We start from the raw sequence: 61,328 nt of genomic DNA on the forward strand, positions 1-61,328 counted from the left end.
ACCTTAACATTATGCCACAAATGCTGTTGATTGAGCATAACTTGGATTGAACCCTACATTTGAAAACTGCATTTTCGTTTTAAAACCCTTTCCATCCACACTAGGGTTTTCAAGCATTTTCCAAAAGTTTCACGGCCACACTAAAAAGTCAAATGAACCTTATTGTGCATGCGAAAAGCCTCCATAAACGCTTGCTTGGATTATGCCGACTGAACAGACATAATCAAGTACTCATAGTATTCTTCTGCCAGGATCATTTTATTTAGCTAAATATCTCACCATTTAATGATGCGTTCAATTGGCACACACACACCATTATATGTTTGGTCTAAACACAACTGTCCTCATGTTTTGCAGCAGAACAGCAGTATATTTTCTGTCGTCTTTGCAGGACTGTGATATGAAGAGTGTGCAAACTGAAACATATCTTTAGCAACAGGCACAATACCGGTATAAACATAGGTATCTATCAGTGCAATATGATTCACATGACTAAGAATGTGTCATTGTTTTCGAATACCTCTGTTGTCAACGACATTTTCAAATTTATCCACTTGGGAGTGCATTTTCAAAAAGCTTTAGCAGAGAGGAAAAAGATGCGTTTTCAAATGACAACGTAGTAGTGTGAACAAGGCCACTGTCACACACTTGCACATGAACTCTAGCGTAACAACGTGCAATAATGAAAACACATACACCATCATGAAAAGAACTGCATTTTTGGACACTTCAGAGAAACCAAAAAGCTATTTTGCTTGAGAAGTGTGCTTATGCTACATTTGTTTTAATTCTGTCAGTAATTCATTGAATGTCCTTTTCTCGGATGAATAATGCTGGTCAGATGCAACCTGGACAGGTCCCGTCCAATCAGAACTTCCTCAACAGACCGCCGGGCCCCATCCCTGTTACGCATGGCAACGTGCAACAGCAGGTAAACCAGCAGTGCCTCTTCCCCTCTCTTCTCTCCCCTGCCCTGCTCTTTCTCTCTCTCTCTCTCTCTGTCTCTCTTGCCCTGTGCACTCACCCGGTTTGTATTTCTCCTCGGCCTGAGATGGAATGTGCATGCTGTTCTAAACCCTCCTCGTCTCCTCCTCTCTGTCCCTCTCTTTCTGCCTCAGTCTGTGGTGGTGGGCTTGCCCTCCGTCAGTCAGGTCACACTGATGGAGGACCAGCAGAGACAAAACAACATGGTGAGAATCAGAAACACAATTATACACGCATGCATGCACACACGCTGGACCACGATTCCTGCAAACACAGGATTTCACCACTTGATTTTCTGCCATTTCAGCAGCAATCTTGTGAACAGCGCCATGTGTTAAAGGGGACATTGCTGAAACAAGTCTCTTATGCTCTCCAAGGCAGCATCTATTTGATCAAAAATACAGTAATATGAAGAAACATTACTTATTATTATCAATTTTAAAAACAGTTGTTGTGCTGTTTAATATCTTTGTGGAAACCTGGATACATTTTTCTGGATTCAGAAATCTTTTGTAACAAATATCTTTGCTGCCCCATTTGATTTAATACATCTTTGCTAAATGAAAGTAATAATTTCTTTAAAATAAAATAAAAAATACTTACCCCAAACTTTAGAACGGTAGTGTAAGTCTAGTCCATTTATGAAACTAAGCTGCAAAAGCGTGTCATTAAAAATGTGCCATAGTCACCTACATTTCATTTACATATCAACACCTTTTCAGTATTCAGCATCTAGACAGTGGAGTTGTTACTCATTTCAAATGCTAAGAGGTTAGCCAAACATAACAGAAGTCATTTACATATAGATGTCTTAAAGTTACAGCCTGATTAAAGGTCAGAAAGAGGATAGTGTCACATTGACATGAAGTCTGGTCTGCTTTGCAGCTTATTCTGTCCAAGAAACTCCCAGTTAGACAGCAGCCGACATAAACCATACAGCACAACCAGTGCTGTGCAGTCCATCCCATTCTCGAAGAAATTAATCTCATGAGTCCGTTCTTTTAAGTGAATACAAATCATACTGCGAGACCAATGTAGTCCGATTCCTGAATTGAATGACTGTCGAGTTGGTTATTTTTAATGAATCAAAAACATTCAGTTTTACATAAGGCTGTTGAGCCTTCAGTCAGTTTAGTTTCTGTTCTTATGACAATGCTTAGTTTGAAGAAGATGAGATTTGTCGTAGTATTTTATTTATACAAGTAAATAAAGAATGCATGAAATATGCTACTACGTTGTTTTGTATTATGTAATATATTGAATCGCATTTATTCCGCCCCTGGAATCATTACATTTTCCTATGGTTTCCATCCCTAGAAGAAACAATTCTGCTTGTGAATATCCAGTTTACTAACTGTGTCAAACAAAACTCTATATAAAATTATATTAAATTCTATATAATAGAGTGAAAATGGTTATGTAAGTAAAACAAATAAGTTACAACTGTATTTGATGCAGGAAGCCTTGCCTTGTATTATAAGTGGACTTCTGGGAAAAAATGTCCCCTTTAATACCATTAACACAGTTACAGTGGTCTGTATTCACAGCTCTCTCACACAGAACTACCACTTATGTAATATAGTGTTTTACAGCAGTGCCGTCTAATGTTCACTTACTTTCTTTTTTCATCACTGTGTGTGATTTTGGTTTCCATTAGCTGAGAGCAGCCGCAACAGGCAATCAACAGCCGCCAGTCACTGGTGCTCCGCCCAATCAGGGCCAAGCTCAAGCCCAGGCTCCTGCTGGCATGCTCCGGCTCCCAAACCCAGGCGCAAACCCCCAGCTCCGCAGTCTCCTCCTCAGCCAACAACCTGTAAGTGTGTGCAGTGAATAGCACATGATGCCCTTCCACACCACTTCCGTAAGCCACTGTCACACTAGATTTTGAGCATGCAAAATTCCAACAGACGCTGCAATGGTCGTAATATGACGTCACAATCGGACGGGTCTTTTTTTTTTAAAACATGATTTAAAATACAATACATCCAAAATGTAAAAATATTTAGTCTGAAATATTCAGTAACCCCAGGCTATTAAAAGTGCTGTGTTTTTTCACTGTACAAAAACATGAAAATACCATAATATTTTTGCAGATATTTAGGAAAAATGCGAAGTTCACACACTCGTTTCTCTGAAAACCAATGCTACAGCCAGTTATTCTACTTTGAAATGTGCGTTTTTGTTTTGGTCTGTGCGATACCGCACATTGCCAATTTACCCAATAGTATTTCGACACCCGAGTTGCCAGTTGGCGGAAAACACAGCGTATTGCAGCCATGGAAACCAGCAAACAAACTCAGAGATCACAGATTCTACCCGACATAAAAAGCCTTGGCATCCATCTTAAAATCTCTATGAACGGGAGCATATTAAAACAGGGATAAATCAACTCATAAACTTAAAAGTCTCCTCGCCTTCCATTGTCAATTGCGCTCGGTTCTGTTGCATGTCCTCAATCTGGCAACCCACGTGAGCATTGAGTCTGAGGAGGAGGGGGCGGGGGAAACAACTCTCTCCAATATTTAGAATTTGGACTGCAGTACCCATTTCAACCAATAGCTGTTAATATTACATACTGCTCCTTTAATTACAATAACAATTATTATTACAAAGTATTCATTAGAATTAGGCTCTTAATACATTGCTCATTCTGAGCTTTTATACGTGCTAAGTTCCCATCCGAACTGAAGCCCTTTTTATTTATTTTGTGCTTTCGCGGCGTGCAAATCACCTTATACTGTTCACCAGCAAGCTCCAAGATTTGCGCGAGCTGTGCTATTGTGACGCTGGCAATAAAATGTGGGACCCTTTTAAATTCTATGGAGAATTTACAACTTTAAAACGGTATAGAGAAAGCGTGATCTAAAACAGCCATATAAATTAAAAACATAAATTAGAAACTTTTTAAACTACTCATGACCACCCATACTAGAATTTATCACGTTTTATTGTATTTGTGATACATTTTGACTAACTTGTAGAATTTATAATAGATAATCTGTTAATTAAAAATATTTTTGATTATAGATTTTTATTACAACTGTGGCATGTTGTAGCTATAGTTTCTAAATGTGTATTCATAACAAATGCTATAGATCTATAAAAAAAGAAAGATGTCAACATTGGCCTAAGCATAGTAATGAGTCATCATCAATGGCCTTACCTGTGATTATAGCCTTATTGTAACAAATGCTACAATTGAAAGATTACAAGAACTATGGTACATTGTATGGTACAAGGGCAAGTACTTTAAAGTCTGGACAGAACAATCAGTTTTTTCCCCATGTGTAAAATGTGTTTTGTTCTAATGATGACTGACAGGAAAAACCTGGCGTTCAGACATAGCCAAAATCATTAAGAGCCTTATGAACTGTTAGGAGTAGGAAATAAACATTTTCAGTGTAAAAAAAATGTTTAGTAAATTCATGTTGACTTCCCATGGGACTTTGAAGTACATAATTATGTCAAACTGATAAGGTTCCAGAAGCCTAAATAATCTAGAATACACCAAATATCCTAAGTCATTGTTAACTAGGCTATTACCTAATTGCAGTTATGTTATCAACCAACTTTGCATGTGTAGATGATTTGCACAAATTCACAAGATTTGCACAAATAAATAAATAATTTATCTAGCCCGGGGATCCCGCTAAAATGGTTCACTTCAACCCTCCCAATGTTCAAATCAAAACAACGCCCTTGAATGTGACTGACCCCTTCATACCTGTGAAATCATCTCTCCTATCACAGTTCGGCTTGCATTGATATGCCGTCATCTCATAAGCACCCTTCTCTCACCTTTCTCCCTCACCCTTCTCTCTCTTAAGCAGGGTGGGATGCAGGGCATGCAGGGAATGCATCCCATCCAGCAGATGGTCCATCCAGCACCAGGAGGGGGCGCTCAGATGCAGGCTCAGTGGAGGCAGCCTCACCAAGGTAACACTTCATTTCCAGTATGGTATCATTAGCACAATTTATTTTTATCACATCTGTGACCTTGTTAATTGTGTAAGAGATTTCATTTATTTGCTGTGGTTTGTACAACTATTTATGTTTCCTTTTTTTTATTAAAACCTCTTAGGTACATTTATTTAATAAGTTTCACATTCCCACAGGTCCACTGATGATCCCTACAGGTCCACGTGGGCCAGTCGCACAGAATCCCGGGATGCCTTCAGTTTCGAGCGTCATGGAGGATGAAATTCTTATGGACCTTATCTAAGGACCCCTTTACCCATCATTCTTTGCTTCAGAGGTTTCATTATGGAATACGAGAGTCATCTAAGCTCTGTTCTTTTTACTTTTTAGTTATGAGCAAGTACGTAGGGGAAGAATATCGGTGTTTAGAGATCAGGACATTATTTTGATACTCATGTATTCGTTGATGCATTTAAACATGAGCCTCTCACCGGATCATGCAAGCGGTAACACGATTTTTCACACAGATGGGACCGAAGAGCAAGACATTTAAAAAAAACAGGCTCTTTCGTCATTCTACACCTCTTCTCGCCTCGAGATGAATCGATCGAATCTGGTTACTGTTGTATTTTTATGAAAGTTTTACTTTTTCTTAATTTGTCTTTTGAAATCTAGTAATGTTGTTTTATGAAAATAAAATAAACTTAATTTTCTCAAGCAATTTTTGTATTCAAGGTCTTCCTTAAAGTGATAGTTCACCCCAAAACGAAAATTTTATCATCATTTACTCGCCTTCATGCTCCAAACCTGTATGCATTTCTCTCTTCTTTTTTTTCCTTCTTAGCAAAAAAGATGATATTTTGAATGCTGACAAGCAATATCCACACAATGGAAGTCAAAGGGAACCGAGACTTAGTTATTCTTCTCTTCTCTTACAGAAGAAAGAGAGTCCTACAGGTTTGGAATGACATGAGAGCGAGTAAATGAGCTATCTCTTTAAGGCAAAGTATTTGTGTGTTAACCTGGTAGTGGTGTGATGGGGGTGGACGAGTGACTTAAATAGACTGAATGATAGGTTGCAAAACGCTCGATTCTGCCAAATGGTGTCACAGCGTTAAAATTAACCACTCCAATATGTCATGGAACTATACAGTGGACCCCTGTGCCAAGTAGTTCTACCAGATGGCAGCACTTGGCCACGCTTTCCTTGGCATAACACATAATCAGGCTGGACACAGACACAATGTACGACTACAATCCACACATATACGGAGATATCTTGGATCAGTGTGGACTGTATATGCATAATCTGACACTGAACAATCCTGATTAACCATTTTGTGTGATCAGCAAACAGTCTTTATGGCCATCACTAAATGTGACTGTCCCATCATGCTTATTCTTTCAGTGCACCCTGAGGCATTAATTATGAAGCTTTGTGTGCGACATTACTATATATCTGTCACATTAGGAATGCATGTTCTGAACCTATCGCACCAGTAATGGGAACACAGGAGCACAATGCGAGTTACCAACCGCTGACATTCAGGAGAATTAAACAGCCTCCGGTCAGAGAGCAGTCAAGCGTTTGCACTAGCATGCATGTTTTTGTGTGCTTTTTCACGTGCAGACCTCTTAGTACACAGACACACATTCTCACACAGACAGGAAGTGATGTTAGTCCCTGTCACCTGGGAGATGGAGACGGTTGCTAAGATACGCTGACACTGGGATCTGATTCTAAGCTTTCTCTCCATCCCTCTTTCACACACACGCCGCATACACTCATAGATAGAGGCTCTTCTGTCTCGCAGTGGCGGCTGCTCATCCCTTTCGCTGCCATCCAGGTCACGTCAACCGCTGAACAACTGTGCTCTACGCGCCCTTGCTTTTTTCCTTCTCTGCTTTCTTAACTTTCACACTTTTCAGTCTGCGGATTTGCCTATTTAATGCCAGCTCGGTTTAGATGGCACTCCTTGGGATACGCAGACCATTTGCACTTATCACAGTCTGATGTGCGTTGATGCACATTTTCTGGCTCGTTATTGTCTATATAAAGCATTGGAGTAGCATCACGGCGAGTAAATCGCTGCAGCGCAGACAGTGATGACTGGTGTCTCTGCTTCAGTATATTAAACGTGAGGAGTTGGGCCATTCTGCTCACTCATCTGGAAGAGCGAGTATTGTTGCAGTTCCAGTGGCCGTATGGCTGCATTTAATCTTGCCGCGTCTGCTCGAACGACGTTGAGCCGTGTGGCCAAGGGAATAAGTGGGTCACGGAGCCACACAGAGTTTGTTTTAGGGAGCGATCGCTTTGACTGACCTTAATAGATGTGCATTGATGGAGGCTCAGCGTGCAGGTGTTCTCTTGTGATTTTCGACGGCCTTCGACATGCAAAACACAAGGGTCTGGGTGAAGACTGAGGGTTTCGGGTTTTCGTGCCCATGAGGGATCATTTGAATGGTTTGTATTCTGACAGTGGAGATGTGTATTGGGTGTAATTGCAGTGCTGTGGGGAAGCTGATATCTTTCTTGTATGACACATATCATGGTTCAGTGAAGCAAAAGCAGCTGAGCTCCAATGGCGAGGTGGGGCAAAAGCTCTGGTCGTATCACACAGGAGCACCATGCTGGCCTTCTCTCTGAAAGGGTCAGATCAAGCGAGGAGGGAAAAAAATGACAAAGAAAGATGTAATGCATTTCGTTCACAGCAAGACTAAGCCTTCCACGAATCCTGAGCTGACGTGGTACGGCGACTGACTAAGAACAGGAAGCGCAACTGAGAGGTCTGATTACCAATGGCACAGCCCATTGAGAAACAGTGTGCAGACAGGCAACACTAGAGCTTATCAAAACGGGTTCACTGCAGTGGCACTTTCATGGTGCTCGTATTGGTCAAGGGACATCGCCGCAGAGTCTTCACTGTGTTTTCATGGGTTCAGTCCACTTACTTTTTAATCTCACCATTCCACTCAATGTTGTCATGTACCTTTTGTTTTGAAGGAGCACCAGAGGCAGTTCTGGCTCACTTGTCGTGCCCCAGGCAAGACAAGACATGGAAAAAAAAAACTGTATATACAAATCTATATCAGGTCAGAATTTAAACCCAGGTTCCTTTGCTTTCCATGCATTTTATAATGTAAAAGAGCAGCTTTGATATTTTGATAACTCATTGTGTTCAACATGAAAAAATCAAATGAGTTTCAAGCAGGGCCGGATTTATGCATAGGCATTCTAGGAACGTCCAGGGGAGCCCAATTATTGTAATGAAGAATAATATTAGATTATTATTATTATTTCACTTTAATGCTAAATCATTGTAAGCCAATTACTATAGGCTATACATTAATTAAATTTAAAATATATAGTTTAGTATGTAAACTACCGGGTGGGGGCCGGGGCCAAAAAATTATTTTGCTTATGTCATAATATGAGATAAATCTAGCTATAAATACTTTTTTTTTTTTTTTTTTTTTGTAAAAAACAAATATATTTATGCCCATTTATATATATTTCATTCCATTAAAAAAACACTTGTCAGTTTTGAATGGGCATGATACTGCTGATTCCACTCTATATGATTCATAAAACCGTGTTAAATAAACTGTTTACCATTTTTAATCTAGAACCAAAAGCCCAAAGAGAGCATTATTGTTTTCTTGTGATCTTGGACATCCAGAATGCATACTGCATATACACTCACCTAAAGGATTATTAGGAACACCATACTAATACTGTGTTTGACCCCCTTTCGCCTTCAGAACTGCCTTAATTCTACGTGGCATTGATTCAACAAGGTGCTGAAAGCATTCTTTAGAAATGTTGGCCCATATTGATAGGATAGCATCTTGCAGTTGATGGAGATTTGTGGGATGCACATCCAGGGCACGAAGCTCCCGTTCCACCACATCCCAAAGATGCTCTATTGGGTTGAGATCTGGTGACTGTGGGGGCCATTTTAGTACAGTGAACTCATTGTCATGTTCAAGAAACCAATTTGAAATGATTCGAGCTTTGTGACATGGTGCATTATCCTGCTGGAAGTAGCCATCAGAGGATGGGTACATGGTGGTCATAAAGGGATGGACATGGTCAGAAACAATGCTCAGGTAGGCCGAGGCATTCAAACGATGCCCAATTGGCACTAAGGGGCCTAAAGTGTGCCAAGAAAACATCCCCCACACCATTACACCACCACCACCAGCCTGCACAGTGGTAACAAGGCATGATGGATCCATGTTCTCATTCTGTTTACGCCAAATTCTGACTCTACCATCTGAATGTCTCAACAGAAATCGAGACTCATCAGACCAGGCAACATTTTTCCAGTCTTCAACTGTCCAATTTTGGTGAGCTCGTGCAAATTGTAGCCTCTTTTTCCTATTTGTAGTGGAGATGAGTGGTACCCGGTGGGGTCTTCTGCTGTTGTAGCCCATCCGCCTCAAGGTTGTGCGTGTTGTGGCTTCACAAATGCTTTGCTGCATACCTCGGTTGTAACGAGTGGTTATTTCAGTCAAAGTTGCTCTTCTATCAGCTTGAATCAGTCGGCCCATTCTCCTCTGACCTCTAGCATCAACAAGGCGTTTTCGCCCACAGGACTGCCGCATACTGGATGTTTTTCCCTTTTCACACCATTCTTTGTAAACCCTAGAAATGGTTGTGCGTGAAAATCCCAGTAACTGAGCAGATTGCGAAATACTCAGACCTGTCTGACTCAGTCTGGCACCAACAACCATGCCACGCTCAAAATTGCTTAAATCACCTTTCTTTCCCATTCTGACATTCAGTTTGGAGTTCAGGAGATTGTCTTGACCAGGACCACACCCCTACATGCATTGAAGCAAGTGCCATGTGATTGGTTGATTAGATAATTGCATTAATGAGAAATTGAACAGGTGTTCCTAATAATCCTTTAGGCGAGTGTATTTAGAAATGGCTTTTGATACCCCTGGACCAATAAAAAAAAAAAAAAAAGATTTTTTTTAATTGAGATTTAAAAAATTTAAAACTTTTGTTGAAATTTTGTTGAAAAAAACAAAAAACAATAGCTGATGTATGGCTTAGGGTTTGTGTTGATTTGTTAGTCCGTGACCAGGAAGTGTTTGTTGGGCAGTCCAGCTTAAAGCAGTCCTTCAATGTTAAGCTTTCATTCAGAAAATATTCACTGTCACAGGGAATATATTCATCTGTACATACAAACATCTAAGCAATCAGCACTGAACAAAGTGCTAACATTGTGCAGTTAACAGTGGAAGTGTGCTTTGTGCTAATGCAGTAGTTAAACTTTAATGCAACTGTAAGTAACAGCAAGATGGGCTGTGGAGTGTCGCACATGGTTACATCACACATCATGTTGCATATATTGTTTTGTATTGCTACCTTTCAACGGCACCCAAAGAACAGGAGCCCCACCTTTCTGTCATCCGAAAAGGACAACACAGGGCTTGACACAAACATGGCATGAATTACTTACTGCGTAGATGTATTCTGACATGCCCTTGAGAATAGCAAATTTTGATGTTGCTAAATCTGCTGACATGGTTTAATGCAGCGGAGAGGAAGCAACGTTTGCCACATGTCTGGTGGACCTGTGTACAAAAAAAAGTGTTATGAAAACAGTAGACACTCAAACATACCAGACCATATGGATTCTGGAGATGTAGTGGAGATCAGGGAAATTCTTAAAAGATGACAGTTCGTGATAAATAAAATGAAAAATCTTTTCAAAATCCATTTCTTAGAAATGTGCTCTTTATATTCATATTGGTTTCGCATGGTTTTAATAATATATTTTCTTTTAATTTATATTAAAATATACTTTCATTTTCAAGGAAAGGTCCAGTTTAATGTCTGAACTCAATGTCTTTCCTTACACCTTGAACACACGTGATAAAAAAAAAGAAAAAAGTTGGGGAAAAAATTAAGCTAAAATTAAAAATTACAAAATCAAATAATTGTTTTTATTATTATAATTTTTTATGCCTTTTTTCTTCATTATCAGGATCAGTACCGCCGCTCCCAAAACGCAGAGTATGCACTAGTACTACGCAGTTTGCGTAGGGCACCAACTCGAACGGATAGTTCCGGTCCTTCTTTCTGATTGGTTGAGCTGCGTTCGAAGCCGTTGTAAATTACTCAACAAACATACACCCGTGACCCTATTTTTTTACAGTCTATCTATGCTGTGACCGCATTACATTAGTATTACTGCGAAACTGCCGTTTGTGATTCTTTGTTGCTGCCACAGTCTATGGTTGCTGCATGTGTTGCTTGGCAACCGCAACCTCTTTGGAACTACATTGCTTGGCGGAGGAATACATGTGTCATAACCATAGACGTCATAACGTTATATTTTTTGTTGTTGCTGGTGTTTATTTTATTAATTGTTAGACACAACGCGGTGCGTACTCTTCGCAGGGCTTATTGCTTTATTCTATAATAATATAAACTATAAAAATTCAAAAAAGAAGTAAGCACACGCGATACGACATTCCCGTATCCACCCCGCCCATAGACTGTAAAAAAAAAGAAAAAAAAAGAAAATTGTGTGTTGTGTGTGGGTTTAGCAGTAGTGTGTGTTGTCTGTGGGTATAGCAGTAGTGTGTGTGTTGTCTGTGGGTAATAGCAGTAGTGTGTGTGTTGTGTGTGGGTATAGCAGTAGTGTGTGTGTTGTGTGTGGGTATAGCAGTAGTGTGTGTGTTGTCTGTGGGTAATAGCAGTAGTGTGTGTGTTGTGTGTGGGTATAGCAGTAGTGTGTGTGTTGTGTGTGGGTATAGCAGTAGTGTGTGTGTTGTCTGTGGGTAATAGCAGTAGTGTGTGTGTTGTCTGTGGGTATAGCAGTAGTGTGTGTGTTGTCTGTGGGTAATAGCAGTAGTGTGTGTGTTGTGTGTGGGTATAGCAGTAGTGTGTGTGTTGTGTGTGGGTATAGCAGTAGTGTGTGTGTTGTGTGTGGGTAATAGCAGTAGTGTGTGTGTTGTGTGTGGGTATAGCAGTAGTGTGTGTGTTGTGTGTGGGTATAGCAGTAGTGTGTGTGTTGTCTGTGGGTAATAGCAGTAGTGTGTGTGTTGTCTGTGGGTAATAGCAGTAGTGTGTGTGTGTGTTGTCTGTGGGTATAGCAGTAGTGTGTGTGTGTTGTCTGTGGGTAGCAGTAGTGTGTGTGTTGTGTGTGGGTATAGCAGTAGTGTGTGTGTTGTGTGTGGGTATAGCAGTAGTGTGTGTGTTGTCTGTGGGTATAGCAGTAGTGTGTGTCCGCCCCAACATCATGCTTGTGGCGGACTGACAACTATGCCCGGGAAAAGACAACAGCTGTCTGGCGCTGAGAAGCAAAAAGGGGAAAAAAGCACAAGATGAATCCCGTGCATCACTTTCGGGTATGTTCAAAAACATGTGAAAGTTTTGGCTATTTAAGTTAATGGGTGAAATGAAGTGTTTAATGCCGCGTTAATAATTTGACCAGCTTCTGGTTTGATACTAAATGCATTTTATGTCAATACCGGAAGTGTAAGTTAGCATTCCATGGACGAAAATACATAAACAAAGCATCAACCGCATTAGACCGTTTTCTAATACAGCAGCGATTTATTAAAACCATTAAAAAATATTATAGCATAGTATAGTGCTATCATTTATAGACCTAAGCTTACACAGGAGAATACATCAATATGTTTCTAAATATGCAAATTGATGTTTACCGCGATTTCAAAATAAAACTTAAAACAGCTTGCTCTGAGTTTGCATGTTTTGATGTCCATGTGTTCTTGTTCAAGAAATGACAGTGGCTGTAGCTTTTCTATCGCGAAGAAGTGCCCAAATATTAAAGATTAAGTGGACTTTTTCATTAAGTGTTGTTTGGCCAATATTAAGCAAGGATTTGATTATGCTGTAAAGTGTAACAAAAACAGTCACCAGGCCTCTGGCGTCATCTGCAGGCATTTGTTATAATATATAATGTAGATTCCATAAAGATGATTGTTTATTATATTGCATTGTTTTTTTTATCAGTGTTGTAGCGTTTATACGCCCGTATAAATATAATTAATTATTATTCATAACGGATTATGAATAATAATTAATAATTAAATTATTTTCATAATTTACTGTGGCAGAATCAATAGTATGATCATTTTATCAGTTCATCCAATGAACAGAATGCATAAACAATTATTAACTCTAGGAAATATAATATCTTCCTGGCCAAGAAATACTAATCCCCAGCTAACAGCACATTAAGAAATGAATCAAGGGCAAAAGCATAGGTAACTTAGATCGAAGTTTAAGACAATAAATTCGTAAGCACATAACACAAGTAATACTTCTCTGTTCAAATACAAACAATACTTTATACTAACACATAAGACTAATATCTAACACAAACACACACACACACATTCATACGCGTTGCAGAAAGGGATAGAGTGAGGAAAGAGTGAGATGATGAGTGAGATGATGAAATCTCAAGATTCTATATGCACTTATAAGACATGACCTGGAACGAACCATCAATCATTAATTAACCCTTCTATCGTTTCTTAGACAGGTTATTAAATTTATATCAATACACCAGTTCAGCTTTTAGTCTGGAGGTACTTGCTTGTCTTTTGCGTTCCCTTTTGGGAATTCCCTTTGTTGCGTAAAAGGGGGTTTCCCCGGGTTCGTTGGCTGGTCTCCTTGTGCCTGGGTCTGCGGCGGCCAGTCACGTGGTGTGCTGGCGCTGCTAGCGGATGGATGCAAGTCTTTGTCTGAAGCTGGTTTTGCCGTCGAATCGGGACCGAAACTTTGCAGCAAAACTTAACTTAAAACCGAGACTCACAACGGAAAAGAAAGGAAAAACTTAGAAAAGAAAGAAATTGAGACGAGAGTAGATGATGGCTTGAATAAAGCTGCTTAACCCATGTTCTTCTGATCTTGATTTGGGTTCTTTCGTCTGCGCATTTACATGGTTGCTAGTCTTGAGAGAGAGCCTTCTTGAGATAGAGCGGACAGAGACAGAGAGCGAGCTTTGTTTCGGGTCTAAGATTTTAAACTCAAAAGTTTGTCCCCCCTCCTGAAGAGATCGGACCAATTAGACACTGGCTCTATTTGTCTCATCGTAAATCATGCGTTATCTGGGATCTCCTTACTCTCCAAGCTCTAGCAGAGAGTACAGAGGCCACAGTTTAGACATCATTACTATTATAAGAATACAACACATTTTACACAGATTTCAATCAAGCCATCTTTTGAATCACGAGCATACAATCATGCTGACAGGATGCACGACACACTTTCATTCACACACCTAATAGTTATAACAATTACTAGTGATGTATGTCTCGAGACCGGTCTCGGTCTTGTCACGGCCTTGACGGTTCTTGGTCTTGTCTTGGTCTCGGACCTCTCGGTCTTGTCTAGGTCTCGCTGTCTCAGACCGACATAGTGGTCGGGAGATTTAGCAATACAATACTACAATATCCACGACGACACAACGTTCGATAATGCAACATTGTTATCCGCAACGGAACGGAGTGAAGACAGTGCGGCGTGTACGTGCGCGAGCCACACGAGAAAACACTTTATCCGCGCCACTGATCGCAGCGGCAACGAGCACTTTGATCACTTGATTTAAAAAACACATATCAGTGACATGATGGGTTTTAACTTCATTCAGGAGATTTTGGGTAACTGCACAACTGACAGATGACTTTGAGCGCACCGCCAACGGTGTGTGTGTGTGTAACCATAGCGACAAAACGACCAACTTTCGGATCCTGCACTTAAAGCAGGGCTCAGTAGTTTCGGGATTTCTTCGCTGTATTCACGCTTTTTGCTCGCAGGTTTCTCTCTAGAGCTCCCCCCACAGCTTTGGAATAGATATTTGACAACACTGTTGTAAAAACTCGTTGGCGATTCTCAGACACCAGAGGCTAGTAGATCAACGACATCAAAGCAGATGGGACATTCTTTAAAACGTCTTCTTCATTCGGGTTCGGACAGCGTGAGGGAGCGCAATAATGACAGCATTTTAGCAGATTTCTTTTGGCCGTAAAGCAATTGTTTACATCGCGAGACCTGATATCACGCGGTACTTCCTGACGCGGCGGCCGGTGGCCCGCCGGCTCAAAGTTGCAAGTGCGTATTTTCCGCTTACGGGCACCAGGGGAGTGCGAAACGACCACCATTCAACCCGAAATAAGTAATATAACCACTCCAATGACTCCGAAGCTGTTCAGTTAAGGTAAAAAAGTTACTTAGTTCACCTTTAAGCCTATAATTTCATTTTTAAACATTTTATTATGTATTTAAAAGTTGCAGAATGGATTCATTTGGAGACTCCGAAATCGGCAGAGATAGGCAGGCATTTGCTTAGATGAATTTGTGTCTTTGATATCTCTCTCTGTGTGTGTGTTGTTTGATTACAGTATTGTATTTAAGATGGTGGTGTTAGACTAAATAAATGGTCTTTTAAATATCATCTGCATATCTCCGTTGTGTTGACTAAACATTAGGCCTATCCAAGTTTGGATCCAAAATTGTGTATCTTTAATTTGATGTTACAATTTCTACACATTAAGTATGATTTCAATTGGTTACATATTTCTCATTCTTTAGACAGTTGTTGGAGGAGCAAGATGGTGTTGGAGGTGTTTGATGTTTTGTCAGATGAACCAGTCAGTACCAGTCATGTCAGTCCTCAACAGTACACAAAAGTTAAGGGAGTCTGCAATAATAGTGCAGTAACAGCCGTCATGCAATTGCTACACATAGTTGATCTTACCCAGTCTGCAAAAACATTTACAGTGAGCTCGCAGTCACACACATGACATGGTCTGTCTCTGTATTGTTCTGCCTGTGTAGTTGAAGTAATACCGTCTAATATGTATTGAATGTAAACTGCGGCTGAACCCTATATGCTGCTGTTCTTGAATTCATAGTTATTGCTTAGCTTCAACACTAGTCTGTTTTTTTTTTCCTCCGGTCTCGACTTGGTCTCGGTCTTGGTCTCGCCTTGGTCTTGGTCTTGACTTGGTCTGTCTTGGTCTTGGTCTTGGTCTTGTCTTGGTCTCGATACCCTCTGGTCTTGGTAGTGTCTTGGTCTCGGTTTAGGCGGTCTTGACTACAAGTCTAACAATTACATGAATTATATGGGATCAAAGCATATTAAAACACACACAGGTGAAACAGCACACGTAAAAACAACAACATAGAATTCTGTAATTGCAATGATGTTTGATCCTAGGTCAGTCAAGAATTGTTCTGGGATGAGTTTTATGGATTTTGATATGTAAAAATCTCAGTTCTCGTGGTTTTAAGAGAAGAGAACTCTGGTTTGTCATTCAGAGGTCTTAACGGGGAAGGGGTCAGGAATGTTTGTGGGGTTCAGCAACATCTCTGAACCGATCCGTCTTTTAAAAGACCCCTCACATTGACAAGTTATTCCGTTAGTTTTGGCCATTAGAAGGGTCTTTTGCAGACTCTCTGGCGCCGGGATGGGTGACTTATGGCTCTGGGTTTGGTGATTTGACCCTGGTATGTGAGGACTCTGTGTGGGACCTTGGTCTCTGTCTTTCTCAGTCAGTATTTCGGCAACAAAGCTAGCATTGACCAGTTATTTCGTTAGTGCTGTGGGTCAGTTTTAAATAGCCCGACTGGTTGGCGCCTTGACCCCATGACAAGATTGATGAGGATACGAAGTCCTGACCAAATCTTCCTCTTTGTTCGGCAGGAAGTGGAAAGTTTGAATTAATTTTCTGGAAGAATATTAGTTGGTGGTTGGTTCCTTCTCATTGTCACTACAGTGTTGTTCAATAAAACCATAAATAATACAATTCAGCTTAGGGCACCCATTTGGCCAACAGTGACCCTGATCAGGACAATTGTATCATCCTGACATTTTTAACTTTATTCCAACAAAATTAAAAACATGCTCATCACATATTTGTATTCAAATCACTTTGCATATAGCATTTTGAATGTAAATTTGAACAAATGAACACAGCAGCACGTCATTGACCCACATCACAAAAACAATTAGCAGGCACAGCAAAACTGAGCAGAAACTCATCCCGAGAGCACTGTCGTCCCACACTGTGGTTTGGGAGTATTTCACTCTGCAGGTGAGGACATGGCAGAGAGCATTAATTCCGACGCTTGCCGTGAAATGCGCCTTGTTCACTAAAGGTAGTAAAGCATTGCTGCGCTCAAAGGGCCGTGCGCTTTCCCGCAGCTCCCCGTGAAGGGCGGTAATCACACTCACAGGGCCTTATAGTGTACAGCGCGTCTGATCTGTCTTCATCATTTGAACTGCATTTATCCTCCAGCCGGCCCGCATCACTGATTATGTGGACACCACAGGCCATTAAATGAACAGTCAAATCTCAGCTGCCCGCGAGGGAGACCGAAAGATGGAGAATGACAAAGAAAAACACAGTCCACATGGTCAACCAACACACACACACACACACACTGCGCAACGTATACAACTGCCATGCCGGATAGTGTGTGTCGGGGTGGGGGGAGCTCAAAGCTAGAGAAAGGTTTTAATTGGGGTGAAAGCGGAAGAGATGAGACGATTATAAATGAGGAGGGGGACAGCTTGCAGTCTTAATCAATGGAGATTGAGGGCTTTGACTCGGAGAGAGAGAGCAGTCAACAGGGAGACACACAGAGATCCAGGAAGATTTCAACATAGGAGGGTATCTGTGGGAGAGGGGAGGAGATTGGAAAGAGGAGAGAGAGTGAGAGGGAGGGAGAGGGAGAGAGAGAGAGAAACCGGAGGGAGGGAGGGATATCCACTGCACTGTTGTGTGACTGGAAATTTAATAGAGAGAGAGAGGGAGGGAGAGGAAGAAGGAGCAGGATGCTGAAGCTGGACGAGAGAAGGAGAGAGAGAAAGAGAGAGAACCCACTGGTGTAGAATTCCAGGGTTGAGCTGTGGGCTGTGAACAATGCCTCCTCTACTACTGCATAGAGCGCAGTTCGGGGGCAAAAGGCAGGAAGGGAAGGGGAGGGGGTATTCAAAGAGAGCTAAGGGTATAGATATGATGTCAGTGGAGCGAGTGCGCCGCAGAGAGCGACGGAGGAGGGAAGGACGAAGGGAGTTCGTTCGGGGGCATGCTGATTCGGGGGGTGCCGGGATTGGCCACTGAACTGTAGTACGAGCCCCTCTGAGGAAGCCGTAGCCGAGTGTGAATATCATTTTAGGCTGAAAGACACAGCAGCTGTGTTCCATATCCATCCTGAGAAAAAAAAGAGAAAGGTATAACTTAGGGAGGTAAAGTCAGCCGCAATCTCATCTCTCAGACGTTTATTGCGGGCAGAGAACTCTCAGTAGAGTGGGACGTGAAGAGTTAAAAGTGGAGAGGCAGTGACTGATTCCTTGTGTCTGAATTTAGAATGTTATCAATTCTGTGCTAATCAGCCATCTGATATCCCCCCCCCCCCCCTCCGTCTCTCCTCCACTGACCTCTCCCTCCTCCTCTCACACCTCATTTACCCCCAGTTCCTCCAAGCACCAACTCATGTTGTCACGCCCCCGTGTATCGAGCGATATCCCTCACAATTGTTTATCGCGATGTTCTGCGCAACCTCGTACTAAATTGTTAAGAAAAGGTGAAGCGTTTAAAGCCAGATGCTGGGTGCTCAGGAGCGCGAGCAGGGGGAGGATTTGGCTACTGTATGCGCCTCAGAGTTGCTATGCCAACGTAACATCTTAAGCGAGCGCGCACGTGTTGTGGTCGCGCATATGCGTTCTGTACCACACACACATACACACATATATATTTATACCTACACAAACACACAAAGTGTGAAGCAGGAAATGATTATGCTTTACCAGGCCTGTCTCGTGTCAATAAAAGGACAGCTGTCTGTCACTACCATAGAGTGCATCGATTGATTGACATGTCCTGTGTGCTTTGATGTGACACGCATGAAATACGGTCTAACTGACATTCACCTGTCGCCATTGCTCATTAGATAAGAAATTGCTCCTGTGGATAAGAGATTTACATAGGATAGCCTACACGTTTTGTCTCTCTTATTGCCCAACCGTTGCGAAAGGCCGATACTGTGGCTTTGGTATATTCACATGAACGAGAGGAATTCGGCAGCACATACTCAGAAAATAACACTGATGCTAGTTTAAATTGTTTGTATACAAGTACAACAAGTAATGCAATAAACATGAAGTAAATATGAACTAAAAATGGAGGAATTTTTCCTTTGCATTTTTTTGCGTACAGAAGACAATATACGTTGTCAAAACCATGGATCTGTGAAAACGACTAAAAACACTGTATTATGCTATAGACTAAACACGTAATACACATGCACATGACGTTACCGTTTACACTGAGGGTACTTTTACATGACAGCGATGTACTAAAAACGGTAGAGGTTTTCCTTTGCTTTTTTCGCGTTCAGAGACGACAAGTTTGTCAAAACAATCCCATTCACACGGATCTGTGAAAACAACTAAAAATGCTGTATTCTGCTGCCAGGCCTGTAGTTGGCAATGTCACTTTGTAAAGAAACACTACGTGCCTAGATTGAACAGGTAATAGCATGTGCATGACATCACCGTTTTCACAAATTCACGTTTTTATTGTTTACGCGGAAACAATGATGGGATTCTTTTCAAAAACTTGAACTTTGAAACCCATTTTCAAAAGTTTGCATTTTCAGGACCCCAAAAAAGTTGTAAACAGTGTTGTGTAAACAGCCCCTAAGTTCAAATCTCGGTGCAAGAATGATCGCGAGTGATCTACATACGGCTCCGCTTCACACACTTGAAATAGGCCTGGATCATTCTAAACCGTTAACAATTAATTCGTAAGCTAATATTTCACACTGTATATTCCTAAACCCTGGGTTAATTTTCTTATTTGCGGTGTCATTGTAATTGATTGGACAAACGCAGCACACAACCTATAGAGGTTCTAGCCATTGAGCCTCATATTAAACAATACATACGTTTTTTCTTCTTGAATGGACTTTGGACTATAATATAATATAATATAATATAATTAATATAATATATAATGGTAAGAATAAAAATTCTTCTTAACTCCAATTGACGTGTTTTTGATGAGCTTTCTGCCTTTTTGCCGCACGTTCACAGCGTGAAGTCCATATATGGGAACCCGGAAGCGTACTTGTTTTGCTTCTGATTGGTAAATTTTATTGCTATTGAAATAGGGGGCGTGTTTAGGTTTGTCTGAAGATCTAAAACGACTAATCTGGCTTTTACTGCATCTTATTTGCAGTGTTTACGGTTCTGCATTCAGGTTTGATTGACACACTTAAATTTGACTGGTCGGTTCGACATCTCACCTTCACATGTCACTTTTGCGCTTTTTAATCGTTTATTTTAATAGGCTATCACTGTTGTGTCAGTTGGTCCAGGCCAATAATATTTAATTTACCTCGTGGGTTTTTAAACACACTACATGTCCTCCAGGCTCATTAATATGTGAGGCTACATGCCAAATTTCATCATAAGACGTACTGTGGTAAAGTTGGCTGCTATCTCTTTCTGCGTGTATTTTTCCATCTGACCCGCCACTACTCACAGGCAGACAGTGCTCTGCTTCCAGCTCTGCGAAAGGGTGAATCAATTTGAGAGAGAGAGAGAGAGAGAGAGAGAGGGAGAGAGAGAGAGAGGGAGAGAGAGAGAGAGGGTTGAACAGCGAGAGAGCTAGAAAGACGGAGAAAGACAGGCGAGAGGAGACATCGACTCCGCACCAGAGCTTCTGACGGATATATTTAGATTAAAATCAAAGGAACAAGAGTCAAGGTAAGACTGTAAACATTTAGTAGTATTACTTGGAAAACATACATTTTGTACGTATGTTGTTCGTTCGGTAGTCTAGGGCATTTGTGCATAAATTGCCTTTGCAAACAGCTGCGTTTAAAACTGTAATTTTTTATTTTTTTTATTATTTGTCAGCTGTATTAATGACAATAATAACGAAAACCGTGTTTTTATGTATATAAGTACAAAGGAATTAATGCGGCAGTGTGTGTCTGTGTCCAGTTGCGCGTGTGTCCGGGCGTCGATGTAAACTAATGAATTTGTGCTGTCGAGACACCTTTCACCATTATTTAGTAACCTAGAGTCATAAATTATGGATGGATTACTTTAGGATACAGGACTGGTTATTACAAGACGAGGAATGAGAGATGATTCGTTTTAAACACCTTGTCTAATAAAACTGGAAATACATCGTAACGCCCGTTGTTTTAGTTAGTGCTGGGTATGTATGTAATAATTCTAGACTTTTCTGCATAACAACAAATATCGGCCTCTGAATGCGTATTTTTCAGAGTCTAAAGGATGCTCACAAATGCGCATTTTCTTTAGTTTACTTGTCACGCTGTTTCTTGGTTTACTATAGCCTAACCAATGTAGCAACCGCTAAATCTGTTGCCTTCAAACTTTGGATTATTTTTGGAAAATGATTGAGTGTTTTCACTTTGAAAGACGCTTTGACCAAATTTATGGGTGTAAATACGAAGGCACTGTGTGGCCTGTGATAAATCTCTAAAGCGCGCGCGGCTTGTCTGCTCGAGCTCCACCGCTCGCGAACAAGAAACAAACAGATTAAGCGCAATGAATGAAGATCTACTGCTGTTATCTGTGACACATGAAACGAAGGGTTTAAATGCTGATGTGTTGAGCTGAATTAGCCCATAGGCATGTGCTGTGCTCCCTGAAAGTGTTTGTGTGTGTGAGAGAGTGACATGAGTGGTGCTGGTGATGACTTGGGCATCTGTTGCTAAAGGAACAGGGTGCAATTCCTCACACAGGTTTCTCTTGCTGTATCCTATTTATGGATGGAATGAAGCTCTGCCTTATCACTCTGTGTATTGTTGGATAGTAATAGTAGATGCTGCTGATATTGCAATGCCATTTCAGAAGTAAAAAGGTGATTTAGATTTTAAGTTGAAAGTAGGCTATGAGGTGGAAACTGTGGGTGATCAGATGATCCTGAGTTTGCTGTCATTTTGGAAGAGAATGATTAAGGCTTCTTACACAGACCCCAGGCTCAACTGGAGTACATATAAGAGAGCAGAAATGTGTTTTCATTATCATATATGTTCCCTTGGTAACGTAAGCCATGACACATCACATAAATATATTTGCAAACCACCAGGTATAGCTGGGCCAAAATCAGAATCATGACAAATGTTTGTTGGTAAACAGTTGTCTTTCACCTTGTTGAACTTCAAAATTTTTGCTCAGAGCTGGTTTGTGTTAGGCAGAAATTACAGCCTCAGTCACCATTGTATGGTATATATATATATATATATATATAAAAAAAAGAAAGATGCTGTGAAAGTGATTAGTGACTGAACTGTTATCCTGACTAACATATTGTTTTGTGGGAATAAAAGTCATACAGGTTTGGAGTAACATGGTGGTGAGTAAATGTTAACATCGTTTTCATTTTTGGATGAACTTTCTCTTTAAACTCTGGAGTCACCCAGAGCTGTATTCATAAAAACCATCCACCATGTTGGAATTAATGCTCGTTAATAACTCTCTAATGCCTCTTGAATGGTTTGAAGTAAGCCATTTACCTGCTGTGGATTTTCCAATGGGTTCTTTTAACACGCAGGTGTTAAATTTAAAGGTGACATGAAGTTTTATGAATAATCATTTAAATGCCTTTGTTCACGCTCCATTCCTCTCTGTGACTCTGGCAGCCTGTGCAATATATTCCAAGTGAAGTTCTAACTGATAAATGATATCTAATGTTTTATTTTTTACATCAGCTTCAAGCTTCTCTTGCTAAAAGGCCCTTTAAATTCATACCTTTTTCTGTGTGCGCTCTAGTCGACCTTTGATGCCTCACCTTACTTTTGCGTTTCATGTGCCTTTTTTTAAATGTATGAAGGGGCTTTTAACTTCAGTAGGTCAAAAGGTGACAGACATCAGCCGTCAGAGAGGAAGGCTTCTGCAGACATGCTTTAGGGAGCAGTTCACCGAGAGCATTGCACCCTCAACCCTTCTGCTCCAATCAGACCCTTCAGGGCTGCAACTCAGCAAGTTACTCCTCAGCGCCTGCGGCAAATCTAGATCTAAATAATTAGATAATGATTAAAAGGTGGTTTAGAGATGCACAGAAAACCAAGGCAATGAAAGTCGTTTGACATCAAGGAAAAACAAGACACAGCTGCTGAACAGAACCAGACGCCTTAGTGGGATTAGATTATGAGCAAGTGGAGAGCGAGGTGCTGTTGCATGGAGTTGCATGATAACTTGCTCATGTTACGGCCTTGATCATCGATTAGAAGGATCAACGGCCAACTTTTTTTGTATTTTTGGATAGTAAACAGTTTTAATTTTGTTGTTGTTGGTAAAAATCATGAACATTGTTTGTTTAGAAAACAACATATTAATTTAGACATTTAAAGGAATATTTCAGGTTCAATACAAGTTAAACTCAATTTACAGCATAATGTTGATTTTGCACTTCTGTTACAGTAAGATTTTTTACAGTGGAAGTGAATAGGAGTCAATCTGTAAACATTAAACGTTTCTGTAAAATAACCAGAAGATGTAAACAATACGAGTTAACATGATTTTAGTGTAAAAAAATATCTATTTAAATATGATTTACACTGTTTTACAGCTTAAATAATACACAAGTTTTAACATAAGAAAGAATGTAGGTGGTTTAATAGAATTATAAGCTTCACATTTCAGATTTTAAATCCCATTCACTTCCTTTGTAAGGAAGTTTCTTTTTAAAGAAAACAAAGAATGAATCTAAATGATTCGAAGTAAGCAACATTAATCCACAAATGCTGTCGACTGAGCTTAACTTCTATTGAACCTGGAATATTCCTTTTAATAAAGCAATCAGCCTCATTCTATAGGTACTGGATGTCCAGGGAGTAAACTTTGTCCAATTTGGAACTTTCATTTATTTATTTTACTTCGTCCTTGTTCACCTCTATTTCCATTAGGAAAAATCAATGATGGATGTGTACAGTAATGCATTAATTAAACCAGAACACTCTTTAATGATTTGAGTCATAAATCTGTCTTGTTTGCTCATAGACAATAAACAAAAAGACACGTTTGCACATGGGACATCAGCTCACCTGCTCACCTGTCTCTTAGTAAGAGATTTAGATGGCTCACAGAAATGATCACACATGCATGCACACATGCTCACACACACTCCACTGGCCTAAACTGCCTCATAGGCTTCTTGTTTTACATGCCAGGTGACACATCACACTAAGTCATTTTTTTTTTAAAGTCATTTAACCGTTGCACAACAATAAAAGGCTTTTACTAATTTAGAAGGGGCGTGGGAGGGTTTTGTAGCATGTTGGATGGTATTAGCCATCCGCTAGTCTTTGGTGCTCTTGTGCCATGGGATCCTGAGCTAAATCCTGGCTGATGACATGCAGAGAAATTTTGCAGTACGATATTGTTGATTATAAGACTGCATCTTAGTCCATATACAGTGGGTTTGTCTTCAGCTGGCATAGTTCAAGGGCTTCCACAGACCTACAAAATCAAGCCAAAAAATCAGAGCCTGTGTCAAATTTCAGTTTTATCTCCCATAATCTTCAAGCCATTACGTTGCAGGACGATTTCCCCTAGAGATAACGGCACAGACTGCGCTTTACGGTGCACTGACCGTGCTTGTAGTCTATATTCAAGGGGCTGTAACAGTATGCGAGAGCATGACTTTTCATGCATCTTACAACGTGTTACGTCTACTGGCTGGCTGAAATATGACATTGAGCAAAGTTATAAAAGTGTAATGAATAAGTCAGAAGTGATGTCTGGGGACAATAGTTACACCATCATGGCAAGTGCAAGACTCTTCTGTCTTATTTTAATGCACCACACATAAAATATAAATCTCCTTGTTTAAGCGAGGGAGAAGGATGACCCTTCTTGGCTTGAACTGCTTTCCAACGATCTGCCGACTAGAGGGCCAGAGTTTTCGTGCAAAACTTCTTAGTGGCATTCAAGACACGCCACTTTTGGCTGGATCGTGAGAAGGCCATCTTCAGGCTTTATTGAAGAGATGGCTGGACTGCTGAATTGACCACTGCCTAACTTAGCAATCCGAGCGTCCCCGTCGATATGGAGATGGCTTCGTATAAATCATTGCATGTCACCTTGCGTGCTCAGACGCAGGGATGGAGTGACGCGGTGAGCAGTCTGCATACTCTGGCCTGCTTTCAAAACCGATAAATGGGGTGGATTGAGCCGTGCGAGAGCTGACCCATCCATAGTGCTGATTCTGGCCTCCTTCGCTCTCCCTGCAGAGTGGGGGCGTGGAGGAAGAGGGCCACGGCATAATTAGCCGTGATTGCTTTGATTGAGTTCCCCAGTCCAGTCCTGTGTGTTGGTCCTTCAGGGGAACAATGAAGACTGTCAGACCTTTAATTATTGAGTAATTGTCAGTAAGGAATGGCAGTGGTTAGTGATATAAAATTAATACCGGAATCCAGCCCTGAAGTGACATAATTGGAAATAGTGGAAACGTCTCCCCAGGCAGGAAGCGTTCGCAGCGTTCGAGTCTCCTGTGGCAAGATCTGGAAGCCCACTGGAGCAATGTAAGTGCGTTCATGTGGAGGTAAAAGGCTTTGGGGATGAAGGGACTCGGGCGAGAGGTCTGTCATGTGCGAGGGGAGGGGGGAACATCTTGATCGTGTGTTCGCGAAGACGGACAATAGGCATGGATGGCCAGTACCGAGTTAAGTAAATTTCCCGTGAGGGATTATTAATGAGTCTGTGTGGATTTGAAGCGAAATAGCCAGCCGTGCGTTAATAAAGCAGTCTATCTCTGTTTAGATTATGTGTACATTAGCAGACTTTCATGTCTTGGTTGGTTTCACATCTTGGTTGTGTTCAGCGCTGGTGTTGTTGACGCGAGGCAGGTGAACAATAAGCATTTAGATTTGTTTTGGCCAGAGAGAGAATACATGGAGGGATTTTAAGGTCACACATGGTTTCATGGTGTATTTTTGGGTTTTCGCTTCATAAACTAAGTTGAGTCATGGCAGATGCTGACCTCTGTGCAGCTATTTGAAGAAAGCTCGCCAGCCAAGATGCTTTCAGAACATATTCTCTGCACAATGTGTTTGTAGTGACTGCAGCCATGCTGTGGTTTATCCATGCGTGACTAATGCTAACTGCAAGTGATGGCACTATGTTTAGCCCATCATGTTTGACTCAAAACATGAAGAACTGTACATCTGGAAGTGTTTTAGCCATGATCCTAATGCATATTGGCAAAAGCACTGGGTCAGCTTCAAGTCAGCCTAAGATTCAGCCATGTGTTCATAAGTCGTTGACATGAGGAGGTCATAATATGATGTTATATAGATAATGGATTGTCACATTGATATTCCCTAACAGAGACTGTCAGGAACTGCCTATTTCATGGGTAAACAGCCAGAGCCTAACTTGTAAGGGTGGTCAGACAATGGCTCGATCATGTGTGAGTAAAGCTGACTTGGGGTAATGGAAGTGGTCAGGCTATGGTTAGCTCATGTGTTTGGAGAGGCAGTTTGGTAATGAGAGCATTCAGGCTTCAGTGACCTCACAATGAAAGCACTATGGCGGTGCCGCCGCATTGAGCCACACTATCTGGAAGGAGTTTGATTCGGGTCACCGAAGGAATAAGTGAGCCAGGGCAGGAGGAGAGCTCAGAGCAGCAATATAGACTCAAGCAAAGGGGCTTTTCCTCTTGCAAATCTGCATGCGAGAGTATGTGCTTTTCTGTGTAAGAATAAGCATGTCAACTGTGTTTTACAAAGCAGGCCAGCCAGAATACAATGTATCACCATGATGATGATGATGTCTGATTAGAAGTCCCAGATTCAGAGCCTCATCTGTTTTGCTTTTCGTGGGGCTTTAAGCAGACACTGTCCCTGAGGGAGAGTTTATTTACTGTGAAGTGGCGGTCACCACGATGTGGGCTTGCGTGCGTTTGGGGATCATCTTAATGCTGTCCTCTGGGGTGGGAGGAAGTAGTCACGAAGAAAGTGTCTAATGCGAAGGAAGTTTAAGGTTGGGAATCACAGTTAAGGTTGGGAATCACAAGGAAAATAATGAATCCGGTTCCTTAAAGATTCAATTTATGATTATCTTAGTATTTGCGGAAGAACACTCTTACGTATTCAGTCAAGTGTGTGAGTCGATAAACTAAGTCAAACTAATAACTAATGAGTTTGAGACAGATAGCCTATTGTAGGCTGCGTCTGAAAAGTTATAGGCAGTTGACTTGTTGCGTCGCTGCCTTATCAGGCAATGACTCTGCAGGCAGCTCATCACAATAAAAGGCATATCTTTGTATTACTGTTTGTAATTCAGATACACATTTAATTCAAAATCAGAACTTGTTGACTTTATTGCATGTTCCTGGTTTTATTGTTCAGGTTCAGGCTATTAAAGAAATTTTTTTATTTGAAATGATTAATCAAAATGTAGTAAAAAGTTCCTCTGACATAGTATTTATTCTGACATTATAGTATTTATTAAAATGCTTAATGTGCTTTTGTCATATTTTATTTTTATTACAGTATTTCTGTTTTTATTTCAGTTTTATTTTTAATAATTTTAGTGCTTCAAATTTATTTTATTTCAGTTAGTTGCCAAGGCAACATTTCTCATTTTCATTTTTTTAAGTTAAATTTAATCTAGGCTAATATTTATATTTTATTTCAGCTTTATTTCAATTAACGGAAACTTTTTTAATAGTTGATGCAATATCCACTTTTCACAATCCAGTCAATTCCCAATGGATAAAATCCCATCCCATCCCATCCTTAATTTCTGCTAGTTTAGTATCTTGTTTCACTCAGAATTATCCACATTGTTGCATTGACTTTCAGGAGAGAACTTTTCTGTCTGCATCGATCGGCAGAACAATTTGGATTTTGAAGAACTGTTAACAGAATAAAAACTGGTTCTGCATTTCCAACCATATTCACGATGCCATAGAAATATGTGCTATGTATAGGTCCATTAGAGAAAGATGCAAATGAGAAAATGTACACCTTTGCTCATTTACATTTATTGTGATTTAAGAGTGAGTAAGGTGTTTATGAAAGTGATGAAAAACTGTAAGTTACCCTGTCTTCAGGTGAGAGTGCTGTCATAAGAAAAGGAGAGAGTGAAGGGCAAAGGAAGAAAGATGGAGAAGGGTAGAGCAAGGTAGCGCAAGACAGAAGTGTCCGAGGTGTGACGTCAGCCCTGTTACTGTGATAAATCAGAGCCTTGGCTCCATGTTTAGAGTGATTATGCAGAGTGCCATCATGCGAATGTGCTGGCCTTTATTCTTTCACCCACACATATACATCTCTTTCTCGCTCTCTCGGTTTTCTCAGTGATCCAGTGCAGACCTATACAAGTACGGATGGCCCAATGGCCCCGGGGCCCGTGTGAGAGAGTTTTGAGCCAGTTGACGGAACTGTCAGTTTCCCTATCAGGCCAGTGGCTCACTTGTCACTGCACATTGTTTGTTGAGAATGTACATGTGTTTTTATGCCTTGTAAACTTAAACATTTGGACTTCTGGGATGTTTTAAACATTATTGGTGTGAATTCTGCTGATTTAAATGTTATTTAGCAAGTGAGGGTCTTGGAAACATCATTTGAAATGAGTAGAAATGTTTATGTGATTATTTTTATTTATATTTAACTTATATTTATTAGGGATGCAGATGCACGATATATCAGCCGCCAAATTGGCATCAGCCGATATGTTAATTTTTAATGTTATCATTTTCGGCCTGATAAGAAAATTTGGCCAATATATTAAAGCAGATAAATAATGGACCATTTCCTTCTGCAGAGACACTTCAGATGTGCACTGTTTGCCATGATGGTTTTGAATTGCTTGAAATATGATTGGAATCACTTCAAAAAAAGGAAAAACTACAGTTAAGTGCAACATCATCATCATCTTCTTCCGCTTATCTGGGGCCAGTTCGCGGGGGCAGCAGTCTAAGCAGAGACGCCCAGACTTCCCTCTCCCTAGACACTTCCTCCAGCTCTTCCAGGGGAATACTGAGGCGTTCCCTGGCCAGCCAGTTCCCCAGGGTCTCCTCCCGGTGGGACGCTCCCGGAACACCTCCCCGGGAAGGCGTCCATGAGGCATCCGGAACAGATGCCTGAGCCACCTCAGCTGGCCCCTCTCGATGTGGAGGAGCAGCGGCTCTACTCTGAGCTCCTCCCGAGTGACCGAGCTCCTCACCCTGTCTCTAAGGGATCGCCCAGCCACCCTGCGGAGAAAGCTCATTCCGGGATCTATCCGGGATCTTGTCATTTCGGTCATGACCCACAGCTCATGACCATAGGTGAGAGTAGGAACGTAGATCGACCGGTAAATCGAGAGCTTCGCCTTGCAGCTCAGCTCCTTCTTCACCACGACAGACCGCATTACTGCAGAAGCTGCACCGATCCGTCTGTCAATCTCCCGTTCCATCCTTCCCTCACTCGTGAACAAGAATACTTGAACTCCTCCACTTGAGGCAGGAACTCTCCACCAACCTGAAGCGAGCAAGCCACCCTTGCACACTAAGTGCTACATGTGGCAGCACAAGTCTGTCATATAGGCTACATAAAATTATAATGAGAACATTATATTTGTGTGCTTGGGACATAGCTTTTAATGGTGAGACTTTTGTTTTTGTAATCAGGCTCTCAAAAATTATATAAAAATTTGGATTTAGTTTTATCGGCTAATATACCGATTATCAGCTTTCAAATAATAAAGAATTATCGGTTATCGGTATCGGCCAAAACGTTCATATCGGTGTATCCCAATTAATACATCTTGGAATAATAAACAAATATATTTATTTATTTATTTAAAAATGTATTCAGCTTTTTTTTATAGTCAAAAAATGTTGAATGAAAAACATAAATATATTCTGTTGCATAATAAAATATGTTATATGCTAAAAATAGCTAATTATTTATCTGTGGTGGTGCCAGTATAACTGATGGCAGGGCAAGTAAAAATATGAACCGTTCGTGCTCGACCAACCCGGGTCAGCACAAAAAAAAGGCTTATTATTGAGCCCTGCTGTGGGTGTTGTAAGTCTACAGATAGTTGACTCAGGCATGTGGATTTATTTATTTATTTCATTTAGTTGCCCGCTCGTTAATTATTTGGTCGACCTTGTCATCTCTCCCTGTGTAGATACAGCCCTATGTAGCAGCAGTGGCAGCACGGAGAGAGACAGGGAGTCCCAGGTGGGGTTGTGAATCCCCAGAGCAGAGTGATGGAGCCGTCCCAGCCACATAGCCTCGGAGTTGGGCTATGGTCGTCAGGAGCTCATGTGATGGTGACACGCAAGATGGTGAGTGAGCCTGTTACTATAGCAACCCCAGGCTCTCAGAGCGTGCTTCCATTTCACCCAGTGTGGGAGAGAATGATGGAGGGAGGACATTGAAGAGTAGGCTGCCAGGAGCTTTAGGGAGTTTCAGGAGGGTCTGGAGAGCAGACAAGGAGAGAGCAATGCAATGATGTTACTAGGATGACATCCTGGGGTGTGCATTTGGAGGTGTGGTGTGGGCAGCTGAAGTTAATATGAGAGGAAATACAATTCGATTGAAGAAAGTTTCAAATTTTGTCAGGAATAATGATTTTACCATTACCAAATCTGTGAAACACTACTGTTACAATACAAATGATTAACTCAAATACACAGCAGCAGACACTTTGTTTTTAAAAAAGTGGGCTGGATTTGTTGGTCTAAAGGTAACAGGGCTCAACAATAAGGAGGATGACCCAGGACTAGGGCTGCACAATATATCGAAAAATTATCATTATCGCGATAATCGTATATGCGATATCCGTATCACAGCGAGGTGCGATAAATTGCATTTATTTTATGTGCCAAGCATTTGTGGGATGCATGCATGCATAGGTGGTCAACCTCATGGAGCTATATGAAGACTTCAAAAAGTGTAAGCCCAAATCTACCAAAACTGCTAACGAAATGCCAAGTAACAATAACAGAGTCTCACTGACAACCATTAATCAAAGTGTTGCATGTGTAACGTTAACTCCTTATGAAAAAACTGAGATATTCTTCTGAAGATCAGAAGAGTATCTATTAGCCTACCTGTTTATTTTAGTATGATCATTACATATATAAATGATTAAATTTTTTTTAATAAAAATAGCATTTCTCTAGGGAAATGTTATATCGCAAGAAATATTGTTATCGCAATACTCAACAACAATATCGCATATTTTCCCAATATCGCATATTTTCCCAATATCGTGCAGCCCTACCCAGGACCAGTGTGAGAGAGTTTTGGACCTTTTGGGTCAGTGCCGCTTTGCCACTAAAAATGAATTTTCACATTCATTGTTGTTGTAGTAGGCTACATTGACTTTTTACACCTTGCAAGCTTAAACATGTGGTCTCCTACAATGTTGCAAATTGTGCTGATTTGTCACCCAGATGTCGTCATCTAACTGGCTAACATATGCTAGTTTTGAAAGCTTAAGTATGAATTGCAAATTATATTGTTTTCTAATGATATTCCAAATGATATTGTTTTCTAGCAAAAGTATTGTAATATTTTAAAATGTTATTAATTTACAGATTTATTTTAATAATTTTAATGTTAACTAAAAATGATTTGTATTTGTAAATTAAATGTAGTTTTTGTAAACTTAACATTTAATGAAAAATAGAAATTTTTCTAGCAAATGCAAATGCAAAACAAGAAATGCATTACTAAAATTAATAATTAATGATTCTTTATTTGAGGGGCGGTGAAAAGATTGTCAATGCAAGTGAAAATCGAATAACTGCTGCCCAACTGGACAAGCTGAAAACATCCTTATGGTTGAGCCCTGGTTAAGGTTTTTACTTTGAATATGTGGAGTTTTAGGTTTAAATCCATTTTTTTTCTGTAATAATTTGCCTACATATCTTTGTTAACTGAAAACTTAATACTTGTTAATTATGTTTAGTAGGTTTAATCTAAAGGCTCTTTCTGAGCTGATTATGCAGCGCTGACTGTCGACACTTGAATGGCCAATAATCAATTGGGAAAAATGTACAAGCTCAAGCTAAAACTATAATTTAATTGATTTTCTATCGAGTGGTAAATCAGCCCGTCATAGCCACGCCCCTGAAGTGATGGCCAAGCAGGGATGGAGAGAGAGAGTTGAATGAGAAAGGAGCTGGATAGAAAAGAAAAGGGGCAGAGATGAATATGTCCTCCTACAGAACGGTGCAACAAGCCGACAGGTTCGCATGAGGGAGGAGACCTCCAAAGAAACACTGCAGCATTGGCTGTCAGATAAACGCAGCATTTCTTCTGCTCTCCTCTGTTCATGTCCATCTCTCCACACCTCCCTCCCCGCTGCTTTACTCGCTCGCTTTGATTCTGATGGCACTGCACTGAGAGAGACATGGTGTCTGTCTCCACGGTGACAGGTATCCATGGAGACATCCATCAGTCAGTATGTGTCAGCATTTCCATAGGGATGCGGATCTGGGGGTGTTTGTCAGCGAGTTTTGCACCGCACTCTTATCATGTTTGTCATAGATGGTGTTTATCTGTGTATGTATTAGTCATGGTGTCACTCAGGGTGTGGGATGCAGCCTTTAGACCAGGACCAAAGTGTGTGTGTTTGTGTGTGTGTGTTTGAAACAAACTTTAAAACACTTTCTATCCCAGTTTAATCTGCAAAGGAAACTATACACCTGTGGTAGGACTACCTGTTTGTCTCAGAGTAACATAAGACAGAAGGGTGGTTGGAAAACCTGTTTGGAAATAATCATTATTTTTGTTATATTATTTGTTATTTCCTGTTTGCTAGGGGGTATTATACTTATATGCTTCACTCTCAATATCCTTTTGGTATCCCTAATATCCCTTCACCCTAAAATTCTGACATAATTTATTCACCCTGAGTAAAGAAAATTTTTAGATAAAATGAAAGTCAGTTGGGTCCAAAAAAAAATGCTGAGACATTCTTCAAAATATCATATTTTGTGTTCCACAGAAGTATAAAAGTCACAGGTTTGGACTGACATGATGGTGAGTAAATAAATGATCACAGAATTATAATTTTTGGGTGAACTATCCCTTTAAATCCCAATGACTGCTCATGTAAGTACACTCACCAAAATGTTTATACAGAAAAAAAATTGCGCGCGCACACACACACACACACACACACACAAGTGCGAACAGAAGCATTGATTTCATAAGAGGACACATCCACACCCCACTGACTGAGACATACAGAGTCTGCATGGTTCTAGCCTGCAGAGCCACATGAAATCACAGGAGCGAGAGGAATAAGAAAGAGAGAGAGGTGGTCAAAAGTGCTGAAGTAAGATTTCACAGAAGGCCTTGGAAACACATATCGCTGAGATGAGCTGGCATGGCTGCGGCTGCACTGCCACTGCAACAGTGTGATAGTTTACATGCTTCTGTAAATGGCTGAGAGACACTCTGATTAATGGCTGCTGCTCTGCTCCCCTCCCAGCCAAACAGGAATCAAGCGTATCAACACTTTTAGCACTGCAAAGTGCCAATTAATTGTTTGCCAGAAGCACGTGTATATATGTCTCACAACCTAGGGGTGTTTCGCTTCACAAAAGCTCTTTTATTACAAAGATAGTCAAGCGGGGAAAAAACTTTGGCTGCATTGCCCCAGCAACAGCGTAGAGTAAACTAGAAATGGAATGTTCGGCAAGACAAGTTTTACCTGCAAGTTTAAAAAGCCTTGAAGGTTGTTTAGACCTTAAGTTCTTGGAACTTCAGCACTATTTCCAGATCACTCAAGTGCATTAAGCACAAAATTAGTTGTTTCAATTTAGCAGACTTTAAGTATAACAATTTAGTATACCAACAATACAATTGTAGGGTATTTATATTAAGTATTTATATTAATGCCGGACCCCAGCCCTCCAGTTGCATCCTAAATGCAGACAGACAGGAAGTATCAGTAGTCTCCAAGAGGAATTGTTAGTGCGAGTAAATCAAGGAGTGTTTGTATGTATGTGTGAGAGAGTGGGAGAGAGTGCTGTGTACATGCATGCGCTTATGATCTTATAGTGTCTGTGTGTACTTAACATCTGATTGGATGAGGATCACAGAATACTTATGACTTGTTTTCTCATGCACACTCGAGGTTTCAAAGTGCCCCGCAAGTGTGACTTGTTTACACGTCTGCATATGTGCGTACTGTCGTGCAGTCCTGCACGTCATCTTTCATCCCGATCCGTAACATCACTGTGCAAAAGCCCCGCCGAGGCTGAGCGCAAAAACTTTATGACACATGCGAGAAGAGGATCTCTCCTCTACCATCAGCAGCCCCATCATTCCCAATCACATCCCATCAGATCTCATCCAGCCCTGCAGTCTTTCACAGACCACTCGAATACGGCCACGCACAGATCATGTCATTGGCAGACGGCAGCGTAACTCGAATGTGTAAAAATAAAGTGTGAAAGTAAAATGGAGGTCGGGATTAATTTGCTGCGATACGTGATGTGACCTGTATGGAGGAGGGCAGGAGCCCTGCTCGCCCCTCTCGGCTCGCTTAGCCATGGGTAGAGTATCGACTGCAACCATCGATTTACCTGTACAAACATTCAGCCTCAAACCCCACATAGAATATTTCAATAACCTGGGGGGCTTCTCTCCCCCGAGCCTACACATAAATCAGCCACTACACAGCCAACACAAAGCAGGAGAGTTAGCATACTATTAGTCATGTCTCTGACATCGCGCGAGCTTTGTGCAAACGTGGACGAGTGCTCGTGTGGAGGAGTGTGTGTGTGGGATGTGGGCACGTGACGTCAACACCTCATTCATTGGCTTAAACGGCTGTGGTGTTTGCAGATGGCTAAACATCTTCCTAAATGCTGAGATTAAATACATTTTTTATGTTTGGAGTCACAGAGCCTGCAATTATGGGCGTGTACAAATTAAAATATTGAAATAAATTTTTTCTTATGCATTTAAATTATTTTTATATGTTTCTTGAATCGTGGCAATGGATAATTTATTGCATTTATGTATGTTTTATACATTTTTATTAAATGTATATGGAAGCGTGTTGTCAAGTTAAAATAGTTTGTAATCGTATCTCATAAGATTAGGTAAAGTTGTGATGGTGTTATATAGTATTAAATATATTTTGGTAGTGGACTTTTTAAGTGGGTGAGTGTCATAACGTTGCACAGCGAGCACATTTATTTATGTAAAAGTCTTGGCTCCGTGCATCTCTGAGGCTGTTTTACTTGGATTCAGCATGGCAGTTTGAAACCCCAGGACCAGAGCAATAATGGGAGACAAGGTGGGGATGAAAATGAAGCTGAGCACACAATCCTTACACCAAAGATCAGACGAATAAAGCATGCAGAAAGTCTGAAGATCCTCTTTGAGGTTACCGAATCGATAAATAATGGAAAGAAAAGATAAAACAAGTTGTAACACAGACCTTATTGTGGTGAGTACCGACAGATGCATTTTTGCTGCCCATAGTGAAGCAACAGAATAAAAAAAACATGTCAGCCTCACTCCCATGTGACTGCCTAAAAATAAAAGATTGCTATGCGTCACATTACATTAGCACAACAGAGCTTAATTCTTCCTAGAAAAAGATACACTATAAACATTGAGTAAAATATTTATTTAGTAACACTGTGCTTGATGTAAACTTGTAGAAATGTTGCCTGTTTATTTATTTATATTTTTAGACAGAATCCCCCAAAAAATAATCACCTGAATGTTTTGATGCATGGATTGAAACATTTGTTGCCTGGAAAAACAGCCACGCAATGCATCATGGATTCAGGGGACATTTTAGATACACAAACATGCTGATAGTGTAAAACATGGTATCAATGACAAAATAAAAACTTAAAAAACATCAGATTAACAAACATACGCAGCACCTGCTACAATATACAATGCAAGTTCCTTGCAGTCATCTTGAGTGACAAGCAGTGTGAACTTTCTGTCTCTCAGTGAAGGACATCAGGCACATTTACTCCCAAGAGCAGATCTGAAAAAAAAAAGAGTCCTGCGGGTATTTTGTGCTCTGTAATTTTTGGTCAGAAAATTGACCTGTAGATTAGTATCGAGGATGTGCAAGTGCCACTAGAAACTCCACTCGCACCAAAGAGTCCATGTTCTCAAATCCTTGCTTTTTTCATTTCTATATTATTAGACATTCTTGCAGACTCAGTATACATATCTCAATTTGATAATTAAAGATTTATGTGCATGCTTCAACATTAATATAATCAGTGTTATTATTATTATTATTTAAAATGTTAATTCTAATTTTGTACGCTCTGAGATCCCTATTCAGTGTCTATATTAATAAAGCGTTAAATTAGTTTTATAAGTCATGTCAGGGTCATCTTGTCTTCATAATTACAATTACATACTTAAACCATCTGATAGCCTTTAACTAACTTCTATTTTGGAATTAACGCTCCATCTTAGCCTGCGAAGACATAGAAAGTGCCTGCTGTTCAAAATAAATTCATCCTTAAGCTGAGCAGAGATTTAAGTATATATGGTTTTTCTTTTTTCCCATAATGTTTGCATAATCGGAGTCTTTCCCCAATGGTGACGACTGCTGTAGAGTCTGTGTGGAGTTTATGTTAGCTCGCTCACTGTCTGTGCTGATGATAAGGTACTTAGCCGACTGCTGAGCCTAGTTAACGCACTGTACGGCTCTGTGTGAGGAACGTATGGCCCAGTTATTGGATTTAGTTACATTTCATTAACATCATCTCAACGCTGAGGATCAGGAGCGTTATGTGTTACTTGCACCATTGATCTCGCCGTTTCACACCAAGATAACTTGATCGTCAAATATTTTTAGATATATTGCTCACTGAATGCCAGAGGCTATTTTATATAGTTTCCTGTTTTCAGTGATACAGAAACATTTTATTGATGTCTTGTTTTGGAAAAACTCCACTTTCCTTAACTGCAGTACTCTTGTCTCAGCTGAAATAGTGCAGCCACCCAGTGTGCTAGTCGGTAACCGCCACTAAAATTAATTGTCACAATTTTATTATAGGGGAAACAATAACAGCTCAACATACACACTGTTGTAGTGCCAGTGCATCTGTCAATGGCAATCTGCCCGACCAATAATTACCATTTTTCATCATAGGTCCACATGTTTTGTTGTATAACAGCAGATGAATGGGTTATCTCTGGGGTTTTGCTTACACGGCAAAATCCTTTATTTGAGCGGCCCCCCTTGTCTGCGGCGTGCCACCTCAAACATCTCCCTCTAAAAGGAATAAACACAGTTGCTGGACTGAACTCTGAAGTAAAAATAGAATGGGCTTTTTTTTCTTTCTCCGCATCAGCTGGCAGACATGTGGGGGTAGAGTATGTTCACGTTTCCACTGCTTTCCTTCAAATCTCTCGCCGCAGTATGTGTATTGTTCGTGATGGGATTTTAAATGTAATGCTGAGGCATCACCTTTCTATTCCAGTTGATATCATAGAAGGTTTTGTAGCTGAAACAAGGAGGCCATGTTGCTGGCCCCAGAATCCATACTAGTGTCTAATCCTAAAATTGGACTTTCCCTCGGGAGGAAGCAGTGCACTGCAACTGCTCTATGTGGCTGTGTACAGTATATGTGCTAAACGTAAGATATGTGCGTGGTTGAGTATTATCATTAAAGCTACACTGTGTGATTTTTACCCCCATCTAGCGGTGAAATTGTATATGACTACCCAGTGAATATTAGTTTCTGTTCCTCTCAATTCCGAGGGCGTTTTAACTCCTACGGTGGCCGTATTATTCCAAGATTAACATGGCTTCCAGTTATCGACTTCGTCCATGACAATAATAAACAATACGTCTAAAATGAATAAAACTACAGGACAGATGTCAGGAGGTAAACGTCACCCTTGGAATCGGCTATCCCAGCATAATCAGATTAGGCTAACGTTACAATGTGTACAAAGTAAAAGCAATTAAAATAACTCAAATTTACAGTGTCCTTTTTTTATATAGCTTAAAAAATTGCGCCTTTAAAACTATTCATCACCTGTGATCCGTCGCAGCACAGATTTATGTTACAAGGTAAACAATACTTTTTCACCATTGACGCGAGGATGAAGTTATACTAGAGGTCGTTCTGGCGTTATGCACAACCATGCTATGGTTAGACAAGCAACTATAAAACTTCGAATTTACACAAATGAATTACAACAGGCTGAATTACCTGTCGAGAAGAAAGCAGGCAACCTCGGCGTCCGTTTTAAAATCTTTTCTCCTCATGAGCTCTTTCCATCTGGGAAAAGTTACTCCAATATTGACTATGGTCTTGCTGATTTGTCTGTCGCGTTGACGTTTTAATTCTCTCTTTCAAATGTGAGTACACACACACACACACACCACACTATCTTTCAAATCTGCCGGCACTCGCGAGCTCGCGAGTAATCTCCCCCTCGCATTCGTCACAGTGTCACTGAGTGAAAAACGCAAAAGGCGAAGCTTGAATTTACAGGCATGTCCCTCTTTGGCTAATGTAGTTTCAAGATGGAGGGGCAACATGGCGACCGGCATTCGAACCCCTCACCCGTATGTACTTTCAATGGCAGATTATAAACTTAAGAGAATACTTTATTACTTGAAAGAAGTAAATATACATTAATGAGCACATATATTTTTGAAAGAACTAAGTGTTTTTTGCTAAGAATCAACTAAAAAAGTTACACAGTGTAGCTTTAAGATATTAAAGGTGATGTGTCATTTTTTTTTACACAGAACTATAAACCAAGTAAATGACTTTCCTGTAGTTCAAACAGTAGAGCATTGGTGCTTGCAACGCTAAGGTCATGGGTTCGATTCCCAGGAAAAAAAAAGAACTGATAAGAATGTAAATGTGTACCTTGAAATGCAATGTAAGTCGCCTTGGATAAAAGCATCTGCCAAATGCATAAATGTAAATGAACTTGAAACTTCTGGTATCACAAAAGGAATTGTGGTTTACCTATACTTTCCCAGTTTCTGTTAAATGTGTGACCCTGGACCACAAAGGTCACAAGTCGCACGGGTATATCTGTGGCAATAGCCAACAATACATTGTATGGGTCACAATTATCGATTTTTCTTTTATGCCAAAAATCATTAGGATATTAAGTAAAGATCATGTTCCATAAAGATATATAGTAAATTTCCTACCGTAAATATATAAAACATTTATTTTTGTGCAGCACAGTCGCGAACATAAATGGACAATTTTAAAGGTGATTTTCTCAATGTTTTGATTTTTTTTTGCACCCTCAGATTCCAGATTTCCAAATTGTTGTATCTCGATCAAATATTGTACTATCATAACAAACAATACATCAGTGACAAGCTTATTTATCCAGCTTTCATATGATGTATAATTCTCAATTTCATAAAAATGACCCATGTGACTGGTTTTGTGGTCCAGGGTCACATATATTATAGCCAATATATATATTAACTAGTGGTGGGCCGTTATCGGCGTTAACGTGCTGCGTTAACGCGAGACTCTTATCGGGCGATAAAAAAAATATCGCCGTTAATCTATTCTCCAAGTTGGGTTGGGAGCTGGCTCTACTACACAAGCTATGATGACGCAATCTACCCGCGGCCGCGAGGTACATCCGGCTGCAACGCATCATATTCGTCGTCATCTTAAGTAAACACGGCTGAAAGTGAAAGCTGGTGCAACATCCATTATTTGGACTTGGTTCGGATTTAAAGGGCACCTATTATACAAAATTCACTTTTACATGGTGTTTGAACATAAATGTGTGTTGGCAGTGTGTGAGCAAAACCACCCTAGAATGATAAAAATCCACCCAGTGTTTTTTTTTACAATCTCAATAAATCATAAGCACTGTCTCAGAATGAGCTGTTCGCAATGTGACGTAGAATTGAGCAGGCCCCTCCCACGACTGTTGAGTGACACTTCAGTTTGAGCCTAGACCCGCCCTGAGTGAGCTGGACACAGAGTCCGCCATTGTTCGACGCTTGAGCAGCTGTAGACAAGAATGTCTCCTAAGCGATTGAGGTGTGTTGTTGATGGATGCAAGAATGAACATAGCAGTCTTCATTTACTCCCGTTGTTACTCGAGGATGGATCTGTACTGTTTGCGATCAAGCTTACACTCTCCGGAGCAACAGGCCTAACGTGACTGGACACGGAAGAAATTAAAGTGCGAGCGCGTTCTTTATGACAGCTCTTCGAGTCATTTTACGGATATAAGGTTTACCAGTTTATTTAGCACCCACTGAAAAGGTGTGTATATTTGTTTACTGTTAGTTGTAACGAGTGTTTTGTGTACTTCGCTGTGTATGTTGTTGATAATGAAAGGGAGGGAGAGAGAGAGAGTTTATGGATAAGACTTTAATGCGCACTTCTTATACTATGTTTATTCAGCTCTTACAGAGATTCTCTGGAGTAAAACTAATGCTCATCTTTTGTGTGATGTACAATAAACTTCACTGAACTCGTCAGTATATTTTGGTCATCATTCGGACGGGTTTTGCTACAGCAAATAAGTTATAACCATAATTAAACTAAACTATACCTGTTCTATGTCCATACAGCATATATTCTCTGGCTCTGTGGGCATTATTGACCGCAACTGAGAGTATCTGTTCTGATATTATCAGATGAGATTGTCCTGACTCTTGAGCGCGAGCTCGTGAGGCTCCGCCCCCTGTGCCGTGCAGCAGCAGTTAATATGCATTTAAAGGGCACACACTAAAACAGGGCGTTTTTCTGAGCCCCAAAAAATTACAATTTAAACATGCTGTAAAAAATGATCTGTTGGGTATTTTGAGCTAAAACTTCACATACATACTCTGGGGACATCAGAGACTTATTTTACATCTTGTGAAAAGAGTCATAATAGGTGCCCTTTAAGCCATCCGACGAGCAGCAGCAAACTATATAGACAGAGTGTGTGGGGTAACAGTTCGGTAAGTTAACACACGACTAATCCGTTCTACCACCTCAAATTCAAAACGAAACATATCACTGAATACCAGCGCCCGCGTATTATTCCCAATATATCTTAGTGGTGTAGCACATAATCTCTGTCTGCGCCTGATTTTAAGAATCATTGTTGTGTTTCTTTTTAACTGAAAAGACATCAGTTAGACAATATTCTAATTTTAAATTTGGGGTTTCATAAGCGCCAAGCCATAATAAACATTAGACCTAATTAAGTCTCTGCAGCTAGTGTACTTACATTTTATTTATCTGCAAAATGATGTTGTGTACTTACAGTTTTGCACAATATATGTTCTCAAAACTACATACACCCTTTAAAAAAAAAAAAATACATTTAGCAGTTGTTTAGCAGGGTCTGTGTAACCTGTTCTGAAATGGTTTTATTATAATATAGGCTATATCGTTATCGCAAGAGGCTACAATGTATATCACAATATGGATTTTAGGCCATATCGCCCATCCCTAATTGATAGCCTATAGTAGTTGATAATAACATAGGCCTACCTAATGTTGCCTACGTACGGTAACAGTACAGTAGTAACCTTTTAAAGTCTATGAGTAGAACAGCTTTCTCAAGCAGTTTGTGATGCATTTTGGAAACAGGAGATGAGCCCCTGGTCTAATGCGCCACCTGGCTTGAGAAACCCGTTCTCAAAGACTTACTTTTATAGTCATTATTTGGGTAGCACACATATTCTGAATGCCTTCGGCAGAATTCAAATGAGCCATTTTAATCTAGATTAATCTAGATTAATTTCAAAATTAATCTAGATTAATAGGTTAAAAAAATTAATCTATGCCCACCTCTAATATTAACTAATATATTATTAGGAGAAACTGGAAGTGAAAGAAACGGTATGTTCTTCAATAAAAACAATAGGTATAGAGGGGAAAAGAAACATCTTGATGATTATTTTGTGTTTAGCATTTCAATTAAGTTAAGATTGCTTTTATATATTAATAATATTAGTTTTTAAAAATTGCTTACAATTTCTGAAACTATGGCTCCATTTCTCAAAACTCTACACACAAAATGCACCCACAACATGCAACACATCTCTTGCAAAAGCAAACACTATTTTAACTCTTCCAAAAATTGTTTGTGCATACAGTTTTTTAAAAATGCTTACACTTTTAGTAGTGGTACTTGAGGCCCACTCAGCGAAGCCATTCACTTCTTCAGACCAAGTCTGCAAAACTGTAAGCACAATATCTTTACACTCGGTTTGCAATTGTATAACAATGTGAATTGTTGGGTGTGAAAAATTGAAAACAGTACTATGTCTTTTGCTTGTTCAGTGTGCTGTGGAGTTTGTCATAGCACTCACACGTACATGTATATGTGCACAAATACACTGTATATACAGTATGTATGCATAATTGATCAAACTTTACAGTTTTTGAACTGAACTGAATCAACACCGAACTGACTTGAGCTGAATAATGTCACTATTGGCTTGTTAGAGCTGCTTTGCTGCAAAATTTGAATTTTGTTACTATTGGGAAGCTGCTTTGAAACGATCTGTATTGTGTAAAGGGCTATAAAAATAAAGGTGACTTGACTTGCACATTCAGTGTATTTACAAAATAAACAGAAAATTCAGGGGTGAAAAATGTATTTGCTTCTCAGAACACTGAGTTTTGATTTCTAAGTGATCAAATTAGGTATACACTAAACAGAAGCTCAAGGGTGTAAAATAAATAATTTCTTCCTGAAAACATTGAGTTTTGATTTCTAAGTGAACAAATTATGTATTAGTGTTTTCACACATGGTCATTGGGTGTGGTAATCTGTAAATTAATGTGCCATTTAAATGGCAGTGTTTTCCAAATGAAACAAGAACTTTGTGTAGCATTTTGCAAAAAGTTTGTTTTACAATTGCAAACGGTGTAAAGCAGATAATGTGCTTACAGTTTTGCAGTCTTGGTCTCACGATGATTGTAACTAAGCGACAGAGCTGTCCGTTAAAGACGCATTTATGACAGTAGTATGTACTTTTTCTTCACAAAAAAAAAACAGTAAACTTTTAGGGCATAATAAAAGTAGGCATATCTCTTCTGTAAATATATTTTGAAGAAACTCTTCTTGCACATACAACAGCTGTTAAGTAAAAAAACTTAAATGTAGTGCATCAGTCATTGGGGTAATTTTGTGAGTTGGGGATGGGGGGGGGTTTGTTTTGTTTGACGTGGAGCTTTTAGGCCCATTCACTCCAAGGACGCTAAATATAACTATAAGCATTGTAACTCTGTGAGAATAGTCTATACCACAGCTCTACTACACATAGCGATAGCGACGCAGAGCAACGATATCGTTGGAGTCACTTTCAGGATGATTTTCCCCTGCTGATGAATGATAAAAACATTGACAGCCAATCAGAATCCACCAGCATTTAATGAGCTAGTGCATTTAAAGTGGAAGATGACATTATCCAAGGCATTATTCATTGGTGTGGTGTGCCAATATACTTATCGTTATAGTTATCTTTTTTGGTGTGAGCATGCCTTAGCGGATTAACCATTATTAAAAAAAAAAGTGTGACCACCAACATCAGTAATTTCGCTGTTCTCCACCATTGAGAGCTCCCCTCCCATTATCTCACCGGATAATAAAACCGTCATCGTAGTAGTTGTAGGACATCCAGGTATTTTCTGTATACCTGTACCTATAATCTGTAGTGTTTAATGTGTGTGTGTGTGTGTGTGTGTGTGTGTGTGTGTGAGAGAGAGAGAGAGAGAGAGAGAGAGAGAGAGAGAGAGAGTGTCTGTCTGCCTGCCTGTGTATAAAAAGCACTATGTGATGGAGTGATATCCATCCATGAGAGTGATATCACTGTAGAAGACAATTTGGTGTTTAGAGAAAGTTTGGTGAAAAATAACCATGGTAAATCTGTGCTAAGATTTGAAACAGAGAATGAGGCTGAGACCCTCCTGGATGCTGATGCAGAACGTAGGCTAAAGGGTTAATATGTTTTAGTGCAGCAGGTTAACCTTTCTTCAGGCTTAGAGGCCAGCGGCGTATTTACACACCTACTGGACACAGACAGAGACAGACTGAGCACAGAGACAGGAGTGTGTGGGAGAGAGAGAGAGTGTTCGTAGAATGGAAGAGAGGATAAAGGCAATCAGTGGGGTTTAACATGTTAATGGTCAGACACAAATCATTTGATAAAGGGCTCAAGGTGGGTTGAGAATTCGAATGTGTGTGAGGCAGTGACCACAACAGGATCAAAGTGACTCGCGTGCACACTGCAAACACATTTCATGTGCCAACCATTCAAATCACATTTCCCAACAGGCTCACAGCTGACTCAATTTCCTGTCATCACTGTCATTTTGGACTCCATTTCCCATCAACATCACAGCAGATGCTATCTCCTATTACAGCCATTTAATTGGCAGTTGGCACTTTGAGCTAATTGTAGGTCTTGTCAATCATGCATGAAGATGACACAACACAGATAGATAAAATAAGGTTGCCGTAATTTCAAGGATGATGTTTTAATAATTACTTCTTGGTGAGCGCTCTTGCCCTTTTCTTTTGTCTCACAAAATGCAACGTTACGAACGAGTGTGATGAGATTCTGCAAACGTCAGGGACTGAGCCCATGATCCATTTTAAACATCAGATGTAACCTGGTTAAGTCATGCTGTTAAATGCATAACCTCCTTGCAAATGAATGCAGGTACAGTATGTTTCCCCTTTGCCCACATTGAACTGTTTTCTAAAAGTGTATATAACACCAAAACATTAGTATTATGAAATCATTATTATGCAAACAACAGTATAATGTTTGTTATATTATAAATATTTATGAATCTCTAAATGTCCACGACTGGATCAGTTGTTGAGCTGAGAAGAATCAGAACCAGATCAGTCTTGCAAGTGAACAAATCATTTAGACCGGTTTTGTGAAATGAATCAACAGATTCAAAATAAAAGTTCGTTTTTTTTACACTTTCTCACATAAAACTATCATATTCAGAATATACATATACTTGGAATGTAATGTAGAGTTGAATGGACAACTTTTATACATATAAAAAAACTTTTTAAAACTTTTTTAAAGTCCAAAAACAGTTTGCTTTGTGGTACTAGAACATCTAAGTTAATTGAGTTTATTCAATGAATCAACCTACATTTACATCAGGTTACATCAGCAAAATTGAATGAAGGGTTAAATCTGGTAGAAATAGATTCTTAAGGCAATGGTTCTCAATCTTTTTGGCTTGAAGGTCCCACATTTTCCAATACAATATTCATTTGCTAAGATATTTCTGCTGTAATTATGACAAAGCTGCTTGTTTTCAAACTTTCTTTTTTCCATTAACAGGGCTTATTCATTTTATATATTTAATTAAACACCATTCATTTTGTGATTCCAGAAGTTATGTTCTGTATTCCAGAACTATTTGCAATAGAACTACGGAACAAAGATTTCCGTTTACATCTTGCTTTTTTAGCATGTGATTTAGATTCTTATTAACATATTAAACTAACATAACTAATTTATTAATTTAAATACTTCTAAGTCATCTTGAGTCCCTCTTGGAAGTTTGCTGAGGGCCCGTAGTGGGCCCCGGCCCCCTGGTTGAGAACCACTGCTGAAAGGAAACAACTACAGGTCAACTTCACAGCTTCAGTTTCATTTGTAAGTATTCATTTTCATTTAATCATTAATATTTTCCACATTTATGTAGTTTTCTTCTACTATAATTCTACTAAAACAACATAAGATCCGGGGCTACTGAAAACAAATTTGGGGCTAGTGGGGACTGGTTACCCACCTGGTTACCAGCAGGTGCAGTAGGGAACATCTGATGCAGGTATTGCTGCAGGTAGCTGTGACGGTATTAGTGATGCTTCAGTTGCAGTGTTTATAGAAGAGGGCCTGGGGCATGGCTTCCTGTTACATGACAGCCCTACAAATGGCTTTTGCCCATAACGGCATGCTAATGCTTACAGTAAAACAGTGTTTATGGTCACTGAAGCAGCAGCAGGGGACGTCACATTTGTTCTCCTGACTGGAGAGAGTGTGTGTGTGTGTGTGTGTGTATGCATGTGTGTGTGCGTGTGCGTGTGTGTGTGTTTTTGAGCTTGGGTTCATCACCTTGTATTTGTGCTTATCAAAGAGAGCCTGCAAATATTCTCATGCAGAAATCATAATTCATTAATTCAGTTTGCACTAAATCTAAATTTAGGATAAGTTAGGAAAGATCCTGCATATTTAGAGCATGTAAGAATACATTTGCAAAGAGAAAAGGTTGTCTAAACAGATAAGGACAGGTGCAGACTTTCACTTCCATCCATATGCATGCATACCAATCTTTGCACATGTAAAGAAATTTTTAGAATTAGAAAGTTTACCTTTGGTGAACTCTTGACTAAACTGCATAATCATATAGTGGACAGATATTTTACCATTAGACTCTTGACTCAGTACAAATAATGCAACAAAGTAGAGTAGATTTTAACTATTTGAATTATTGTATGGTGTTCATAAGTGTTATTATTATTGACAAGAAAATGAATAGAGTGTGGCATCATATCCAATGGCAGATATTCGTTGCAGGGTCTGAAGGCATTTCTTGTTTTCAAAGTTTCATGTGACCTTTAAAAATTAACAAAAAATAACATAACACAAATGTATGTGCATACACACTTGTCTGGTGGAAATTTTGTCTGTGTGTTTGTATTGTCAATTTACTACTGTATTGTGTATTTTATTGAGTGTTCAAACTAATTTTACCGACTTCCAATCTCACACACACACACACACACACACACACACACACACACACAAACAGGAGTAGTTATTTCTCTCTCTACCTGTTTTATATTCATTCCTTTGTGTAGTCTTCCCTGCATCTCTCCCATCTTCCGTGTGCTCTTGTTGTTTTTGATGCACCTATGTTGTCGTTCTCCTCTTTCTATCTCTCTCTGTTTCATATTCATCCCTTTCTATTAAGCCTTCCTCATGCTGCTCTCTCTGGGAGAAATTATTAATATTAATGTTTCTCCCTCTCCTCTCTTTCCTCACCCTCTATCTCATCCTCTTAACATTTCCTTCTCTCTATATCTGTTCCTTACTGTCTGTCTCTCGTTCACTTGGATCTCTCTCTCTCTCTGTCTCAGTATTCATCTATTAGTGTTGATGATTCTCTTCTATCCCTGCAGCTGTACAGTCATCTATCAGTTTAATAATCTCTCCATCCTTCTGCCTTCTGCCCTGCTCTCTCTCGCTCCATATCCTCTCTCTTCCTCTCTTATTTTTCACTGCGCCGAGTGTAAAATCCTGTGTTAAATGAACATGCATGTCAGAGTACGATAATTAGGGCCATCATCATTAGTAATGGCCTGTGTCTCATTGGATACCCTTATATAAGGTTACTGGAGTCTAAATAACCTGCAGTGAGAGAGCTGAGCCCCCTTGCACGGGGTTCGTGTTGAATTAGCAATCCATCAGCTGTAGCACATTGCACCAGTTAATGCTGCTCTAAGACCCCATGAGCCTCAAGTCTATGGGCGAGTATGGACATAAAGATTAGTACCATAGTTCACACGTGCAGTATTATTGCAGAAAAGCACAAGGGATCTAAGCACATACATCTGGTAAAGGTGAGTAAGTGTAGCCAGATATGTTCTGTCAGACTGTATTGCATACTAGCCTGACTACGTCAGACTTCGTACTTCCGCTCAATTTCATTTCGCTTCTGTACTCAGTCTGAGATAGCGTAATAGCTTTCCGTTTTCCTCCGGCCTGAAAACAGCCGGCCAATCAACGAACAGAGGGCGGGCTGAGAGCCGTGACAACATAGACACTGATTGTACCGTGGATGCGTAGATATAATCACATAATCTGCAAAAGTCGTTCACAGCCATGTTCACTCCGGTATTTCGCTCGATGGTTTTGTTTTCGCATCATACATGTGTTTACAGTGGAAGTTAGATGCGGCTGAGCATGCGCATAACACACGCCATAACCAAACGTTATGTGATTGGCTTACGGGTAACCAATGATTTTAAAATTCAGACAATCCCCCCCCCCCCCCCCGCGAGAAAGAAAACGCTTTTCTATTATGCCCTTCCAGACTCTGTCTACGAAGCAAAGCGAAGTAGCAGAGTTTGGTATTACCAGGCTAATTGCATACAACCAGGGTCCAGAATTAACACTCGCCAAATACAAGTAAAATTGTGGTTTCAGTGATTATATATATTTTTTGTTAATCACTAGCAACATAATACACGGTTTAAATTAAAAGGACGGTACTCTGACCAACACTTACGTAAGTGATGAAGACGATTCAAAAGTAATCATTTAGACGCGACGGAAGATTTGTTAAAAAATCGCAAGTTTAAAAAAAGAAAGAAAAGAAACGTACACATATATTAATCATTCCCAATAAGATCAATAGGATGCATTTAGAAAATAGCTGAGGTGAATTTCCATTTAATGTCGACTTTAGACTTTTAACTAACCCTAATGCTGTGTTGAAAACCCTGTAACAGCTTTAATGTTCCTGGTCAAAAATGCCTTTTAAAAATTGCATGTAAATCTCTCATTATGCTCTATTATCACCAAATATTGGATTACATTTTTTTTTGTCAACTTTTTTTCTTTCAATTAGGACAGGTTTTGTATTTCTTTTTGGAACTGATTGATCATAGGCCTCATTTATCTGAGCTTTTTCCCCCCTTAAAATCTACGGTGCATAAGCTCAGATCAATGAGACCTACGATCAATGAGTTCCTAAATGAAATACAAAACCTGTCCTAATTGAAAGAAAACAAATTGACAAAAAGATTGAATCCAATATTTGGTGATAATAGAGCATAACAAGAGATTTATAAGCTATTTTTCTATTGGCTGGTCATTTTGGACCGGGAACACCACAAGTTTAACAAGGTGGGAAAAAATACCAGAAAAGTATAAAAAATTATCCCCAATTTTTTGAGAAGTAGTCATACCCTGTGTGAGCAAAGTCAGTAAGTTTTAATTCAATGTGATAACATTATCTAACATTTTTGGGGAAAAGAATATCCTCTCCGGGTCAAAATGACTATACATACACTGCCAAACTCCAGGTGGCAATACATTTGTGAAATATCCTTTACATTATGCTTCCCAGATGTAAACATGAGAAATTTCAATGGGTCTCAGTGTTTTTATGACAGATGTCATAAATTTGAATTCTAGGGTCTTTTAGGTTGGTTACAGTATAACATGAATACCTATCATGAGGATCATTAATATGCACAGAGAGACAAGAATCCATTACAAATATACAGTAGTTGAGTTTTCCAGACGAGAGAAGGAAACACCTTTAGTCCTTGCATCCCTAAAAACTATTTTTGTCCCTGTCAACTTGATGCATTAATTTTCTTCAACATTCATTTGATTGCAAGTAATTATTATGTGGCATTTTAGCTATTATGCAAACCTTAAATATTTGACTCTGTAAGAGTAACAAAACATGGCTTTCTTCTTTTTCTCTCTTTTGCAGTAAAACATGTATTCATCACAAAGCGGCCTGTCACATTAGAGGACCTGTTAAGGCAAAGATGACACAACTTATGTAATTGTATCTGGATGAAACAAAAACAAGGACAAAACACTCCACCAACCAAGGAGACCGAACATTTCGACTGAAAAATGCAGAAGTGACATCCGTTGCGGGAGGAAGCTGCAACATTTAAAGAGACCGCATTCAAGAGCCATTGGAATCAGTCTATCATCCTCTTTGGAATACAGGAAGGGTCATGACCCAGTTGCCATGCGCATCACCACGGTGACCAGCCTTCCTAGTCCCTCCCCCCTCCTCCTCTTATTGGTTCATCTGCTGTTGCGGCTCATCCTCCCAGGCCAAGACGCAGTCGGAGCCGCCTCCACCTGTCCCACGCCGTGCAGTTGTTCTAATCAAGCCAGTCGAGTGATCTGTACAAGACGAAACTTAGAAGAGGTGCCAGACAGTATATCCAACAACACACGATACCTCAACTTACAGGAGAACTCGATACAGGTAAATACTGACCACAGCATTCTTTTCCCATTAGGCTTGGGGAAAGGATGTTTATGTGTTTGTTTGTTCCTTAGCTTTATTGAGTATCAGTTTCACTAATGTTGCTTGAGCACTGAGTTGTGTTTACACTAATGGCTCAGCCTTGCTCAAATATTGAGGTTTCAGTGTGAAGTCAGGCGTTAAGATGACCTACTTTGAGTGTGAAGGTTTAGATTTATTCTCAAGATAGCCGCAAATTTATGGCTAACCCTGGCACTGAAAGTGTTAACCAAAAACAAGCCTATTAAAAATGAGGAACAATAATGCTTTTCATCAAGCCTCCATTTAAGCATAAAAATTCTGATTTGGTTTGTTGTGTCCTCGAGCCCCACTTGAAATGATTAAAAATCTAAAAATGTTTTAATACCTGAAGGCATCCTAGATTCTTTGGCTTCTTTTTCTTCCATAGCATTTTACCACAAGAGTGCAGCTCTGACAGTTTCCACCCTCCTCTTCAACACCCCCAACCCAGTGTGTTTAACACCCTCCTCCCCTCCCCTGCTCTATATACAGAGGGGATTGTGGCAGTAGGCCAGGAGGAAGCTTCTCGCTGCCCAAGAAAAGCAGTTCTGGCTACATCAGATGCACAGAGACAAATGGTGTCAGAACCCATAGTGTTTATGATGTGTAAATATTCTCTAGTCTTTTCATTACGTTTTAGCAAATGCTAATAAGACTGTTGATATTCTGTTATGACTGTTGTTTGCTCTTTAGTTAAGAAAATGTTTCTTCACCATTACTAAGATTTACAGTTGCAAAACATGAACACTCTGTCATTGTCACCCTCGTGTCACTTATAAACTGTATGCTTTTTTCTGTGGAAAAGGGGAGTTTTATTTTTTTAGGAATCCTCATGCAGTGATTTGTCTTACAGTTCATAATTAACATTTCTGTTAGGCTGTGTGTCCACAAAAGCATTTTTTTTCCCATGGCTAGCGCATTTTTCCAATTGTTTTCAATGGGAGCACCGCTTTTTTAAAACGGTAGCAGCGTGAAAAGGCGCTGAGTGTCTATTTCATGCTAAGTGCTAAGTCCTTTGCGATTTTTACCGGTCGCCAAGAGTTGAAGAATCTTCAACTTTGGGTAAAACGCAGTGCTCATCTCTGTCACTTTTTACCCAGCCGTCCAATTACTGTGGAAGGGGTGTTGGGGACAAATTCCACACTGACCAGCCACCACATCCTGCTTGTACAACTATGACAAACAACAACAACAAGCACATCTCTTCATCCAAAACTAGTGCCAGAGCAAGAATGTTACGTTGTGTTGACATCTTTATATTCAGAAACAAACTATCTGCGAAATCAGATACTAGTAACTGTTCCGCGGATAATCCTCATATAGCGTCTCAAACTGAAAAAAATGCTTTGCCACCAAAGCGTTCTAACTGTGCGTTCACACCGCCGCTGGCGAGAGCGTCAAAGTGGCCGGAAGTCATTCATTTTCAATGAGAGCCGGCGGCGAGCTCCGGCTACAACCAGGAAAGTTATTGTAATGTAAACTGCACACAAATCAATGTTAATGTTAATTAAAGACCAAGTCTAATAAACGTCCTATAAACTGCATGTTGAAATTAGACTCGCAGTTGACCATGAACACAAAAGCCACACCACACAAATGGAATTTGTTTATTTCGTTAGCAAAGTAACTATAATTGTTAAGTTCTTTCCATAGGTCATTTTCTTACGTTAACAGATTTCATGAGGTTAACTTATACCCTACGTATGGCCAGTCTGCACAAATACTGATCAACATGCTTATTTTCTTTGCGGCCCCTTTAAATAAAGTTTTTTTTAAAATCACGCCTTCGATCTACGTCAGAGCATCAGAGCGTCCCCGAATCTTTCTCCGCCGTCGTTGACGGCAAAATACGGCAAAATTCGCTCTCGCCGGCGGTGGTGTGAACATACAGTTAAGCACACACAGCAAGCATTTTAAGAAGAGCGCTGGCGTTTTCAGTTGGCCAAAAAACGCTTTGGTGGACACTCGGACTTAGGATCCAGAACAACCTACTATAAGCATATTCCATGCAACTCATGTGCTGTTTTCCAAGTCTCCTAAAGCCATATGATAACTGTGCGTGAGAAGAAAAGACTAAAAGTTTTCACAAATTATTCATAATCTTCGTCTCTGAAACGGTGCAACAACATGTCAGAACTGAACAAGTTTCAAATGCCAGTTCAAATGTGTCAAATTACATTTGAGTGCTGCAGCAAAGGAAGATAAATTGTATTCTGTTCCTTGCACATAGCTGTCATATGGCTTAATTTTATAGATGAATTTATGTTGTTGTTTTTTTGTCCTTTCTAGAGATGGAAAAAGTGGCCACTATGAACTGAAAAAAAAAAAAAAACAGCTTGAGGATTTTTCAAAAATTTCCTTTTGTTTTTCATGGATTAAAAATAACAGCATACGGTTTTGGAACAACATGAGGTTGAATAAACAATGACAATTTTTATTTTTGGGTGAACTATCCCTTTAATCTGTTTTTCTTCAAACATTAAGAGTGAATGATAACAACTTGTAAAACATTTTATCTTTAAAGCACAACAGTCAGTAATGAATGTACTTTTTTAAACTTTGTCTATGACTTTGACTGTATTTTCAAAAATGTTCATCCTTCACAGGAACAAATTTATCACACATAACTCTAATCCTAAACTTGTACCTGTAATTTTCTCACTTAGGTGATAAAATCAGACACATTCAAACATTTGCGGCACCTGGAGATCCTCCAGCTCTCCAAGAACCAGATTCGTCAAATAGAGGTGGGTGCTTTCAATGGCCTCCCAAACCTCAACACTCTGGAACTGTTCGACAACCGCCTCACACTGGTGCCATCGCAAGCCTTTGAGTACCTCAGTAAGCTGCGAGAACTGTGGTTACGAAACAATCCAATCGAGACCTTACCAGGCTATGCCTTTCATCGCGTCCCCTCGCTGCGACGTCTTGACCTAGGCGAACTCAAAAAGCTGGATTATATATCTGACGCAGCCTTTGTTGGACTCATCAACCTGCGCTACCTGAACTTGGGTATGTGTGGCCTGAAGGACATCCCTAACTTAACTCCCCTGGTGCGACTGGAGGAGCTAGAGTTGTCTGGGAACCGTCTGGAAATCATCAGACCTGGATCCTTCCAAGGCCTGGAATCTTTACGCAAACTATGGCTCATGCATTCTCAGATGTCAGTCATCGAGCGCAATGCTTTCGATGATCTCAAGAACCTAGAGGAGCTCAACCTATCCCACAATTCCCTACACTCTTTGCCCCATGACCTTTTCACACCCTTGCAGAAGCTTGAGCGAGTTCATCTCAATCACAACCCTTGGGTGTGCAACTGTGACGTGCTGTGGCTAAGCTGGTGGCTGAAAGAAACCGTGCCGAGCAACACAACCTGCTGTGCACGGTGCCATGCACCACCCTACCTAAAGGGAAAGTACATTGGAGAGCTGGACCAGAGCCATTTCACCTGCTATGCCCCCGTCATTGTGGAGCCGCCCACTGACCTCAATGTGACAGAGGGCATGGCTGCTGAGCTCAAGTGTCGCACCGGTACCTCCATGACTTCTGTGAACTGGATCACACCGAATGGCACCCTAATGACCCATGGCTCCTATCGGGTCAGGATTTCCGTGCTGCATGATGGCACACTGAATTTCACCAATGTAACTCTGCGCGACACTGGCCAATACACCTGCATGGTGACCAACTCAGCTGGGAACACTACGGCAACTGCCGTCCTGAATGTGACCGCAGCAGACGTTAGCGTCAACTACACCTACTTCACCACGGTCACTGTAGAAACTGTGGAGAATACGGGGGATGAAGAATCTGCATTGCGTGCCATCAACGAGACCATTATCCACATTCCTGGGACGACACCTTCTGGGCACCTCTGGGATAAAGTTGTCACCACTACTGCCTCTTCTCTCTCAATCCTTGGCTCATCGTCTTCTCCCCGAGCAACCAAACCCACTTTCACAGTCCCCATTTCTGAGCCCAGCTACCCCTCCGGACTAGACGATGTCATGAAGACCACCAAAATCATCATTGGTTGCTTTGTGGCCATTACCTTCATGGCCGCTGTCATGCTGGTGGTGTTCTACAAGCTGCGGAAGCAGCACCAGTTGCACAAACACCACGGGCCGGCACGAGCCATCGAGATCATTAACGTCGAAGATGAGATCGGAGCGGGAACGGGCATCCGTGGCAGCGGCATCTCAGGAGGATCCACAGTACCGCAAGGAGGGTCCGGCGGACAGAGCTTGCGACTGCACCACCCTGAAATCGTCAACCTCCCAAACCTTGCACGAGCAGAGCATCTCAACCATTACTACAAGGCCCATCACTTCAACAATAACATGATGGGTCTGGGCCTTGGTGGAGGCTCGGGCGGAGGCCTAAACAATAACAACAACCCTTCGCCCTGCTCCCAGGCCCAGAATATCCCCATCTCTTGCACACAGGTGCCAGTCTCTGCAGGTAGTACATCATGCTCCATGCCTTCTTCAATGCCTCTGCCGACCCTTGGCATCCACGGGTCACTGAAAGGCCTGATGAGTAAAGGGCAGAACCCACAGATCGAGCCGTTACTATTCAAGAGCGGCTCCAAGGAGAATGTCCAAGAAACCCAGATCTGAAGTTGAGAAAGAGAGGAAGGGAGAAAGGGAGAAAGGTAAATGTACAGATAAGAAATGGAGAAAGAGTATCAGGGAGACAGAAACAGATGAAAGGTATTGGCTGTTCAACCCCTATGGGTATGTTCTCAGGAGTAATGAGAAAGGCAGTCCCAGCATTGTATGAAATATAGCCTACACAAGAATACAAGATACAGCTGTGAAATCACTACAAAGTAAATACGCTGGCAAAGAGTGGGGGAATTTCTAGAAGGAAGAAGGCAACCACACCGCAGTTTAAAATCACAGTCTTTGCCATACTATGATCTGCACGTATCAAGGGGATCATCAGACATCAGCAAACAAAACCACACTTGCCAATACAATATAAATCCATACGTTTTTGTATAATGCAAGATTGATAATTATGTGCCAAACTTGCACCAATCTGTGCCAAAGCAAAATCTTTGCACATCAGCATGTGTACAGACACATTTCAGAAGATGAAAAGATCTGTGCGTATACTTTACACCATCATATACAGATCTCCATCAATAAAGCAGGATGCTACAAAAATCAAAACCATACGCACCATTAGGTAGGAAATGTATATAGAAATACATGAACAACCTTAAGTATTTATGGACACTGACTGAGAACGAAAGATCATGTGTGTAAATGGTTTAGAGAACCGTAAAGCTCAGATGACAAAAATGGATCAGTAAAATTTTGTTGAGGTTCGTGGTCCTATGAAGGAAAGATGGATTAGTAGACCAGCACTGTGTTGAGGGCCTGTTTCTTGATGATGATGGACTCAGTTTCTCCCCTTTCTCAAAGGCTGTCACAGTTAAGGGGAAGAGATGAAAAACAAACAAGAACCTAAAGCGCAAAAAGACAATGAAAGATATACAAATTTTAAGAGAATATATAAACTATGAAAGTATACATGATATATAAATATATTTTCATTCAGAGAAATAAATTATGAAGAATCTTTACATTTTTCTGACTGAAGCCACGGCTTTTGAAGAATTAGCAGCTGCTGTTGTAGCGCTTTCTCACTGATAATTCCTTTCTCTGCATAAAAACAAAAATGCGTCTTAAACTGGTATACCCTCATGGGACTTAAGGGCATCGTGAGGAGACAGAGGGACAGGGATGGATATTCTGGAAATTGTGTTTGATTTCAGATACTTTGGCTTTGTTTTAAGTCTTAAAATGTTTCTCTTTCCTGTTCTATCAGGGTTATTGAGAAGAGGTCATTTAAATTCACATTATAACTACTATTTGATTCTGCAGGCCTTTGAGATCTAAATTGGGTCGATATCAGTTATCACCATTATCAACAGAATTATAAGACAATAATGATGATACTATGTAATGCAATGAAACAAAATACTGTAAAAGTTTATCTACATGCTGCTATACTGAGAAAAGGTGTTTTTTTGTGGGACATTTTAGCAAACCCCGATTTGAAAACTGAATAAAAAGAGGCTCCTGTTGACATTACATTACTACTACTATCATCATTATTGAGAAACATCAAGTGTCAAAAGCATAATAGATTTGTTTGGTTTCATTGTTTTTACCTAGAGGTGATGTTTGTGTAAAAAGTGGTTGTCGCCACAGCTGATAATCCCCTCAGTTACGATGGAATAGCAGTGGACCTACTGACAATGACAACGATTTGCTTGAAGCACCACAAAGCCACAACAACAAATCCAAACAAGGAAATGGATGGGCCTTAAAATGGCCCCCTCAATGGCCTGTCCCCTTTGTTTTATACAAGACAAAAACTTTACCAGGACCCTGCTTTTTTTGCCAGTGTGATTGAAGGAGATTCAGAACAGAACACAAACTCTGGTGAATACTGCAGGGGTAAATGGATTATTTCAAACACTGTGTCCAGACATGTGGACGGCACTACTGTTTGAGCAGAAAGCCAACGGAGGATAGCTTTTGAAAGGTAAGAGAAAACCCACTCAGTGAACGAGATTGGAGTTTGGAAAGCTTTTTTTTAATGAAAAAGGACAAATAAATGACAACTATAGAAACTTATAGAGCTCTTTTAAAACAAAACTACTATGATAATAAGTGTCTTTCATTATTTGTTTTTATCTAGTTTCATTTCATTTTGTTTTTTTCTTTTTCAAAATCAAGTGTTATCTTAATTGTAATATTGTTATTGTTATTATAATTAGCTAATATTACATTTGTTATAATTATGAAAAATGTTCTGTTAGCAAAAGTCACTTCGAAATTTAAAAAAAATTATATATATATACACACACACATATATATATATATATATATATATATATATATATGTATATATGGCACACAAAATGGCAACTGAAATCGTGAAACTTGGTGGCATTGATTTGTTCTATGTTTGTGTCTTTTCTTTTTCTCATGTATTTGAGGTACCACTGTATGTAACCCTTGGAGCTTATATACAGTTTGGAGATAGTTCTCCCGAGATGCAGACAGAATGTGATTTGGCTGGTGGTAGCGTTCTTCTCTGCAGAGAAAGAAATGAGAGAGAGAGAGAGAGAGAGGAAAGAGAGACTGAGTTTCTAATACACGCTTGTTCTCAGAATGTCACCCATTATCAGTGCCGAGAAGTGCGACTGTGCCATGTCAACACCCTGTTGCCACGGCAACACGCCTTCGCACTAATGTGCCAAACACTGTCAGAGCCAGGGTGCCATCTTTGTGGGTCCCCGTGCCTGTGTTTGTCAAACCTTGTTAGCCTACAACACGTACAAATATCCACACGCGAGCACACCACTGTGTCAATTGTCATCCGACATATTGGCGCACCCATGCTCTGGCACAGTGTCCCAACTGGTTCCTATGGTGAGGTTTCCCTGGCAACTGTTGCTGCTGCGACAGTCCCCATCACTGCGTTCAGGTCTCAGATGCAAATGCGAGGACAGAGGCAGTATAGGACGCCATTTACGAGGACATAACAGTGTTCTTAAATTGGAAATTAGCATATTTGCAGCACACTGCATATCAATAAACCTCCTTACCATTGACATTCATGAACCTTGAGTAGCAGTCATCAAGATGCCCATATCTAACACGCCATTGATCTTCCATAGGCACATCATCCCCTACTCTTGAAATTATCATATTCTCCCTCTCATACCGACGATATGCATATGTTCATTTGCTTCTTGGGTGAATTACGTACACATCTGTTTGCATGTGTGTGTGTGTGTGTGCATGTGAATGTACCAGACACAGTAATCGTATTACATTTGTGCTTAAGGCATATGCTTTCTTTCCAAAGCAACTTACAAGAAAGTATTGCCAAGCAGATTGGTAGTGGGACAGGGCAGAGACTGTTATAACATATCACATATCTCATGATCTCCACCTAGCCTGCAACCTCAGATATCTCTCGCTTCCTGAAGTCTTTATGAAGCATGCGAATGCTGTGACAAAGGTAGGAAGACAGGAGCCCTCTCTCTCCCTCGTAGCACTGCGGTATCTGAGTCACAGGGCCCAAAACACACACACTCGTACACATCAAGCCGACGAATCTCAGCTCTCTCATAAACACGCTTGGCAGAGAAATACACTGCTCACCAGCTGGTTTAGGACTTATGCAAAGTGCACCAGAGAATGTGGTGTTGCGGGTTTTGGCTTAACCATGTGTCTGTGTGTGAGTGTATGTATGACAACTTTGGAAATGGCCCTTTCAGCTTTTGTAAGCTTATTTGAAAACATCCAAGTATTTCGATCATTGTTTTTCATTGATTTAATTTTCTTTGCCCTCTGTGTGTGTGTGTGTGTGTGTGTGTGTGTGAGAGAGAGAGCGAGTTTGCGATGTGTGTTTTACAGTAAGAGACTCTGTTCTTGTTGTCATTGCAGTGTGTTTGAGCGTGCATGTGGTGAGCTTGTGTATGCATGTTTGTGACATCTGTGTTTTTTTGCATTAAGAGACGGCGAGAGTCAGACATCCATTTTCAAATCCCCGCTTTAAATCACTTTAGCATATTTTCCAATGCTTCAGGCTTGTGTATGATCTTCTGAATGATGCTCTTAGCCAGAATGGAGAAAAACATCAGTTGTGGATTTCCTTTCTTTTTTCCCCTCCTAAATACCCCAATCGAGAAGTCAGGGGCCAGTCGTGCCAATTTCCTACCGGTTGAAACAGTGGGAGGTACTTCCCTAGTAGTGGTCGTGATACATAATTCAGAAATTCAGACGTGTGGCGATGGTCCCCGTTTTTTTGTGTTAAAGCTGCAGTCACGCTCAGGCTTTGACAGACAAATCTAGGACAACTTTTGCTTTTGGGTGTGGGGGGTAAATATCTTATTCCAGCTTTTACTTAAAAGGTTTGTATTTGGTCATTTGCACTTTGGTCCTGGATTCATCAGCAGACGATCTATAGCATTGGTCTCTGAGATGTGACAGTCTGAGCCAAAAAACCATGTAGAACACACAAACAACTAGCTTCTACTCACTTGAGAGTGCATCGCTAGAATATCAATTACATCTAAGTTAAAAATCATACTTCAGCCCTACTGCTGGTGGAAGCTGTAGTGATGGTCCGTTTCTAAAGCAGCTGCGAGCGATGCAGTCATTCTTCACGTATTGCACTGGTTCATTGTAATTGTCAGGGCTAGACAGAACAGACAAATCTTTCATGGCAGGGTGTGGATGTAGCTTGTGTTCCTAACAAATACAATTTTTACCACAGTTCCACAGCCCGTCACGGCGCTCTGACACCGATGCTCCCAGTCGTGAGGCTGGCTTAAAAAAAAACAAAAAAACATTGTGCAATGAAAAAACTCAATCACACTTTTTTGCTTGCCAGGAATATGGAATATTTAGATTTTTTTTATAGTTCAAGACTTTTTAGAAAATATATCAATATGTAGTAAAATGTCTAAACTTTATTTTTCTTACCCAACTAGCAAGTATATATATATATATATATATACACACATACATATGTATATATATATATATATATATATATATATATATATATATATATATATATATATATATATATATATATATATATATAGTACCGTATATAATTTATTTCTGTAATGCAGAGCTGAATTTTCATCATGAAAATAATTGTAATATTATTTTTAATTATTATTAAATAATTGTATTATTTATAAAATAATCATTTTAATATTTTAAATAAAATAAAAAAGACACATTATTTTACATTTTAATAATATTTCACAATATTACTGTTTTTTTCTGTATTTTTGATCAAATAAGTGCAGGCTTGATGAGCATAAGAGACTTCTTTCAAAAACATTAAAAATAGTAACGAAGAAGACCTTAGATGCAAAAAGTCTGTCTGACATTTATCTTTTAAATGAGCATTTTTTTCAGGCTCATATGTTTAGGTTTTGTCATTTCACTGAAAATGTTATTAGTCAGTTATTGAGATGCCTTATTTAAAAATAAAAATAAATCACTGATAAGAGTAAAATTAAAAACATAAACATGCTCATTCTATTCAAAGGTTTGGGGTCAATATTATTTTAAAAAAAAAGAAGAAATTAATACTTTGAATTAGCAAGGATGCATCAAATTGACAGTAAAAACATTTATATTGTAACAATATATTTCAAATAAATGAACTTTCTATTCATAAACGAATCCTGAAAAAAAGCATCATGGTTTCGACAAAAAAATTAAGCAGCACAACATGATTAAGAAATGTTTCTTGAGCACCAAATCAGCATATTAGAATAATTTCTGAAGGATCAAGTGAAGACTGGAGTAATGATGCTGAAAATTCAGCTTTGTCATCGCAGGAATAATATATTCTCTAAAAACTAAATCTTGAAAATAAACATGCATTTTTAACTTGATCGTCTTTTTATGGCCTACATTGACAGACTTCATATTGAATTCTGTGTTATTATTGTGATTACTATTATTTGCTGGTCAGTGCACACAAAACTATAGTCTGCTTTAATGTCGAGGGTGAAAGAGAGAGAGAGAGAACCAGTGTTGTTCAACCCTGAAAACTTATTTAGCCCCTGAGATTGAGTGTGTGTGACAGATTTGGAATTGAGCATTATAGCTGCTTGAGTGTGTGTGTGTGTGTGGCAAAAATCACACATGATTTATCGTGTTAGGGAGCGTGTGTATGGTTTGTTTGAACGTGCCTCGTTTGCCATTGTAGATGTTGTGTGGGTTCCTTGATACCCATCAGGACATTTATGTGCGCTTGTGTGTGTTTGAGGGGTTTTATGAAGAGAATGAGATCAGTTGTTCACGGCATCTCTTTGCGTCATCACACTGGTCTGTACAAGAGCCCGCAGCAGCTTGTCAAACACTGATTGCCGCTGAGCACACACAAAACACCAAAGCAAGACTGTATCCTAGACCCTCACCTTAGTCAATAAAGAGTGCTTTTACCCGCCTCCTGCCTCGAACGCACACATGCGCCTACAGACAGAGATAATCAGCCTACATGTGACACCTCACACTCGGAAACCGCATTATGTCTTCTGTGGGATTTCACACAGTTTGTGCCTTAATGTAATCCTCCATGGTACAAGCTTCTCAAATGTCACTGTCATTTTTGATTGGATGCCACTTGACTGGCTGGTAAATGCACATGGGCCAGACATGTTGTGTGTATACTGTGCTTACATGTCTGCGGTAATATCCGTCCTAGGTCTGGTTGAAGAGACTGCAGGTTGTAGCTTGACTTGCCTGCTTTGAACTTTGAAGGATGTCACTCGGTTTTGTGATGGTGGTCGTGTGGCT

The 61,328-nt window shown here is 40.1% G+C and overlaps 2 protein-coding genes across 9 annotated transcripts in view; both read left to right on the forward strand.

Moving 5' to 3' along the window:
* med25 (mediator complex subunit 25) overlaps positions 1–5,621 on the forward strand; it is a 16,205-nt gene extending 10,584 nt beyond the window's left edge. For 2 of the 8 annotated variants that reach the window (XM_079865039.1, XM_079865037.1), the window contains exons 16-20: positions 842–931; positions 1,119–1,190; positions 2,642–2,797; positions 4,812–4,920; positions 5,100–5,621. In XM_079865039.1, the coding sequence (XP_079721165.1) occupies positions 842–931; positions 1,119–1,190; positions 2,642–2,797; positions 4,812–4,920; positions 5,100–5,206 (534 nt within the window). In that variant the 3' untranslated portion in view covers positions 5,207–5,621. The remainder of the gene's footprint in view (positions 1–841; positions 932–1,118; positions 1,191–2,641; positions 2,798–4,811; positions 4,921–5,099) is intronic. The other 6 variants (XM_079865040.1, XM_079865038.1, XM_079865041.1 and 3 more) reach the window with 3 other exon arrangements.
* A 14,908-nt stretch (positions 5,622–20,529) lies between these two features.
* On the forward strand, positions 20,530–55,493 carry lrrc4ba (leucine rich repeat containing 4Ba). Its single transcript, XM_079875117.1, has 3 exons — positions 20,530–20,675; positions 49,393–49,908; positions 52,635–55,493. The coding sequence occupies exons 2-3, from the start codon at positions 49,663–49,665 to the stop codon at positions 54,585–54,587; spliced, it is 2,199 nt and encodes a 732-aa protein (XP_079731243.1). The 5' UTR covers positions 20,530–20,675; positions 49,393–49,662; the 3' UTR covers positions 54,588–55,493.
* The last annotated feature ends 5,835 nt before the right edge of the window (positions 55,494–61,328 follow it).

Source organism: Squalius cephalus, assembly GCF_949319135.1.
Source record: "Squalius cephalus genome assembly, chromosome: 1".
NCBI lineage: Eukaryota > Metazoa > Chordata > Actinopteri > Cypriniformes > Leuciscidae > Squalius > Squalius cephalus.

Coding starts and splice junctions, on each gene's coding strand:
- lrrc4ba (XM_079875117.1), top strand. CDS start 49,663: ATGCGCATCACCACGGTGACCAGCCTTCCTAGTCCCTCCCCCCTCCTC. Junction 49,909..52,634: donor TACAGGAGAACTCGATACAG/GTAAATACTGAC, acceptor TTTCTCACTTAG/GTGATAAAATCAGACACATT.